The 72,089-nt window shown below is 36.6% G+C and overlaps 3 protein-coding genes and 2 pseudogenes across 3 annotated transcripts in view; 1 reads left to right on the top strand and 4 right to left on the bottom strand.

The window, feature by feature from the left end:
- Positions 1–10,960, bottom strand: part of LOC109009121 (probable cadmium/zinc-transporting ATPase HMA1, chloroplastic) — a 14,270-nt gene extending 3,310 nt beyond the window's left edge. The window contains exons 1-10 of the mRNA XM_018989493.2: positions 10,329–10,960; positions 8,800–8,950; positions 8,484–8,668; positions 7,036–7,182; positions 6,335–6,530; positions 5,458–5,570; positions 4,862–5,103; positions 4,195–4,300; positions 3,307–3,471; positions 2,333–2,549 (exon numbers count right to left, since the gene is read on the bottom strand). Coding sequence (XP_018845038.2) covers positions 2,333–2,549; positions 3,307–3,471; positions 4,195–4,300; positions 4,862–5,103; positions 5,458–5,570; positions 6,335–6,530; positions 7,036–7,182; positions 8,484–8,668; positions 8,800–8,950; positions 10,329–10,805 — 1,999 coding nt within the window. The 5' untranslated portion in view covers positions 10,806–10,960. The remainder of the gene's footprint in view (positions 1–2,332; positions 2,550–3,306; positions 3,472–4,194; positions 4,301–4,861; positions 5,104–5,457; positions 5,571–6,334; positions 6,531–7,035; positions 7,183–8,483; positions 8,669–8,799; positions 8,951–10,328) is intronic.
- Positions 10,961–14,036: 3,076 nt separating this feature from the next.
- On the top strand, positions 14,037–20,122 carry LOC109009068 (annotated as a pseudogene).
- Positions 20,123–31,419: 11,297 nt separating this feature from the next.
- LOC118343743 lies at positions 31,420–34,405 on the bottom strand (annotated as a pseudogene).
- A 2,961-nt stretch (positions 34,406–37,366) lies between these two features.
- LOC109009123 (probable receptor-like protein kinase At2g23200) lies at positions 37,367–40,204 on the bottom strand. Its single transcript, XM_035692662.1, has 2 exons — positions 39,746–40,204; positions 37,367–39,445 (listed from the first exon to the last, which is right to left on the bottom strand). Exons 1-2 carry the CDS (start codon positions 40,080–40,082, stop codon positions 37,611–37,613), a joined length of 2,172 nt encoding a protein of 723 aa, XP_035548555.1. The 5' UTR covers positions 40,083–40,204; the 3' UTR covers positions 37,367–37,610.
- Positions 40,205–55,345: 15,141 nt separating this feature from the next.
- Positions 55,346–58,250, bottom strand: LOC109009122 (probable receptor-like protein kinase At2g23200). Its single transcript, XM_018989494.2, has one exon. The coding sequence runs from the start codon at positions 58,126–58,128 to the stop codon at positions 55,585–55,587; it is 2,544 nt and encodes an 847-aa protein (XP_018845039.1). The 5' UTR covers positions 58,129–58,250; the 3' UTR covers positions 55,346–55,584.
- Positions 58,251–72,089: the final 13,839 nt, after the last annotated feature.

Genomic DNA, 72,089 nt, shown 5'->3' with positions numbered 1-72,089 from the left:
GATTGGCTAGATTTGGTTGGGTTAGGAGTAGATATGAGAAGTTTGTAAGATGGAAGGAATCTTTGAGTGAAGAGGGAAATTTGAATTTGAATTAAGATGAAAAGTCAATAGTTGACTTAGAGTGATTGTAGGAAGAGTGATTTAAGGTATTGAAGAAGATTTTCAATTCCTTAAATTAAGGGATTGAAATTGGAATTGAGATTTGAATTTGAATTTGAATTTGAATTGGAGGAAGTCAAGATCTCTTAAAAGGAATGAGTTTCCTTATAGAGCTTTGAGGTGAGCGGGTAGGGTTTATGGTGGATGATGGGGCTATTTATGGTAAGTGACAAAGATGGTAAGATGGGGACATTAGGGTTGGCGCCACTTGAGTTTAGGGTTTAGTATTGGGAAGATGATGATGGATGGCTAGGGTTTAGGATTAGGGTTTTGGACTTGGGGCAAGAGTGTTGGATATGAAAAATGAAATGGGCAGCTAGGGCAACTTCAAATAAGGCAAGGGTTGCCGAAATTTGAATTTGAATTCAAATTGGAAGTGTGTTTCGGCTAGGGCAAGTTTGATGAGACAAACCAATTATGGAAAGTGACAAACTTATGGAAAGGATGACAAACACTATGGTGGTCGAGTATGTGGTATGAAATGGATAAAATGAGCAATGGAATGGATGAACACCAAGAACAAATAAAGAATATGATGAACAAGTAATAAATAATCAAGAACAAAGTGAAAAAAAGATAGCCAATTCAACTATGATTCACGAATTGCACATAGATGAAATAAACCTCTTTATTGATGAACTTGAAAATAACAAAGAGAACAACTTGGATTCACGAATTGCACCAAGTTGCAAGAACAAGATAGATTGAACCACACCTATTCACGAATTGCAAGGTGTGATCCTCTTAGGGGATTCATGTATTGCACCCCAAAGAGCCCAAGTGCCTTAGCACCGAATGGTGATCTCAAGAATAAAATAATCTACCCACTAGGGAATTTGCCAAAAGATGTAAATACAAAGCCTAAGGATCCTATTTATATGGATTACAACTTGAAAACTCCCATTAGGTCCATTGGAAAATAAATAATTAACTAAAAATAAATAATAAAAAATAACATAATTGACATGGGCCAAATTGACCCATGACATGCATGAGCCCATGGGTGGGCTAGGCTGGCCCATGGCATGGGCCATGGGCATGGTTGGCATGGCGAGCATGGCTGTTGGCATGTGGTTGACATGCCAATGAGGCTGTTTTGGGGCTGTCTAGCCTTGTCTCCACATGTCTAGTGGCTTGGCCATGGGTCACAACACATGAGGTCCTACTAGGCTTCCCCTCGCGCCGGCGACCAAACCCCACCGTTGAAGCCCCTTGGCAGCTCCTCCCACAGCCGCACGCGAGCAACCCGAAATGGGTCTCGACGCACGGGTTCTCCACCATTGCGCCACTGCAGCTCAGCCCCAGCTCCACCAAGCACCACCACTGAGTTCCCCTCACGCTGTGGATCACTTCCATGGAACCCACCACCCGTAGCTCCTCCCTAGCCCCACGCACGTAGCCCCTCTACATGCACAAAGGTAATTTCGTGATTTCGTTTAGATTTGTGTGGTGGATCGGGTTCTAAATTTATGGTCTTACTTGTTTGGCATTGTAGAATTCATGAAGGTGGCGTTCCGTACGGCGATCGGTTTTGCTGTGATGGGATTTGTCGGTTTCTTCGTGAGGCTAATCTTCATTCCTACCAACAATATCATTGTTGGTTTTGGTTAGGTAATAATTTGATTTCGATATTTGCATTCTAATTTCTCTTTGCTTTTTCCCTTTTAGATGGTTGTTTGTCAAATTTTCACTCGCTCTATTTTTCTATTTTCCTTTTGTTTTACATTTAAAAATCATATTAAAAACCATCTTCAAATCTTTGAATCTTTAAATGGATATCCTCATTCAATCCGCTTTGTTAACTATTCATCTTGTTTCCTCTTTAATTGCAACTACTTCAGCTGAAGCCCCAGCTCCTCTCATGCCCTTTCTCTTCACGGGATCCCAGATCCACCGTCGTAGGACCACCATGATGCCACCGTATGCCGCCTCTAGCAGCCACGACGCAATTCCCTTGCTCTGTTGTGTGGTGTTGTTTGGTAATTGTTGTAAAGATGTAAAGGGACATACGTGGGAGAGGAAAATGTAACTGTTCATTACTGTTCATGAGTACTGTTCAAAACGAGATAGGCTCTTTTAAGTATAAGGGGGACATGTATGTTGTATGCAAGACACAATTATAGTTAAGACATGAAATAATGAAGTTTTTGGGATTGTTGATGGGAGAACTCACCCATATTCCTCGAGACATCCTTCACATGACTTAGCTTATCCTCAGGCTTCAAGCTACAATAAACTTCATTGATGCCCACAGCATTTGCCACTCTCCATGCACTTGACTCGTGATCCCCTGTTAGCATCATTACATGAAGCTTTGCTTGATCACGTAATTCGCCTATGACGTCTAAAACCCCGGGTCGAGGTCTATCCTCTAGGTGAATCAGTGTCACCTGCATGGACTCAGTGGTAAATGCAACTCAGTTTAATGGCATTTTGCATCACTTATGGTGTGTTTAGATGAAGTAGATGAATTCATATATTCAAATAGATAGAATTTAAATCTTGTGGATTTCAATCCCAATTATTTAGATTCCCATTGATTGGATGAGTATCCTGAAAATTAAAAAACTACGAGTAAAATCGGACGTACAACAATCATTATGACGGTAGTGACAATGGCCATAAATTAATCCTCACAGTATCTAATGTCTCCCTGATACAATCTCTAATATAGGCTGATACTATCCCTTACATATTATCACTATATTTAACCACAAGAAGATATTACCTAAATATTACCTAAGTTAACCATTACAAAGGTATTCGGTAGTGCTTAAAATCATAACGATCATAGCTAACCATTCCCACATACAAGCTGCATACTTTGGGTGACTTTCCCTTTCTCTTTCGTCGATTTCTTTTTAAGATAACGAAATATAAAAATGCAGAGTATTTGATGATTAAGAAGTCATTGGTTATGGTCCTAGAGAAGTTAAAGTATTATTGAATTCTATTATGATCAATCTATCTTAAAATGAGGTGGAAGACAGATTATACCCAGTATTTTGTTTAAGTAACTCACCATAAGAAATGAGTTGGAGGGCAGCATTCCCCAATAATGGGGTGCACCTTTCAATGCCAAGACAGAAAGGTGTTTCAATGCGCAGAAAAAAAGAAGTAAAGAAAGCAATTATAAAAGACCATCACCTTTTGATCGACAGAAAGAGCTGCATGAACAAATTCACTTCCGTATGAAGATGCATTTACAGCATCTTTTATCTTTCTTAATTCATCGTCTGATTTACAAAATGAAGTGATGAAATCCACAGAACCAAGTAATGCTTTTAAAAGTTTAACCCCTCGAGTTCCTGACTATAACAAGAGAAAAATCCATGTAAGTCACTCTATCCATCACTTACCAAACACAGTTAAATGCAGGTGGGTGGAACAATACATATGCACACAAATCTTAATTATTACCACATCGGATGCAGTTCTAAAATAACTTTGCATTACTATCAAAGCCAATCAACATGCATTGCATAAACTATAGTGTAGAAACGATTTACCAAGACACATAACTGGCCATTTTGACAACCAAAAGCCATAACATAAGAGAAATGTCATTTCCATAGCATTCTAATACAGAATTAGGGTTTCCTTTTTTGACAAGTAATTAGGAAATTGTAACAATATAGAAGAAACATGTAAAAGAATGAAAAAAGTTTGAATATTAATTATAAAATACTAACAGTATGTGTATGTATATCACAGTAAAGATTTTCATCACGTGCTGATTATGAGGACACAGGAAGAGAACATGATATGGCAGCATCTACAGAAAACTGCCGCTAAAGCGGCAGGTGATAGAATGAGAAATATCCACCAACCAGAAAGTAAATAAATTTGATAGGAATTTTTTTCTTTATAGGACCAACCAGAAAGTAAATAAATCAACGTAGACAGTGATGAAATATAGAGGTTTGAACAAGAAGTTCGTCTTTTTGTATATGCCATTATACCTACTGTTTCATCATTAAAGCGAGATGAACGACGAATGACTGCTAGGATATACGTTATGAAAGAATGCAATACCTCAATGCTATTGAGAGTTGCAGTGAGACCTCTACCAGGAAAATACTCGAAACTTTCAATGGAAACAGAAGGAAGATCTTTCCCAACACTGTGGTCTACAACAGCTCTGAAACAAACAATAGAAGTAACGGGTAAATAGTTTAACAAGAAAAGCTAACATTTGAAATATCATAACCAACAAACTTGAGATACAAATGAGCAAATACAACTCAATGAGGATGGAAGAATTATTTGTTGCATTTCTTTTTTTAGAAACTTGAATTGCAAACGGCCTTTGGAATAGAAGACTAGGAAAAAAATAGAGGTTATCAAAGTCGTTTTGCTCATCCCCTTTCTTGAGATAGAAACAAAGTAGGTAAAATAGGGCTAGATTAGTGAGACTGAAAGAACAATCAAGATATTACAATCATTGAAAACATGAATAACAGCAATTGAGTTTCACAAACAATTTTTGCGCATATCTAAACATAAAAGAATTTTCATTTACTCAAACTACATGATGGATATCCACAGAAAATACTAAAAAAAAATGAAAGGGTCACAAGGAATCATGCAAATTAGAGTAGTAGTGCTTTCAATTACTGGATCAAATCCATATGAATGGATCTTTAATATGTGAGTGGTACCCTTCACATTAAAAAGACATTTAATTTTTCAAAAGTGCTACCTTCCAATTGGGTGAGTAGTACCCTTCTCCATGGCAGCCGCTACAGCAAGAGCTTCTTTTTCACAGCTGGGAACGCAACAGGACGAAAAGTTTGATCTATTGTTTCTGACATGGTGTCCATAAATCGGTTCAATGGCTTTGAACGCAAGCCCCCCAGTTGTCAATGTCCCAGTTTTATCAAATGCAATAGTGTGGCAAGACGCTAGAGCATCTAGCACATGACCACCTTTCAGCAGTATTCCCTAATAAAAAAAAAACACTTTGGGTCATGACTATTAGCAGAGGTGCATCGAGCATATGGAATGTTTAGATTATGCCAAAAATGACCTACAATTCAGCATGGACGGGAATTATTAAAGTAGATATGATGTATCAGTAGTTGGATGAAAGTAGGGAAACACAGGAATATTAATTATCAGTATTATATTCAGGAATGTCTCTGATATTTTCTAACTGACACGTAGTGGAATGCACAAACATATATGTTATAAGATCTAATTGATAAGACCATACTGACTCATTAAAAAAAAAAGGAACTTTTTTTATATGACCATACTTGCAAGATTTCTTATTAATGGAACTCTGACGATTGATACCTTCCTTGCACAGGAACTAATTGCAGTAGCATATGCCAATGGAGCTACAGCCAAAGCACATGGTGAAGCTGCCACCATGAGCCCCAATGCCCTGTAAACCGATCCTCTGCAAGCTACATAATTAACCAGATATCAAACAAGTAGAAGATAAAGCATTTCCCTAATGAATAATTCTACTTGGCATCCCACACACCACACACTACCCCTCTTTTAATTTTTTTTTTCCTTTTTCCCATAACAAGTATGTGGTGTATGATGATAAGTACAACAACTCAATTAGTTTAGTAAGAATAAAATAAATAAAAAATTTAAATTATGTATAGTGTGTGGTGTGGGATGATGAGTAGCATAACCCGAACATCTTAATCTTGGCTATTGCTTCAATATTACCATGACCAACAGGTCGGTGAACAGATAAGGCTCTCGTTGTTTCTACCAAAAAAAAATCCGTAGCAGTTTTCTTTCAGGTGTTTCTAGTTCTGTCTCGAGAACTTCTTTTTGATAAGATGTCTCAAGAACTCTATTTTATCTTTGAAAACTAATCAGGTTGTATCTCTTCAACCAGGAAATTTATTTTTAGGAAGGTTGGGAACCTAATTACTGTACATATAGTTCCCTCCAAGCTATTGAGAAGGAAATTGGTACTAATTGGCAAGTCAAAAGCTCAAGAAAGTTGCCTACCAAAAGGGGGCAAAAATGATTACTGGAAACATGTAAATCAAAGGAAAAACATGGATGAGAATACATATAATAGATTGATTTGGCAAGACGAAGGGGTACATCCAACAAAACTACCAAAATCAGACAGTTCAACACATGGCAAGAAGTAATTGATTATTCAAGAACAATACAATAATAATCACTTGCTCCGAATTACCTGGTGTGCTAATGAATGGCCACTTGAATAAAAACGGCCCGATGACAGCCACAGCAATGGACAACACTACAACCACCTTGCTGTAATGTTCACCAAATTCATCCAGCCATCTTTGAAGCTTTGGTTTCTTCAATTGTGCTTCTTCAGTTAATTGCACAATCTTGCTCAGTGTTGATTCTTTCCACGTCTTTGTTGCCTGCAACAAAATTAAAACATAACCAGGCAAGGACGAAAAAGAGAATGAATCCACCAAATATACTGCAAACTTACCAAGTAGAATCATAAACAAGGGCATCTAGCATTAGGACCTCTAGCATCGATCCACTATAATAATATCTACTCGGGAAATAACTCACACTCTGAAAGTAAACTTTTAAAGAACCCAAACAAGAAAAATCAAAATTGGGGCTTGATCTTACACACAAGACTGAGTAAAGAAATCAGAATTTTGTTTATAAGCCATTAGGAGCATCAACAGTGTGATGTGTAAAGAGAAAACTACCATGCAACTTTCTGACCTTATTTATCGATTTTGGCTAATAAAACACAATTTCCAAAAATTTATATGCACTATAGGACATACAAAAAATCATTTGCAAGAACAAAAAAATAAAAAAACTGGAAAAGCAAGCATGCCGATGTCTTCCTACACATCCATTTAAGAAAATATTACCAGAAAATAGACAGTTTCACAAACATACCTTCACAATCATCCTGCCATCCAAATTTCTTGCACCGCCGGGAATCCTGTCTCCAACTTTTATCTCCAATGGTTTGACTTCTCCTGTCAAATGCTCAATGGTAATGGTGGCATTGCCTTGGAAAACCTCACAATCTACAGGCACAGACTAATCACAATACCATCCACCATTACAATGCTTCCATATTCTAATGTAGTGGCACAGAAAGATGAGAAATACCAAGCAAACAGGAAACCAAACTCACTATGGGCAGACCTACTAAGCAACTGATCGAAGCTCAGAAAGAAGATCAAATTCTATGGGCAAGCAACATACTTCAGACAGAAGGATATGTTTCTTAAATTGGTTTCAAGATGCTATCAAATCATCTTTTTGCAAATATTTGAGAAGAATCTAAAACTCAGCAGTCTGCGTATAACACCAAATTCATAGGACCCTATGGTCTTACACTTTGGTTTATATGCCATTAAATACGATGAAATACTTAAATATCACATAAAGGATACGCATGAATAACAAAATAGAAAATATTTTATAATCCTGGATCCTCTGTACTTGGGCTATGCCTACTTTTTCCATTATGAATAAAAAAATCCTAGATTATCCATACTACAGATATGTAGTGTACGCATGTCAATGAAACTTGGAAGCACAAAAAGGATACACTTAAAAATATTTTTGATTGGTAAACAAAATTTTATTGATCATAAAATAGACAAAGGCCCGAGTATACGGGACATATACAAGACCATAAAATTTTTAATATCGACATGTGGAAAGTGCAGTGGCCCGAAACACCAATAAAAAAACAAGAAACTGAAGTGAACCAAAAACAGAAATACAGAATTGAGAGAAGTACACATAATACTTCAATTTTATCAAAGTACCAAAAAGTCCTAGAGTCATGGGGGAACATACTAATCATCATGTATATCATATTGTGATGAGTTTCGCTAGAGCATACATGTCTAATTTAGATTGGCCCGAAACACCAATAAAAAAACAAGAAAGTGAAGTGAACCAAAACAGAAATACAGATTTTTTTTTTTTTTTTTGATCGGTAAACAAAATTTTATTTATCAAAAGGAGGCAAAAAGCCCAAGTATATGGGACATATACAAGAGCACCGACTGTGCGTGCTAGTTTAGAGATACAAGGAAAAAACAGAAATACAGAATTGAGAGAAATACACATAATATTTCAATTTTATTCAAAGTACCAAAAAGTCCAAAGAGTCATGGGGGCTGGAACATACTAATCATCATGTATATCGTATTGTGATGAGTTTGGCTAGAGCATACATGTCTAATTTAGATTTACCAAAGGCCTCAGCAACAAACATAGAACCACCCTCATGTTTTCCTCATCTCTGCTGGAATTTTAATGAATAGAGATTATATTCTACAAAGCCAAAAGGAAACCGAGGTACTACATCTGCTATCACATACCTCACCCGCTCCAACCAAGATATAAGAGTCGACTTCTATGTTGTGCACAGGAACCCTCTTGTATGCCAAATCAGAAGTATTGGGAAGCTTATCATCAATTATGTCCAGCACTAGAGCAAAATCTGGATAATTTTCCTTTAATTCTTTAACATCTACCATTGAGCGGCTGGTGAAATACTCTTCAGCTGCAGTCACCATACACTTTACAATAAAACTTAAATTCCGTCCCAAATACACATTTGCGCATGCATGCGCGCGTGCACACACACACACGCCCACAAAGTTCTTTCCGAATATGGTAGTTTAGATTGCCTACCGATATGGGCCAGATTAAACATGGCAAGAAGTAACCCTCCTTCTAAGGGGTTCCCCATAAATGCTGATGCAAAGGCTGCAAGAGCCATTAACACATGGATATTTACTTTTCCACCAACAATATCAGTAAGAGCATCAAGTGATGCAGAGACCTGATACACAAGAGACATGTATTTAATCACCTACTAAACTGTCAAGAAAATATAGAGAATACTCAACAACATATAAAGAAAAATTATACTCATCATCCCTACACCACACACCACACATGAATTTATTTTTTATTTTTTATTTTCCTTAGCAAATATGTGGTGTAAGAATGATGAGTAGAAAATCTTAGTTAGTTTAGTAGAAATAAAACAAAACAAAAAATAAATAAATAAAATAAAAATAAGTGTGGTGTGTGGGATGATGAGTTGCAAAACTCATATAAAAAACAAAAAGAGTATGCACAACCAATAACCATAAAAACTAGAGTCTTGATGATGATTAAAGAAAGGAGAAAGGCTACACTCCCGCGTGATTTGCATTGCCTTGCCAACCGTATTGTTTTTTCATCTTAGTTTCTTACCGCAATTGGCCCCTTCAAGAAAATCAACCCCAAGTTTCTTACCGTTTGGATTCAAAACCATCTCAACTCATCTCATCTTATAATTACAACTTTCTCAAATTTTCACACAAAATACAATAAGCAACTCAACTTTTTCAAATCCTAAAATAATAATAATATTAAAAATAATATTTTAACAATATTTTCTTCAACTTTTAACTTTTATCTAAAACCATCTCATCTCATCTCACTATCCAAACGTGGGTTTAATATTTTGCCTTTTTCTCTCTCATAACACCCACACAACCACGAAAAAATCCCCCATAAAACACTGGACAAATGCTGAAGGAAGGTAAAACCCAAGTTTAATAAAATATAAGTAGGGATTTAAAAAAAAACTGGAAAAGCAGATGAACCGACTGAACCGGTGGGGTCGATCCGGTTCGTAACCAGTCCGGTCTGGTACTAGTTCTTAAGAACTTAAACCGGTTTGGTACCGGTTTTCATATTTTAAAAACCGGCTTGAACCGAAACCGGACCGGTATATATATTTTTTAATTTTTTATATTATATATAAAAGATTTTTTATATTATATTATATATATTATATGCTAAATTGCTAATTTATATAACATGAAATTTTAATCTTATTATTAATGTATATTAATCTTATAACATAAAATTAATCTTATAAAATTTTAATTTAACATTTGATATAACATATAAATTTTAGTCTTGTAACATAAGATTAATATTACATGAAATTTACCCGGACCTGTTACACCCCTAAATATAAGCTACCTACCGCCATAACCCAGAATACAGTCGCCTCTAGCAGTTGACATATGCAATGCCACAAAAATTAAATAATGAATTTTCTATATAAACAGAAGGCCCTGATTTCGAGTAAGTTCAAATTTGCTTCGAGTGTATGGCCAAAAACATATAACCGGAACAAAACAAATGTAAGTATATATTACCCCGATAAGAGGGAAAGCAACGAGCATGAAAGCGTTTTGTAGAGGCTTCACCGCGGGCTTAGGCACAGCATAAGGGCAAGCGGCGGCGGCTAGAAACAGAGCCGCGGAACAGCAGCACAATTGCAAATGCTCCCTCAGGAAATCTGCCAAATCCGTCCATCTAATCGCTTTCGCGAACCCGATGAAAGCTTCCTGAGCCCCGCTCAGCTTCGCGTCCTCATGGCAATGGTGGTGGTGGTGGTGGTGGTGATCATGGTGATGGTGGTGGTGGTTGTGATCGGAGGCCTTGGAGACGCAGCACTTGTGGGAGAGGCGGAGAGTCTGGGAATTGAGTTGAGGAGATAGGGGTTTGAAGCGAATTAAGGGGAATTGGAGGGCAGAGTTGAAGATAGGTTTGGAGGAGTTGACTCGGAGGCGGGTTTTGAGAATGGGGAAAGGGTGGAATCTGGCGGCGATTGGACGAGGGAGGGGTTCCATTATTGCGTTAAGGGATTGGGAATATTCGATGCTCAGGGCATCGTCAATGAACGGGGAAGGAAGAGACGAGGGAGAGGGAAAGTGTACGGTTAGTGAAGAGTGGGCAGTGCCAAATATGAGCCAGGCGTCGGTGTTGCCATCCACCCCACACTATGAGCTCATTCACTCCGGTCATATGCTGAAATAACACACGTTTCACCAGCGAAACGTCCTCGTTTTGCCTTCCCAAATTTCACAACCTGCGGCTAGGTAGTTTATTAAAAAAAAAAAAAAAAAAAAAATGTAAGAAGGAATTTAAGATTTCAATCTTCATTTTTTTTAAAAAAATTTTTGAATGTCCTTTTTTTTTTTAATATACTTTTTTAATTTATTTTTATTTTTTAATAAATCATGATAATGCTTAGGGATGTGCATCCGGATAAAGATCCAGATAATCGGGAATATCCAGGTCGGTACCTAAATTTTTAAAATTGGGCAGATATCTGCCTGGGTAAGACTAGTTACAACCCGGGCGAGTATTCGTATTGTAACTGATATATGGTTTTAACTCTACTTTTTTGTAACTCTAGTTTTTGTATATGCAAAACGACGTTTTTCAAACAAAAATTCTGTTAAAAAAAATATTCGATTACGGAAAACCAGTTTAATAACCGGATCCATAACCGGTTAAATATTCTACCGGCTTGAGTCCAATCTTGCCAGATAACCTCTTGGATTCATCTGGATTTTCGAGTTCCAGACCGAACTAGAAAACAATCTGGTGCGGATGCACACTCCTAATAGTGCCACTTCAAGAGAATCATATGAGCAATAAGATTAAGATGGTTCAATAGCAGTACACTTTATATATAAATATTTACTTCTTTCGACCCTTCACAATCTGAACTATAGCGTTGCAATTGAAGAGCGATCATGATCCACTCTCTCTCCAGATGAGTATCCTTCCTCTCTTTGTAGCCTACCCAAAACCTTTTTCCCCACCTGAACCAATCTTTCCAGATTTTGTCACTACGTACCTAACCCCTCACAAAACCTACATTAAATATCTTCTACATCATCAATATCCAGCCATGAAACAAACACCACCTGATATAGATATTCTCATCTCCCAAACAGAAGCGCTTTCCTGAGATGATATTATCCTAAAATCAGCCACGAAAGCAGTTGAAATAATCTCTAACCATGCCATCATTGGTAAGCTAGTCTCATCAAAACCCTTAAACAAACACATTCCACACCACCATCAAGGAACTCCTATTTTTTTGAAGTGAGTCCAAAATCAACTGACTCTTAGTTTTGGAAAGGTTTCTTAAAACAAAGAGATTTCATCAAATCCAGTATCTGTTTCCAGATCAATAATGGAGTCACAACAAGAGCTTAGGTGGATCCCTGGGTTCCCACATTAAAGTCCTTAAGACCTCAACTTAATCAAAACAACCCTTTAGTTGAGCCTAACTTGAAAGTGTCAGAGTTAACACTTGAAGAGCCAAGAAGATGAAACACCCTTCTCCTTCATGCCCTATTCTCCCCAAAATCGATCAATGAAATCTTAAAAATTCCTCACAACTACTTTACCTCAGGAGATAGGATCAAATGGACTTTTCATTCTACTGGAAAATTCTCAATCAAATCTACATATGCTGCAATGATTAACTCCCAAAATTACACTCCATTGCAACACACTGCTGAAACTTGGAAGAAACTCTGGAGACTTAAGACACAAGACAGACTAAAACTTCTCATTCGGAAGGTAATCCATAACATTCTCTCAACTAGATCTCCTTTAAAAAGATTTCTAACTCTCGAAGATGACCAAGCACTCTGCCCTCTTTGTCATACTGAAGAAGAAATCCTTTTTCACTTGTTCTTGAATTGCTCATTCTCAAGGATTCTTTGGAGACAGTCAAAATGGCCCATCAATATCTCACAGTTTGCCTTGCAACCTATTTCAGACTTGATTGCAATAATTTTTAATCATTCTTATGGTTTAGCAATACCTGAAGAGGACATCCACCACTTTTAACTTTTTGCCACACTAGCCATGGATAATATTTGGTTTTTAAGAAATCAGGTTGTCCATAACTTTACTAGTCCATCACCAAATTGGTTTGTGTCAAAAGTTTTCAAAATATTCACTGAACACAGGAGAGCATGGATCACTAAACTTCATCAGCAAGAGGCTACATGGCAACCCCCACTAGAAGGTTTCTATTCACTCTCATTTGATGTAGTAGTTAGAAACAATGGAAGCATAACAACAACAGTTTGTAGATCTGATAGTGGAACTCCACTTTTTGTCCACACATGTTTCATCTACAACACTAATCCAAATATTGGAGAAGCCTCAGCAGCGCTAATGGCAATCTAAGAAGCACTAAGGAGCAACCTGAAAAAGATTCTCATTGAAGGAGATTCAAAGCAGGTAGTGCAAGCAATTTCCAAAACAAAGCATGCAATAAATTGGTCAATGCAATCTATTACAAGAGATATAAAATATCTATTACGCTACTTTGAAAAATGGAAAATGTAAAAACTTTATCGATCTCAAAATTGATGTGCGGATATTACGTAATGGGCAGCTTCCAATCAAGTTTATGGAATCATACCCCTTATTTGTATTCCCCAGTGTTTATTAAATTTTCACAATGGCAAAGACCCTCCCACTAGTATTATATAATTAAAATACTCCCGTATTTTCATTTGGTGTTACTTTAATGAATGAAATTTGCTTAGAAAAAAAAAATTGAAGGACGGTCACGATTTGCAATACGAGTCCATGATTGGTGAGAAAGAAATCAAAATCAGATCCTCAATATAATTGAGAATAATATGGGTGCCTTCAAATCCAATTGATAAACGAAAATCAAAGAATTTTAGACAAATGTCGTCCTCTCTACCCTTATAATTATGAGTGATTGATTTACAATGAGTTTGGACGTAGTCAATTTTGTTTCTAACAACTCCAATAGAATTTTCACACGAAGAAATAGTGTATACAGGGTTGATTTTAAAATGGTAATTACATATACACTTAAAGAATCATGAGTTGCTGTCTTATTAATCAGTAATTGGTTGATTAATAAAACTTGAGTTGATATTTGTTTTCTATTTTTTTTTAAAAGAGAGAGAATCAGTTGCTGTGCAGAAAAGACCCACGAATGGTGCCTTCACACATTTCATGCTTAGATGAAGAAAGGAACTTTCCACATTTATCGATTATACTAATGGGAAATGCTTTGGTAATTTGCAATCAATTCAATGGTTTATGCCTATAAATTGGTTTATGCCTATAAACACCAAGTAGAGAAACTAATGCAACAAGTTGCTAGTTTATCTTGGATGGATAAACAAATTGGCGAAATAACCACCCCGTATATTCTAGTTTGATCGTATTATCTGCTAGAATTATGGGTCTTACCTTTCTTAACTCGTTTTAATTGCTTTTAAGCAGGCATGAAGTGGTGGGAGAAGTTGTGGAGTTGGGATTAGAGGTAAAAAAGTTCAGAGTTCAAGACAATGTGGGAGTTGGGTGCATTGTTGGGTCTTGTGGGGAATGCTTATCATGCAAATCCAACATAGAGCAGTACTGCGACAACAGAATCCTCACTTACAATGGCACATACAATGATGGAAGACCAACTCATGGAGGCTTCTCTTCTCTCATGGTTGTTAATCAAAAGTATGCAAAAACAAGGATCAAACTGTTACATATTCCTTTGAACATTTTTCTTTCAGTTAACCAACCAATTCAAAATACAAAAGAGTCCAACCTTATCCACTCCACTGAACAAACCAACGGAATATCACTTGGATAGTTACCGAGATATTTGTATTTTATATGTGTTTGAACTCTAGTTTGTTATGTATTTGAATTCTTTCCAATCTTGTAAATATTATATATACTCAATGAATTACATCATCTGGTATCAATTGAACCAGACTTCCAAACCTTTAACTTGGTATCAAGAGCCACAACTAGGCTAACACCTTTTTTCTTCGATCCCAATGGCCCTACCCAGAGATCATGGTGCCTTTGTTTTTCCTAACATCACTCCCTTGGTTTCTGTCAGACTTGATGGAACCAATTATCTGAACTGGACCACTCAGTTCCTTCCTCTTCTACGAAGTCATGATCTACTTGGCATTGTAGATGGCTCCGAGCCATGTCCTCCTAAGTTTGTCACTGATACTGAAGGCAAACTTACCACTACCATTGCTTCTGATTATATGCTATGGCAGAAGAAGGACCAATTTATTTTGGCATGGATAAATGCCACTCTCATAGAGAAAATTTTGTCTACTGTTTATGGACAAACAACTTCTAGACAGATATGGACCACCTTGTCTAATAGATTTGCCCCACACTCTAGATCCAGAATTTCTCATCTCAAACGACAATTGCAAACTCTCCATCAAGGGTCCAAGTCATGCACTGACTATCTTATTAATGCCAAAAACTGGTCTGACCAACTTGCAGCTGTAGGAAAATCTGTTGATGATGAAGATCTGATCTCATATGTTGTTGGAGGCCTCAATCCCTCATACCATCCTTTTATCACCTCTCTTCACTTTGCCACTCGAGAGTCCTCTATTACTTTTGATGATTTCCAAACAGAGTTGCTCAACTATGAGCAGCTGCTAGAGACTCAACACCAATCTATACCACCAGATAATACCAATGTCGCCTTCTTTACTCAGAAAACCAAACCCAATTACAGTCACAAAAGGTCCAACCGATCCTTCTACTCCAATAAACCTTCTGGTTCTAGACCTTCTAATCACCCCAGTCACCCCAGTCCTCCTGTGCTGTCAAATGGAAAAAATCACAATTCCACTCCTAGTCCATTCTTTCAAAATACAAAAGCTCCTTGTCAAATTTGTGGCAAGACAAGTCATCAAGCACTTGATTGTTACCATAGGATGGATTATTCCTACCAAGGAAGACACCCTCCTGCACAACTAGCTGCCATGGCTGCTCATACACAGGTCACACTCGAGGATGATCAATCTTGGTTCCTGGATAGTGGTGCTAATAACCATGTTACCTCTGCTTTGGAGAACCTCACCATTGATCAACAACCATACCAAGGTCCATCTCAAGTAACTGTTGGCAATGGGGGAGGTTTGCTCATCAATAATACTGGTTCCTCTATCCTTCAAACCAAAAATAGTTCCTTAATTTTGTCTAATATTTTACATTGTCCTCAGGCCTCTTCTAATCTCCTTTCAATTCACCAACTTTGCCAAGATAATAATTGTTATTTTGTGCTAACAGCTTCATATTTTGTTGTGAAGGATCTGCAGACCAACAGAATCCTCCTCCAAGGTCCAAGTAAAGCAGGCCTCTATCCAGTTCATTTTCAATCAAATAAGTGGCAGCAAAGACCTACCACCAACTCCTCATTTACTGCTTTCCTAGGATTCACAGCCCCTGTCCAGACTTGGCATGCGAGATTGGGTCATCCATCCACCTCAATTCTGCAACATCTTCACCATGATGCTCTTATTTCAGTTTCTGGGTCTCACAAGCTAAAACAAGTTTGTGAATTCTGTCAAATGGCTAAAAGTCATAAACTTCCCTTTCCTACTTCTGTTCATCAGTCAAGTCATCCATTAGAACTTATCCATTCTGATGTATGGACTTCTCCAGTTGTTTCAATAAGTGGCTGTAAATTTTATGTTATCTTCATTGATGATTACTCTCGGTTCTCATGGATGTTTCCTTTAAAGCAAAAGTCAGATGTTGCTTCATGCTTCATTAAGTTTAAATGTCTTGTTGAGAACTTATTTTCCTACAAAATTAAACAGTTTCAAACTGATAATGGAGGGGAATATCTATCCAACTCATTTAAAACTTTTCTAACAGAAAATGGCATTTTGCATAGGCTGACATGTCCTCATACTTCTGAGCAAAATGGTATTTCTGAAAGAAAACATCGACATATAACAGAGACAGGCCTTACACTTCTAGCTCAGTCCCATCTTTCATCTGAACACTGGGTTGATGCTTTCCTTACAGCTACTTACCTTATCAACAGAATGCCATCATCTGTTCTTGATAATCACTCACCTTTCTTCCTCTTGTTTCATAAACAGCCAGACTACACTCTCCTTACGACATTTGGTTGTGCTTGTTATCCTCTTCTCAGGCCTTACTCTTCTCATAAACTGTCATATAGAAGCAAAAAATGCATCTTTCTTGGCTATGCTGCAAATCAAAAAGGGTACAGATGTTATGATGTTCAATCTGGTCGCATCTACATCTCTCGACATGTAGTCTTTGATGAAAATACTTTTCCTGCTGCAAACTCAATTTCCAATTCAAAATCCCCTGTTAGTGCACCATCATTCACCACCAATCTCATTCCCCCACCTGTTTTACCTGCTGTTACTCAAATCTTGGAGGATCTTTCATTGGATACTGCTGTCTCAGTCACAACAAGTATGTCTCCATCTATCTCCACTCCACATACTTCTGTTTCTTCTAACCCCATTGATATAGCTCCTGCAGATATGTCTCCCATTGACAATACTCAAACACAAGACCTCTCAGCCTCAGCTTCACCCTTACCTATGTTCAATTCCTCTCCTCCACGACAGATAGTGACTAGATCCCAAAGCAATTCCCTCAAACCTAAACAGTTTCCTGATTATCATCTCTATACCTCCACTAAACATCCAATTCAAGCCCTCTCCTCAATCATGCTTACCTCTGAACCACGGACCTATAACCAAGCCTTCAAAGATCCCAATTGGCAAGCAGCCATGCAGCTTGAGTTTAATGCTCTCATTGCCAATAAAACTTGGACCTTGTGTCCTAGACCCCTTGATAAACATGTAATCCGAAACAAATGGGTCTTTAAACTCAAACAAAAGGCAGATGGTACCATTGACAGATATAAAGCACGGCTTGTAGCCAAAGGTTTTGAGCAAGAACATGGTATTGACTTCCATGAAACGTTTAGTCCAGTCATCAAACCTGCCACTATTAGACTTGTGCTTGCTTTGGCAGTTCACCATAATTGGGTTATTCAGCAACTGGACATATCAAATGCATTTTTGCATGGCCATCTTGAGGAGGAGGTATTCATGGAGCAACCTAAAGGGTTTGAAGACAAGACTTTTCCCTCACATGTTTGTCGACTTCACAAGTCACTCTATGGCTTGAAACAAGCCCCAAGAGCTTGGTTTAGGAGACTATCTCAAAGTCTCTTGGAACTTGGATTTACTGGATCATCTGTTGATACTTCTTTATTTTATCTTCATCATTCTAATGTCACTATTCTGGTTTTAATATATGTTGATGATATATTGGTGGTGAGTAATTCCTCTACTGCAGTTACTGCCCTTCTACAACAACTCAGCCATGATTTTGTAGTTAAGGACTTGGGGGCTTTATCATACTTTCTTGGTATCCAGGTTTCTCGAACCTCTGATTCCCTTCATCTCCATCAAGGCAAATATATTTTAGACTTGTTGAATGACACTAAAATGATGGGAGCTAAACCAGTTTCAACACCTTGCATCTCTGGTGGAAAATTGTCCAAGCACATTGGTGAACCTCTTTCAGATCCATCTACCTACAGACATATTGTGGGAGCTCTACAATATTGTACATTAACTCGACCTGATATTGCCTACAGTGTTAACCAACTATGTCAGTTTCTTCATTGTCCAACTACAATCCATCTCATGGCAGCAAAGCGAGTACTTCGATATTTAAAGGGGACCATTGAGCATGGACTTCATTACAGCAAAGGGTCCTTGTCTTTGCATGGTTTTTGTGACTCAGATTGGGCTGGTAGCCCTGATGATCGCAAGTCTACTACGGGCTATTGTATTTTTCTTGGTCCTTGCTTAATTTCTTGGATGGCAAAGAAGCAACCTGTTATTGCTAGATCAAGCACTGAGGCAGAATATCGATCAATGGCCCTCACTGTTACTGAGTTATATTGGATTCGAATGCTGTTTAAGGAACTTGGTTTTCCTCTTCACTCACCTCCTTGCTTGTGGGTTGACAACATTGGAGCACTTTCATTATCCTCTAACCCTGTGTTCCATGCAAGGACCAAACACATAGAAGTGGATTATCATTTTATTCGGGAGAAAATTTTTAACAGGGACATCATTGCTCAGTATATTTCAACTATCTCCCAACCATCTGATATTTTCACAAAGGGACTGTCGACTAGCAGATTCCATATGCTTAAAGACAAGCTTATGGTTCGACCTCTCACCATCAGCTTGAAGGGGGCAGTTAACCAACCAATTCAAAATACAAAAGAGTCCAACCTTATCCACTCCACTGAACAAACCAACGGAATATCACTTGGATAGTTACCGAGATATTTGTATTTTATATGTGTTTGAACTCTAGTTTGTTATGTATTTGAATTCTTTCCAATCTTGTAAATATTATATATACTCAATGAATTACATCATCTGGTATCAATTGAACCAGACTTCCAAACCTTTAACTCTTTCAAGTACTCAAAAATAGCCCCAATGAATATTTGAGTGATTAATGCAGGTTTGTGGTCCGGATACCAGAAAGCTTGCACAGGAGTAGGCAGCACCACTTCTGTGCGCTGGGGTGACAACCTATAGTCCTTTGAAACGGTTCAAGGGGTCTAAGAAGGCTCTCAATGCAGGGATTTTGGGTTTAGGGGGAGTTGGCCATCTGGGTGTTCTGATAGCAAAGGCGATGGGGCATCATGTCACTGTCATAAGTTCTTCAGATAAGAAGAGGGTGGAGGCTTTAGAGCATTTAGGCGCAGATGCTTTTCTGGTAAGCACCAACGCAGCTGAGATGGAGCGAGCAGCGAACAACCTCGACTATATCCTCGACACCGTGCCGGCTGTGCACCCTTTGCAATCCTACCCTCCACTTCTCAAGGTTAAAGGGCAGCTAATTCTAGTTGGGGTTGCCCCTAAACCACTGCATTTTAATTCCGTCGACCTGATTCTAGGTACGCCAAGTCCCCGTAACATCTATTTAGTCCTATAAGCAAACCAATTTCTTGACCACTTCCATTCCAAGACTCTTATTTCGTGATAAAATTCGAACCATTTCGATCATAGAACATATAATAGTGGTGACTCATTATCATTATACAGGAAAGAAGATGATATCTGGTAGTTTCATTGGAAGTATGGAGGAGACGCAGGAGATATTGGAGTTGTGGGCTGAAAAGGGTTTGACATCAATGGTAGAAGTAGTGAAAAGGGATTATGTGAACAAGGCATTTGAAAGAATGGAAAGGAATGACATGAGGCATAGGTTTGTGCTGAACATGGCTGGCAACAACCTGGAATAATATTGATGAAGCCAATATTTCTATCTGTAATGGCAATTTCAGTTCCTCTTCTACAAACACCATTGGAACAAAACAATAATACACCATCTACAATGGCAAGTACTTCATTTCACTATCGTGGGTTTCTTATACAATACAATAATTCTAAGGCCTGGTTTGTTTCTTATACAATAAAATAATTCTATGGTTTGCTTTCAAGATTAAAATCCAAAACTTTGAAAACCTCCTATCTCATCATTACAATTTTTTCAAATTCTCACATAAAATAAAATAAACAATTGAACTTTTTCAAATCTCAAAACAAAAATAATATGAAAAAAATATATTTTAACAATATTTTATTCAAATTTTTAACTTTAATCTCAACTCATCTCATCTCTTAAAACAAACGAGGTTGCCTGCTTTTTATTTCAGCTAGCTGTAACCACATTTACAAACTCTGAATTAAAGAACTGCTTGAAGCAGAGCTGAAACTTTTAGTGATATGATTATGGAGTGTAGTTATGTTGTGTGTAACGTTACAAAACCTTCCTCCTCCAAGGGACACATCCATATTCCTTTTTTTGCTTGAAGCATACGTTTATCCGTTTTTTCTTTGAGGATACATAGAATGATGGCGTGAGAGAGTTCATTGAAATCTATAAAGTAATTATCAAGTCTAATGTATCGTTACCTATTGTGGCCAACCGCAGTTAAGGAAGAAAACTGCTATATATACAAAAAGATTATACAAAAATAAATGTACAAATTGATGTGGTATCATGAGAATCGTTAGATCTACTTTACAATAACTATAACTTTATAATCTGACGAACCACATAAAATCACATTAGTTTGTGAATTTATTTTTATATAATTCCTTTGTATTTAAAGTATTTTCCGATGTGGAATTAGCATTTACATCCGGCTGATCAGTATTAGTGCTTTTTGGCTAAAATTTAGCAAAAAAGAAAAAGGCTTTACATTCGCCGACTATTATTGGAGAAAATCTTGACATTTGAACAGTAGAATCTTAAATATGGGGATTTACTATTCATCCATAGATTATTTTTTACAAATATTTTATTTGACTAACAAAACAAGCACTTCTTCAAATCATCTATACTTTCTCTTGTGCTTATATTTATTATAGTTGAAATTTGACAAAAATGTCACCATTGAAACAATCCATTTTCTTTAAAAAAATTTGACCATATATATGGGGAAAGATGATTTTTTAAAAAATATTATCAGCACTGCTTTTGAAAATATTATTGTTTGAAGAGATAAATAATTTTTAAAAAATTCATTAGAGATGATCAAAAGTCCAAAACATGTGCACAAAAAATAATTAAATAATTACGAATACGTGAAAATTATAAATAATTAAGTTAAAAAATAATAATGCTAAATAATAAAAAAATATTATTTTAATAAAGAAAGAAACAATAGGGAAATGTGTTTTTTTGACTGGAATTTGACAAAATCTTTAGAGAGTCCAACGTGAATGCCCGATCTTAATGGGATTATTGTATAAAAAAAAAACGTGATTATTTTCTTCACTTCGAAACCATATTATTGGTATCATTACCATATTATTGTACCATATTAGGCTTGCATTGCACGTAGCATTGCTCTACTTCTTTTTTATTTTTTATTTTTATACACTGTATTTGTTGTAATGGATATTTTTCTGATTCCTTTCTTTTTGTATTTCTCTTAGTGGGACAGGTTAAGACGTGAATCCGTGACATAGAGATCTCGATTTGGAGTTGCACTGTCAGCGGGATTAATTGTCAGTAAATTTTCTTTAAGAGATGTTTTTTTTTGAAAAGATAACATAATCCATACTTTCATTACACAGAAGAAGAAATACATAGTTTTTCTAGTTGGATACAAGGTTTTATCCAGTTGGATACGTAGATTTCAACAGCTACTGGCTAATTAAGCTGAAGGGTTAGAACCATATTATAAGCCCCTAATATTAGATCATGAGATCATAGAACTAAAAAAAAAAGTATCTATTAACCCAAAAAATAACCAATTATATAAGAAATCTTTGCTTGTCCCCAACAAATAAACGAACCAATAAAAAAACTTATTGCGACCAAATTATCATCAACGTAGAAAGAGATCAGAAATCGTTGCAAGGGTACGTAGCTGCGTCAATGGTGTGCGCCATTAACATGGCTGTGACCCTGACCAGGGCTGGGACCAGAGTCCTTAATTCCTCCAAGGGTCTGGTGTTCTGTGAACTTGTGTCCGGCGCCAGGGCTCGGGCCCGATTGCTTGATGGCTCCAAGAGATAACCCATCAAAGAAACCCTCAAGACCTCCATCAACAGTCCTACTATTGCTTCGAGGCTCCATGACATTGAAGGGATCTCGAGCTTCGAGTACTGTCGCCATGAAAACAGGCAGTAGAAAAAGCACAGAGAAGCTGTAATAGTATTTGCAGGTGGTTTTCATGTTGAATGGCAATCGAGATACAGGCTTTTCACTACACAAACTTGTCGATGCAAGAAAGATAGTCTCTGTGGTATGCAGCAGAGCGAGCTTGGAGCGTCATATTTATAGTGTTTTTGGTGGGAAGGTGAAGATCAGTGCGGGATTCTTCTGAAGGAAACAGCTCGGGAGGTTCCTGGTTTGAAATATTAGGAACAAGGGAAAAAATAAACTAAGAGAAAAGAAATATGGAGGCATGGAGGAGGAAAATAGGAGACTGCGAGTCCAAGTTGGTGGGTGCATGCGTAGAAAATCTAATATCTTGACGAGTAGTGTAAGGTTTTGCCGGCGGCACAACTCATCGGAAAGTTCTCATATAGATACAGTAGTCCTCTAGGGAGACTGAAGACTACATGAAATTGAATCAATTGATCATGATATCTGAACTCATTTTCCCCAACAAAGGAGTTAGCTAGATTGGTGGTCTAATCTGGAGTAGTCGCATTAAGACTAGTCAGCGGTCATAGTAGCATGCAATGGTACTAGTGGCCCGGTTTTTGAAAGATGATGCATGATAATCTGTTGTCATGTGAATGAGAAATGGCTCTACGTTGTATGTTAACGTTTCTTTCAAGTTTTTATTTTATTTTGCATATAGTAGGAAAATGTGAAAAGGACATAAGCCAAACTCGAGAATAAATTACGTATGGTAAAATACCAATGAAAATATTTGGTTGTTTAAAAGAAGAGTGCTACAGCTATAAAGTAATTAACAAAAGTAATCTCACAATCTAACGTGATTTCATATAATCTATTAGATTTATTTTATAATAAAAATAATTTTATAATATAACGAATCACATTATGTCACATCAATTTATAAAATTAATTTTATATATGTAATCTTTTTCTAGTTAGAGTATTTAAAAAAAAAAAAAATATGATGGAAGAGACGAAATTTGTATGAAATTTTGTGCATAACAAAGGATATTTTTGTAAATATTTTTTATGCATGAGTCTCACAGTACTTAAGTATGATTATTGTATTGCCTTGACTTCCTATATAACGGTTGGCCTAGGAGGTCAAGGTAATCCAAAATAAAACTCTAATGAGTTTATATTTTTTCTGAATGTATAAAATTTAATTTATAATTTAAATTATATTATAATTTGGGTCTAAAATTTTTTAAAAAATTTATAGACCCAATGGGTCATTGGGTTGAGCGGAAGGTGAGGTGGGGGGCGCCTTCCGGCGGTGGGGTTGGAAACCCTCTGCTTGCATGGTGGGAGACGGGGGGTGGGGGGCGGGGATGAGGTGTCCCGCACCGTATGGTGCAGGTAGCACCCCTACTCGGACAAATATCACTCATCTTGGGTGGATGAAAAAGAACTTGAACAGAGAATAAAAGAAATGGAGGTGTTAAAAGCATAAATCGCTAATCTTATTTTATTTAAACTAAAAAGTAGGCTATTGTTTCCATATAGGCCCAAATCCCTTCACAAACCCTCCCTTGTTTCTTGACTTCACGTGGCCCAAATCAAGTTGTTCAATAGAGAGGTCCCCAAAACAAGTAAGGAACCAGAAAACAGTCCCCATATCCTTTGGCGATGAACACTGTGAAGGGGTCCAATGCCTCCATGATGATGCACTGGTGGTGACGCTATTGGTAGCCAACTATACCACCAGGAGAATTTTGATTGACAATGGCAGTTCGGCCAACACATTTTCTGGGATGCTTTTAGAAAAATGGGAATCAACCTAGGCCGACTACGCCTTTCGCCCACACCACTAAAAGGGTTTTCAGGTGATGCAGTTCAACATGTGGGCGCTATAACATTGCCTGTGACCACCAGCAACGGACTTTACACCGCCACGATCATGAACAACTTTTTGGTGGTCAAGGCTCCCTCATCTTACAATGCTGTTCTTGGATGCCTAATCCTGAATAGCCTGAACGTCGTGACCTTTACTTACCACCTGAATATGAAGTTTTTGACTGAGGCAGGAGTAGGAGAAGTACGTGAAGAACAAGTACTAGCAAGATAGTGCTATGTACAAGAGCTCAAAAACGGAGGAAAAAATGTGCGAATGGCAGAAAGCTCTAAGTCTGATGAAGCACCATCGCCTCCATTAGAACTTATTGACCATGAGGTCGAAACGAGGGTTGAGCAAGATTCGAAATAAACAGAGGTGAATGAACCTCTAGAACTTGTGGTCTTGGACCCAAAACATCCCAAAGCCACAACACGAATAGGAACCAAAATGGGGTTCAAGATAAGACAACAACTAAAACAACTCTTGGCCAAACACAAAAGATGTGTTCTCCTGGATCCATAAAGACATGCCTAGGATCAATAATGAGATCATTGGGCACCGTCTGTGTGTGATCCCTAAGGCTAAGAAGGTCTAGCAAAAAAGGAGTCGTTTCAACAAGGAGAAATATGCAGTAATAGCTGAAGAAGTGGAATGACTCTTAATTGCGGGGTTTATTAGGGAAGCTACTATTCAGAGTGACTATCCAATATGGTGTTAGTGAAGAAGTTGAGCGGAAAATTGAGAATGTGCGTTGACTTCATTGATCTAAAACAGGCGTGCCCAAAAGGATAGCTAAGGATAGCTTCCCCCTGTCGCTAATTGATTTGATAGTGGAATCCACGGCGAGACATCGCATGCCGAGTTTCATGGATGCCTACTTAGGGTACAACCAAATTTGGATGAACTCAAACGATCAAGAGAAGACATCCTTCATAATGGATCACTGGCTATACTATTACCATGTAATGCCCTTTAGGCTAAAGAATGCCAGGGCTACATACTAAAGGTTGGTATACCACATGTTCAAGAAGTAGATAGGTCGTAACATGGAGGTTTACGCAGATGACTTGCTTGTCAAAAGCAAAGAACTCGAGAAGCACATGGCAGACCTACAGGAAGCTATCATCATCTTGCGGTAGTACAAAATGAAGTTTAACTCAACAAAGTGTGCTTTTAGTATATATTCATGCAAGTTCCTGAGTTTCATGGTCTCAGCCAACCCGAAAAAAATTAAAGTAATAATGGACATGAAACCTCCTCAAAATATAAATGAGGTGCAAAAGTTAACTGAAGGGGTGGCGGCGCTTAAGAGATTAAGGTAAAGAACAAAAAAGTTTGCTTCACCCTGATATACAAGGTATTGTACAGATGAGGCTTTTCTACCTCTCTCTTAAGGTGCGTCTCATTGGAAGAGGTAAAATACTTACTGACAGAAATACACGAAGGAGTGTATAGGAATCACTCTAGTGGGAGAGCCCTGGATGGAAAAGTCATGAAGGCGGGCTATTATTGTCCGTGTGCCCTCAAAGACGTGAAAGAATTCGTCAGAAATTGCACAAAGTATCAACGTTTTGCACACGTATCTCATTGCGTGCCAAAGGAATTGACGTCGATCATGTCGTCTTGACTGTTCGCATAATGGAGAGTCGACAAAGTCTTCACCCTACCCTTAAGTAAATGAGGAGTAAGGTTTGTGGTTATTGATGTGGATTACTTCACCAAGTGGGTGGAAGCAAAAACTTTGGTGACAATCACCATAAAAAACATCACCAAGTTTATGTGGAAAGTCGTCGTGTGTCGATTTGGCATACCTCAGAGTATAATTTCAGACAACGAGAGGCAATTCGACTTTGATCATTACTATGACTGATGTGCTAAGTTAGGAATAAAGTTCAAATACTCTTCCCTGAGTCACCCATAAGCCAAAGGCCAACTAGAAGCAACCAACAAGACCTTACTTGGGATGTTGAAAAATAAGTTGGTCGACAAGAAGGAAAATTGGGTTGAGGAGCTGCCCGGAGTCTAGTGGGTATATCGAACCACCACTAAAACTCCCAAGAGAGCTCTAATTTAAAAAAGACTCAAATGATAATAAACTAGAAGAAAATCTCGATCTGCTGGGGGAAAGAAGGGAAGAACCTGAAGTGCAAATGGGCCCAGTGATTAATAAAAAGAAAGCGGAGCACTACTTCAACATTGGCGAACTAGTCATAAAGTAGGAAGGAATAACAACACAAGGAGAAGGTAAACTTGGTCCCCGATGGGAAGGTCTGTTTATAGTTGTCGCCAGTCTCCGACCAGGATCATACTGCCTTAAAGACGTAGAAGGAAAGGAACTATTCCATCCATGGAATGCTGAGCACCTGAGGAAATATTTTGCCTAAGTGTATCCATGTAAATTCTACATTATGAATAAAATTGTTTCATTTTCGAATCAAGTCTCTTATCACGCAATGATATTTTTCTCCTGATTAGAGCAAAATTTGAATGCCCTTGCATTCGCACCTGGCGATGAGGGTTGAAGCACTTATAGCTAGATGCCCTTGCATTCACACTGTGACTAATGGGCGATGATGCTCCCTTGAGTACTTCGAACTTCATCCCCTTAAGCCAAATGCCCTTGCATTTACATGGCGATTAAAGGGAGATGACACTCCTTTGAATGCCTTGACCCTCGCCCACTTAAGTCAAATGTCCTTGTATTCGCCCTGGCAATCAATGGGCAATGACACTACTTTGAGTGCTTCGACCCTCGCCCATGTAAGTCGAATTCCCTTACATTCGCATGGTGACTAACAAGCAATGACATCCCCCTGATTGCTTTGAACCTTGCCTTTTAAAGCCAAATGCTCTTGCATTTGTCTGACGATTAAATGGGTGATGACACTCCCTTGAGTGCTTTTGCCCTCGTCCACTTAAGCTGAATGTCTTTGCATTCATACCTAGTGATTAAAGGGGCAATGACACTCTCTTGAGTTCTTCGACCCTTGCCACCTTAATATTTTTAAAGAAAATTTACTGACAATTAATCTTGGTGACAGCAAAACTCCAAATTGAGATCTCTATGTCACATCTTGGCTTTTATCACTAAGAGAAATACAAAAAGAAGGAATCGGAAAAAACATCTCATTACAACAATTACAGTGTATAAAAATAAAATAAAAAATAAAAAAGAAGTAACGATACCAATAATATGGTTCCAAAGTGAAGAAAATAATCACATTTTTTTATACAATCCCATGACTAAAACTTCTTACATTGTACTCTCTATTGTTTCTATACTTTATTAAAATAATATTTTTTTATTATTTAGCATTATTATTTTTTACCTTATTTCTTTTCACCTATTTATAATTATTTAATTACTTTTTGTGCACGTGTTTTCCACTTTTCATCTCTAACGATTTTTTTAAAATTATTTATCTCTCCAAACAGTACTATTTTCAAAATCAGTTTTGATAATATTTTTTAAAAAATCATCTTCCCCAAAAGGTCAATTTTTTTTAAAAAAAAATGTATTATATCAATTGAGAAATTTTTGTCAAATTTTAACTATAACAAATATGAGTACAAGTTTCCTATATAAAAAAAAAATGGATACAAGAGAAAGTATAGATGATTCGAGGAAGAGTAAATTTGTTTTGTTGGTCAAATAAAATATTTGTAAAAAATAATCGATAGATAAACAGTAAATTCCCATATTTAATAATCTACTGTTCAAATATGAAGTTTTTCTCCCGTAATAGTCAGCCGAATGCAAAGTCTTTTTTGTTGAAAGTTAAATGTTAGCCAAAAGAGCACTTATACTCAGCCGGATGTAAATGCTATAATTCCATGACTGCGGTCGGCTGCAATAGGTAATAATACATTAGACTTGATTACTTTATAGATTTCGAAAACGTGACGGATGCCATCCTCAAAAGAAAAAGAGTAATATTAGGTACAAGTCTAAAATGTATAAATTCTTTATAAAAATATGAGCTCCATCAAGAAAAAATGAGTTTTTCACATTTTTTCCATGGTGTGATCTATTTTTTTGAGTTATGGTGCTCATAATCTCAATGCTCATAACCTTAAGCTTTCCATTAACCATTGGCACTCCCAGGTATGTAAAAGGGAAACACCCTTCGACAAGCCTAGTCTCTAAAAGCAATTCTCGCTTTTGGCACAAACTTAACTTAGAGAAAAAGATCACCGACTTCTCATGATTCACCCGTTGGCCAGTACATCTTTCATAACATTCAAAACTACCATTAAGCATCGAATAGAACCTTTGCTTGCATTTGCAAACCACCACATCATCTGCATACAATAAGTGTGAAGTTTGGGGGCACCAAACGGATGAGAAAGCTATAAAATTCCTCATTCAGGCATCTGCCGCTTCAGCATTTTGGAGAAAACCTCTTCCAAAATAATAAATAAGTACGATGAAAGTGGGTCCCCTATGAAAGACCCCTTTTAGACTTGAAAAAGTCTTTGTGAGTACCATGCATCATTATAGAAAACCATGTGATTGCTACACAATTATGGATCAACCTGCCAAAAAACTTAGGAAAACCAATAACTCACAGAACATGTTGCAAAAACCTCCAGTCGACTTGATCGTATGCCTTGCTCATGTCTATCTTTAGCATAATATTTCCACCTCTCACCTCCCGATGCAATCATTAAAATCATCAATAGCTGAAGAGGGCCTCAGTCTACCCCCCACTATTTCCTGGTTATTTCTAATAATATAAAAATCCCTTAACATCACCCATGACACTCCAACACAAGATACCCCACTCAACTGGGACCAAAGATCCTAACGCTTAAGCCGAGTGCATTTAGCATAGACAAAAGTTGCTAAGAGCATTGCTATTAGATTAGCCAAATGATTTTTCATCTTTAAATTTAGCAAATATTATCCGTGGAGACATTGAATTAACTAAATTATTTTCATTCAAAATATTAGTTATAGTAAATTCATTTTTCTTTTCAAATATGAAAAGAATTATGGCAAATCTAAAAATGTTTTTTGAGATTATTATATTATAAATATGAGATTTTTATTCATGTGAGATTTTACCATCTATATACATATAATATTATTATATTATAGATTTTTGTATTGTGAAAATGAAAATGAATATGATAGTTGGAGGTTATTGAAGATTATGAAAATAAAATAAAAAATAATTAAAAAAATATAAAAAATAATAAAATAATAAAATTTTATTATTATAGAGAATGTGATGGTTAATCTAATGTAAACTTTAAGTTTTGAATGATTAGGTAAAAGTGAAAAAGCTACATATTAGTCAAAATTTAAAGAATAGGATGGTCAATTTAATGCTAATGCCCTAATAGATTACGACGATTAGCCTAGAAAAAGCCAATCAACGATTGATTTGTCATTCCTATTACATCCATGTCAATATCCTCTTTCCAACACACCCATATTTTTCCACCTACCTCCACATTAGACGCATAATTAGGGAGCTGCAAGCTCAAGGCCCAACTCCGCAGTTTCGAAACCTCCTGGAAAGGTTCCAAAACCACCCACACAGAAATGTCATACTTATGAACCAGATTTCTTAACCTACTTTTTGACGTCCCCAAACCCCTCACATTCCACACAACTAATTTATCAATCATAAATTCAGCTTTTGAGGTTGGGCCTTAGCCCTACAAGACTTTCTCACTGAAACTTCTTTAGAGGAATAGATCCTCACACTAGAGCCCGGATCGGAACCATAATCCTTCTGAACATTAAGAACAACTTCCTTTGTCCATAGCAGGAGAACCCCCTCCACTTTTGGAGGATGGGGGTGGTTTCTCCTTCTTCATTTGGAGGTGGGGGATGGTTATCTCTATTTTTAACAGAGAGTGATACTCATACTCTTAGACAAACCAGTTTTGTCAGTAGAGAGTTTTTAGAAGTAAAAACAATGTCCGTTGCAAAGAAATTTGTGTGCGGGGAAGCTTACAACAGATAAGTAGTTTGGCTTGTAATCTGAGTTTATCTCTGTATTGACTAATCACAACTGTAACTTCAATTTCATGGATGAAATGAAGTTTATTTCTTATATATAAAAAAAAAAGAACTAGAACTTTGCTGCTAACCGAGATTTTCACCTTTTACATATATGCATATCAGATTTATGTATCGATATAGATTCTTGAATTTTAGACACTCTCTTAGTATGTGAAAATATTTTCTTGTGTGCTGATTAATGAGCTTTTTAGGCTTTATAAATTGCTCATTACGTTGAACTTAACCCAACAACAGTTTTCTAATGGAGAGCTACGAGGAAAATTATGACCGTTAAAAACTGTTAAGAATATAATTTCATATAAAATCATCACTTGTTCTAAACGCTAAATATGATGGGATAAGTGGGTGATTTTACAAAAACAGGAGGCAATAAAAATGGACATTCCAAATAAATTTGATTCAATATAATAGTTTTCGCAATGGCATTTGAAGTGTAACTAAAAGTGCAGGGTGTAACAGATCCACACGATTCAAAGCAGCTACAGGGCACCAATGGCAGATTTACTGGAAACTTGACACGATTCCAACGGATGCATTAACCTCAGCAATGGAAATAATCAATAATATCATTCTGATGCACTTTCTCTACAAATAAGATTTTTTCTTCCCAATGGAAATAGTTTCCAACATCCAGAGTTTGCTGTGCATGATAGTTTTGGCTCTATATTCAACATATTTAGTGGGTGTTGAAGATGGAGTTAGATGAGTAGAGGAAGGAGAAGCCCAACTAACAACGGGGGTGTTGAATGTTGATGTTTAGAAAGTTGATATTTTTAGGTTTGCAGAGTCTATGATCGCTCTCTTTTTAATTGATTATCAACTATTCCTATTTCTGCTACCCTTTGTAGAGTCGGTGAAATTATGGATTGAGAGAAAGGGCAAGAGAGAATCATGTTCTCCGGCTCCCGCTTTAGGTATTCTATAGGCTGGGATCACTGCAGGGAACTTTTCCCAGCACTTGAAAAAGAAAATCTCACCACACTTCTATCCAAAAGTAAATTATATATATATATACAGGGAATTGCTAACTTACTAAGAAATATAACACATCTTTACAATTTTTTTTAACAGAATAAAATACAAAAGGAGAGAGTGAAAGTCCCAACACTTCAAAAGGAACATTACTGTTCATCATCCAAACTCAAGCAAAAAGCTATCAGCAATATTGAGGAAATCAACTAGGATCTCCTAAAACATGTTCGAATCAGAGGCACTGCTAGCAAGACCCGAAATTCAAAATTGACTTCACAAAGGCATACCTAACAAACTTGTATAGGCTATAGTAACTTAGTTGCGTTATTACTAGACCAGAAAGACCAAGTTTCATTATCTGGCGTCATCCATTTTCATATGGGAAAAAACATCACATGCTTTAACGTAGGAGCCATCATCCATCATAACAGCATATCACTTCCATCCATCGTAATGCTACATGAAGGCAACCGCTGTACATTGGGCAATGCCAATCCTGGTAAACCATCGACTGCGCTGTCCTCATGTGGTTCTCTCCAGATTGCTGTTTGGTGAAGCTGCAATGCATATTCCAAGTCCCAGACCACATCATCCATGGTGGGGCGATCAGCACCTAATTCTTGTAAACATTTCTCTGCCGCCTCAATAAATATTCTTTGGGAGTTTGGATCAATCTGACCCTTGAGTGAAGGATCAACAATCTCTTCAAGCGTCCCTTCCTTCTTGCATAGCATTGCCCATTCAGCCAAATTTACTTGCTTCCCGGAAAGCATGACATTAATTGCTGGCCGTGCACATAGCACCTCGAGAAGAACCACTCCAAATGCATACACATCAGATTTTTCCGTCAACTGTTGGGACCTAATATACTCAGGATCGAGATAACCAAACGTGCCTTTGACAATTGTGCTGACATGGGTGTGTCATCAATAGGACCTGTTTTCGAAAGGCCAAAGTCTGCAACTTTAGCAACATAATGTTCATCAAGCAAGATATTAGTGGACTTGACATCACGGTGTATTATTCCCACAGCTGAACCTTTGTGGAGGTATTGAAGACCCCTTGCTGCACCAATGCATATCTCAAGCCTTTGCTTCCAAGACAAACGAGGCAAATCTGAAGCATATATATGATCCTTTAAAGTCCCATTTTCCATGAACTCATAGACAAGTATCATCTCAGATCTCTCATCACAATACCCAATCAAGGAAACAAGATGGCGGTGGCGAATTTTGGAAAGAACCATGATTTCCGTTTGGAATTCTGGGAAGCCTTGGTTTGAACCTGGCTCACTCCGTTTCACAGCAATTTTTTGGCCATGTCTGAGAGTTCCCCTATAGACATTCCCAAAGCCACCCTTACCAATCTGCAACCTGGTGTCGAATTTGTTTGTCGCAGATAGGATTTCAGCAAGAGGAACCTTCAATGCGAGATTAAAATTAGGCAGAGGGGAGCCATTTGTGCTTCCCTCAGTCGCCTTGCTGTGCGTACTCCCAACTCCAAATACAGGTATTGGTGACCAGTCCGAGTTTTCCACTGGCTTTTGCTTCCTGCATTTGAAAACCAAAAAGAAGCCAACTGCCAAAATGCAGATTAGAACCAACCCTCCAAGAACCGAACCAACTACAAGAAAAACATGTTTGTTCTTGCGCTCACGCACTGTAGGAACTGAGCCCGACGTCTCCAGTATCTCCATTATTTCTAGCCCATTCAGATAGGCATTTATTTCCGCAGAATCATCCCTAGGGCCTATACTGATATTCATAGTTCCCGAATCATCAGAATCAACCACAAATTTGTCATAGAATGGAATATTTAACAGGCCAACAGACTCGTAGGAATCGATTATCGTACTGAACCGACTATAAATATAAAGATTGAATCTTAGATTAGCAACTGATTCCCCAACAATGTCACAGAAGTGAACACGAACGAGGTGTGTAGCATTCCTACGCACATTAAAACCCCAGGTTATGTTGAAAAAATCAGCTTGCCTGCTAGAATTGATATCCATCGCTTCTGCAGTCTGGTAGACAAGATCAGGGGCAGTATACGGACTGGCAGAATCCGGGTGGTAATTAGGGCTACTGGAATGGGTTACAACCTTTGCCTTGTCTGGATTATAGATGTAGTGTCTGTCCGGAACCCAGTTTCTCAATAGCGTGTCGTTTTCCGGTGTGACTTTAGGGCCTCCAACATTTATCCTGTAAATGGTGTTTAAAGCCTTAGACAGCACACCCTTGTAATAATCATTGGTGCTTCCAGCAGCAGTAACATGTAGGGCTGTATTATTGATCAGATCGTCAGGGGCACGGAAGACTTCTATGGCATTTACAAATGCAAACGATGATCCCCGAGGAACAAAATATACTTTAAATTTGCCTGGATTGAGTATGCTAAGTAAGAATTCCTTTATTATAGGAGAGTCGCTACTGTTTTTGGCAGTGAAATTAAGTAAGAGTGAGAACCCGGATGTCCAGACGTCAAAAAGCGCTGTGGAGAGATCAGTTGGAGTACTTGGGGAGGAGAAAGCAAAGAAATGGAGACGAACAAAATAAGTACCATTAGTGTCGATATCGAACTCATACGAAGAGTTGTGCAAAAAAACTCTTGCTGTCTGGTACAGAGGTGATGCAGTTGAATACTGGTTGCTGTCAATCGCGACTCTGTTCTGGTCCGTAAAGGAAATGGAATTGGAAGTCGAGTCACTGGAATTCAAATCCCCGAAGAAATTCCGTTGGCCGGTGTAGACGTTGGTAGCAGAGCCGCAATTGACGAAATACTTATCTGGGAGAGAGTAATCTGCCATGGACAGAAACTGGAGGGATGAGAAATGGAGGAGAAAAAGAAGAAGAGCAAACAGAGGCGTATGGAGTTGGTGGAACCTAAGCTTTTCCATGGAAACTCTGGGAAAAAGTTGCTTGCTTTCACTCGGAGCAAAGCTTATCTGAGAATTCTGGACCATGAGGTTGAACAAGCTTGAAGCAGAGGTTCAGAATTTGGCCTTTCTGGAGGACTCTGCAGTTGAAGTGTAATTTTCCAATATAGACAAAGTCTGCGTCAATTTATAAGTCAATGATTTAAATACAGCTCCCATAATCGTTTCCTGCGTATGCGTGTTTATTAGTTATTAACTTAGGATGGCCGTGTCTTGTGGTTATTTTGATGCTCGTTGTTGGTGTGTTCCTGATTTTCGTTCTCTATTTTTTTTCAGTGACTTTTACATTTGCCTTGTTTGGTCTTTATTAACTGAGAAAGGGGTGTATATAGAAAGAATAATGTTATGTACAATCGTAAAATATATAAATATCGTATAATAGTTTAAAAAAATAAAAAAACTACTATTAAAAAAATTAATTTTAGGGCCGGTTTGATTTTCTATCCACTTTGATTTTCCATTTGCGCGGTGACTTTGTGACACTATTTTGGCTGCTTTATTTGGTTTTCCTGGAACGTGGGCATTTATTTTCTGGAATATGCATATTGTGGCTTCTCGATGGCCATTATCTTGAATTCAAAAGCCATCTTAACTTATTTAACCTAATTATTATAATTTTATACATTTTTATAAAATATACAATAAATAACTCAATTTTTTCAAATTATAAAATAAAAAATAATATTTTATTCAATTTTAATCTTATTTCATTTCATCTCAATTCACCATCTCACATTCGTTACGCTTCTGTATTTGAGTTGTTGTCACTCATCTTTCTTGTTTTTCTCAAGTAAGGCCCCACTCTATGCGTGCATTATGTATACTAGTGCAGGACAAACGTGCTAAGCACGTTTGCCTAGTTTACTGAAATGGTTAATTTTAAAAAATAATGTAATTCTTAAAAAAAATATAAATTTTAATCAATAAACAATTTTAATTTCAATAAATAATCAATAAATAATTTCATTGATTTCTACACTGAACAATACAAGCAATCAAATTATCTATACTTTAAATAAAAATGAAACGAATATAACAAAATAATATATCAAATCAAAAAATATCATCACATATGAGAATTCTTAAATAAAATATTTACTAAAATTTATTTGTTCTTCAAAGCAAGTGGCAAATAAAAGTTATAAGCAAGGACCAGCTTGTTATATTTTTTAATATATATTTTACATTTTTTAGCAATAACAATAACAATACTTATTATAACATTTGATTAGCTGACATTTCATAATTTTAGAATTATGCTAATAACTAACTAATTTTTATTTATGTATTTTCAGATATTGCATGAGTTTTTTTATTGGATAGATTTTTATGAAATCATATTATCCGTATTAATTGATAATTTCGTCATTATATATATTGGTAATGAAGAAGTTAAAAGTCTAATTACCTTAAAATATTGCTAAAAAAGAAGTATTTGTAAAACAATTAATTGACTTAAAATATTCTCTTTTTTTTCTTGACCCGTACTGCTTTTTTGGCCATTATAGGCTTAGAGCATGTTCATGTAAGTGCTTGATAAGGGTGGTCTTGAAGGAAAAAAAAAAAACCATGTTGGTAGTGGTGCTGTGTCTCGTAGATATACCATGCTTTAATGGCCAGCTAGTTTGCTCGCAACCCAAGAAAAACATCTCCCTATATGTAATGCTGCAGTGAAGAAACGTGAGGATACTCTACAAGTCTGGCCACATTCGTGAACAATGATATTACGATTTCAATCCAGAGCACACAAAAGACAAGAAAGTTATTGTTTTCAAAGCTGCTACAGTGATCTAACGTTGAGTTAACGGAGAGATAACGGAAAACAAGAATTTTCGTTTAGTGGCCGTTTCATAGCCACTTATATAATAAGTATAGATATACTGGTTAATGGCGCAACGTGCACGTTTGAAAAAATTCTAGAAATAGCGTCTATAAGAGCACTCTCATTAGATTAATTAAAGTTAAAATACATTTTTTATGAATGCAAGATAAATTTAACATTTAGCTATTACATTCACATAAGTTTCTATATTGAAATAATCATTTTTTCATTATATGACAATAAAATAATATAAGATGAATTTAACTTTGACTATTCACATCAAATCTCCAAATTAGATTATCTATTTATTCATTATATAGTAATGAGTAATTAATAATTTTGAAAATTTTTTAATTTTTTTAATTATGAATTTATTTTATTTTATCATATTTTACTATTCATAATATTATATATTAATTAGTAATTGTATTCTAATTATATTTTTTCAATTATCATTTAAAATGGAGAGAGAAATAATTGATATTAAAAGGAGAGAGAAAGAAATAATATAAAAAGGATTTGATGAATGAATAGTGTGTTCCAAATTTAAAAATTAGTTTGGATATTACTGTAGTTATATTCCAAATATTTGAAACATAACTAATTCAATGTGAGTAATTTATTGACCTAATTGTTAAATTCTCATTAGATTTAACTTTTAGTTAATTCAATGAGAATGCTCTAAATAGTAAATAAAATGTATTGAAAATAGGATAAAAATTAAGTATAAAAATTTGAAATTGATTTATTTCAGTAGCATTCAAAAATATGTTTTTTTCTTTCTTCGCCAAAGTCTTTAATTGAAAAATAATTATTGACATTCAAAAGAACGGAATTGTGACATCCGAATGCGACAAACTAACTCTGTTTACCAATAGAGCATAGAGAAGAGAATAATAATTTTATCTTCTGGAATAAAAACTAAATTCTATCGTTTAAAATCCTAGAATGCAAAATAATCCATTCTAACAAATTCAAAAAAATATGCCAAAATTAGTAGTTATTATATTTAATAGCTAAAAATTCATAAAAAAATATCACTTCTTGTCTAACGTCATTCCCAAAACAATCCAATATTAGAAACATCTGAACTATCACTCAACAAATTCCTAAAACCATCTTGCTAATTAACTACATATTTATATAATTGACTTGTAAAATACAAAAGGAGAGAGTGAAAGTCCCAACACTTCAAAAGGAACATTACTGTTCATCATCCAAAGTCAAGCAAAAAGCTATCAGCAATATTGAGGAAATCAACTAGGATCTCCTAAAACATGTTCGAATCAGAGGCACTGCTAGCAACACCCAAAGTTCAAAATTGACTTCACAAAGGCATACCTAACAAACTTGTAAAGGCTTAAAGTAACTTAAAAGTTGCGTTATTACTAGACCAGAAAGACCAAGTTTCATTATCTGGCGTCACCGATTTTCAAATGGGAAAAAACATCACATGCTTTAACGTAGGAGCCATCATCCATCATAACAGCATATCACTTCCATCCATCGTAATGCTACATGAAGGCAACCGCTGTACATTGGGCAATGCCAATCCTGGTAAACCATCGACTGTGCTGTCCTCATGTGGTTCTCTCCGAATTGCTGTTTGCTGAAGCTGTAATGCATATTCCAAGTCCCAGACCACATCATCCATGGTGGGGCGATCAGCACCGAATTCTTGTAAACATTTCTCTGCCGTCTCAATAAATATTCTTTGGGAGTTTGGATCAATCTGACCCTTGAGTGAAGGATCAACAATCTCTTCAAGCGACCCTTCCTTCTTGCAGAGCATTGCCCATTCAGCCAAATTTACTTGCTTCCCGGAAAGCATGGCATTAATTGCTGGCCGTGCACATAGCACCTCGAGAAGAACCACTCCAAATGCATACACATCAGATTTTTCCGTCAACTGTTGGGACCCAATATACTCAGGATCGAGATAACCAAACGTACCTTTGACAATTGTGCTGACATGGGTGTCATCTAGAGGAACTGTTTTCGAAAGGCCAAAGTCTGCAACTTTAGCAACATAATGTTCATCAAGCAAGATATTAGTGGACTTGACATCACGGTGTATTATTCCCCCGGCTGAACCTTTGTGGAGGTATTGAAGACCCCTTGCTGCACCAATGCATATCTCAAGCCTTTGCTTCCAAGACAAACGAGGCAAATCTGAAGCATATATATGATCCTTTAAAGTCCCCTTTTCCATGAACTCATAGACAAGTATCATCTCAGATCTCTCATCACAATACCCAATCAAGGAAACAAGATGGCGGTGGCGAATTTTGGAAAGAACCATGATTTCCGTTTCGAATTCTGGGAAGCCTTGGTTTGAACCTGGTTCACTCCGTTTCACAGCAATTTTTTGGCCATTTCTAAGAGTTCCCCTATAGACGTTCCCAAAGCCACCCTTACCAATCTGCAACCTGGTGTCGAAGTTGTTTGTCGCAGATAGGATTTCAGCAAGAGGTACCTTCAATGCGAGATTAAAATTAGGCAGAGGGGAGCCATTTGTGCTTCCCTCAGTCGCCTTGCTGTGCGTACTCCCAACTCCAAATACAGGTATTGGTGACCAGTCCGAGTTTTCCACTGGCTTTTGCTTCCTGCATTTGAAAACCAAAAAGAAGCCAACTGCCAAAATGCAGATTAGAACCAACCCTCCAAGAACCGAACCAACTACAAGAAAAACATGTTTGTTCTTGCGTTCACGCACTGTAGGAACTGAACCCGACGTCTCCAGTATCTCCATTATTTCTAGCCCATTCAGATAGGCATTTGTTTCAGCAGAATCATCCCTTGGGCCTATACTGATATTCATAGTTCCCGAATCATCAGAATCAACCACAAATTTGTCATAGAATGGAATATTTAACAGGCCAACAGAATCGTAGGAATTGATCATCTGACTGAACCTACTATAAATATAAAGATTGAATCTCAGATTAGCAGCTGATTTCCCAACAATGTCACAGAAGTGAACACGAACGAGGTGTCTAGCATTCCTACGCACATTAAAACCCCAGGTTATGTTGAAAAAATCAGCTTGCTTGCTAGAATTGATATCCATCGTTTGTGCAGTCTGGTAGACAAGATCAGGGGCAGTATACTGAGTGGCAAAATCCGGGTGGTAATTAGGGCTACTGGAATCGAATACTTTCTTTGCCTTGTCTGGATTATAGATGTAGTCTCTGTCCGGAACCCAGTTTCTCAATAGCGTGTCGTTTTCCGGTGTGACTTTAGGGCCTCCAACATTTATCCTGTAAATGGTGTGTAAAGCCTTAGACAGCACACCCTTGTAATCATTGGTGCTTCCTGCAGCAGTAACATGTAGGGCTGTATCATTGATCAGATCGTCAGGGGCATGGAAGACTTCTATGGCATTTACAAATGCAAACGATGATCCCCGAGGAACAAAATACACTTTAAATTTGCCAGGATTGAGTATGCTAAGTAAGAATTCCTTTATTATAGGAGAGTCGCTACTGTTTTTGGCAGTGAAATTAAGTAAGAGTGAGAACCCGGAAGTCCAGACGTCAAAAAGCGCTGTGGAGAGATCAGTTGGAGTACTTGGGGAGGAGAAAGCAAAGAAATGGAGACGAACAAAATAAGTACCAATAGTGTCGATATCGAACTCATACGAAGAGTTGTGCAAAAGAACTCTTGCTGTCTGGTACAGAGGTGATGCAGTTGAATACTGGTTGCTGTCAATCGCGACTCTGTTCTGGTCCGTAAAGGAAATGGAATTGGAAGTCGAGTCACTGGAATTCAAATCCCCGAAGAAATTCCGTTGGCCGGTGTAGACGTTGGTAGCAGAGCCGCAATTGACGAAATACTTATCTGGGAGAGAGTAATCTGCCATGGACAGAAACTGGAGGGATGAGAACTGGAGGAGAAAAAAAAGAAGAGCAAACAGAGGCGTATGGAGTTGGTGGAACCTAAGCTTTTCCATGGAAACTCTGGAAAAAAGTTGCTTGCTTTCACTCGGTGCAAAGCTTATCTGAGAATTCTGGAGCTTGAGGTTGAACAAGCTTGAAGGAGAGGTTCAGAATTTGGCCTTTCTGGAGGACTCTGCAGTCTGCAGTTGAAGTATAATTTTTCCAATATAGACGAAGTCTGCGTCAATTTATAAGTCAATTTATATTTTATTAGAAAAATACTACCATGCCATCTGAATTTGTTATTTCATTTGATTACTTAATAATTAAAGATGTAATTTTTAGTATATTGATGTCCTTAACATTAATAATATTATTTAATCTCTAAATATTATTTTAATATTTTTTCTCTCCTATTCATTAAAATTAACTTTGTGAAATTTATACTAAAATGATTTTGATATATGAAATTTGTATTAAGTTGATGATACAAAGTGTTTTTTAAAACATATTAATATTTATTAATAAAATTGATCATTTAAATATATGAAATTGGTAATATTTAGATTTATAAAGTTGATAATTTTTAAGCACATTGTGCTAATTGTAAAATATATAAAAATAATAATTTAAAGAAAAAAATAAAAAATAAAATATTATTATTATTTTTTGATTCAAATATGCATAATTCAATGTGATAATTTTTCTTGATATACAAAATCAATCTTCAAAAGATATAATTTTAAAGATGCATATAGAGAAATTAATGGTAGTGCTCTTAGGATGGTTGTGTCTTGTGGTTATTTTGATGCTCGTTGGTGGTGTGTTCCTGATTTTCGTTTCCAGTGATTTTTACATTTGCCTTGTTTGGTCTTTCTTTACCGAGAAAGTGTATATAGAAATATGCCGGTTTGATTTCCTATCCGCTCAGTGGTAAATAGAGTGGCTGCTTCTTGCGTTTAGTTTCCAGTTTTATATTTTATTGACAATTAAAATATGTGGTATATATGATTTAGACAAAGGATGGTGCTGGTTTTTGTGAGGAGTAATGTTAGATATAATCGTAGAGTGCGCAAGCGTTATATAGTCGCTTTGAAAAAAAGTAGAGTTTATTATTAAAAAAATTAATTTCTTTTCATGTGAGTCTCATATTTATTCACTTTTTTTAAAGTGACTGTACGGCACTTAAACACTCACGATTACAAGTATCATTTCTCATATACCAGTGTGTGCATAAATTAGGTTAAAATCTTGTTCATATCTATGAGCTTCCTGCTGCAGAAATGTTACTATTTCCATGTGGTTTGTTGCATTCCATATTTAGTACCAATAATTTCATTCTATGGCCTTTTTTTTTAACTTTATTTTTGTTCATACAATCAGGTATCCGGCTGAGGTTTACCGGAGAGGAAAAATCCACTCAGTATTGGATTGGCATCACTCTAATCTACGCCAGGGGCGTGGTTGTTTATCAGTGGATATATATACAGTAATCGGCATGGAATCATTATATATTCAGAGGCGGAACCATCAATTTTTTGAAGGGGTCAACTTTTCTACCTCGTGAAATGTTTATGTAAAATGAAAATAAAAAAAAATATATTAAAACATCATAAAGCATCACTATATATAAAATTAAATCTCCATAGTTTATTACATACACGTAGAAATAAAATTTAAAAAACACAACTTAATGTCTGTTTCATATTTTGATGATAATATTTTATGGAATAATATTCATTCATTGTTATTTTTGTAATGAAATATTTAGAAATTGTTTTATTTATAGAAATTATCAAGTGATTTTTTTTAGCAATGCTCCGTACAATTCTCAAATGTGAACTGCATTGCAAGCTTAGTTAATTTTATTTTTAAATTTTTTTAAAATTACAATAATATCCTTATTAAAATGATACTTTTTTCATTTAATGAAGAACTTGCACATGCAATCCTAAATAAAGACTACAAATAGAATTTCTCTTTTTAGAATATCATCTTTTATTCTAGTATCTAAGTTAGTTTATTAGATTTTATGTAAAATCTAGATATTTTGATGTCATACTAAGCATAGAATGCTACAATTGAGACCTTAACTCAATGAAGTCTAAAAGATAAAACCTCTAAACTATTTTTCATATAGATCATCAATTTTAGATGATTTTTCTTATATTTTAATTTTGGATTCCATATTAATTTTATCTACATTCTTGAAATTAGATAATATATAGAAATTATAAAAAAATTCAGCGGCTATAGAAAAAAAGTGGAGACATTTCTATGAATATTGAAATTTTAAAAAATTTTAGAGGGCATATAGAAATTTTTTTTTTTTTTAGGGGGAGGTCAAGTTCTATATACATAGAATTGTGTATTTTAAACCTTCAAAAAGGGCGGCGCGGAGGGGTGGTTTTACTACTGTACTAGCACCTGCAGTAGGGTTTGAGTACCAATTTAGTTGGAGTCAAATTTTAAATTCAAATCAGAACCTTGACTCTAACTTGTTGACTCTAACTTGTTAGAGTGGAGTTGAATTTGGGTTTTCAGCTTTAGGCTTCTTTTTTTTAGCTTTATATTTAATTCATTTAAAAATTAATTTTTTGTGAGATTTCAAATTTCGATTTTTCGAAAAAAAAAATTAAGAACTAAAACTAAATCATTCACTGTTAATTTACTTCTATATTAATATCTAACTTATTTTTATACTAGAATTATACTATAGTGTTACTTGTTATTATATTATACTAGTGTCTAACCTATTTATACACTAGACTTATTTCTAGTGTCTAACTTATTTCTATACTTGACTATATATATTGTATGGTAGTAATACTATGTTGTTTATATATACTAAACTATCATTAGTATATTTATATTAAAGTATAATTATATTATTTTATAATAATCATTCCATACTAGTATATCATTGAATTTAACTATATAAGTTTTAGTTATATAACTATATAACTATACAAGTATATATGATAAATATATAGATAAATATATATTTTTATAACATGTACAATGGAGTAGGAACATAAAGTCGGATCGGATCGGAGTTGGTCCAGTGACGCCTCCGACTTCGACTCCGACTCTGGGATCGGAACAGAGCCTGAGCAGAATCAGAGCAGAACCAGATTCGAAGTAGGATTTTCGGATTCTTGCTCCACCCTATTCTCAATCCACAAGCAACTTCTCAAGCTGATTCCATTTGGCTCAAGAGGAATGGACGCTTCTTACTGGGTGGCTTTCAACCATCCATAGCGGATCTTAGCCTCGCTTTTGAGATTATGCAACTAGAGGTAAATATATGATTCAATGCTTTTGTTGTTGCCACTAGCTAAAAAAGGGAATTTTGTTCTTTGCTGAAATTAATTTCTATATGGTGGCATGGTAATCGGCATTTGTTGAGATTATTGAGTGAGAAAACGTATACATTAAACAAGAAGTGGTCATTCTAAGAAAGTCGGTTCTTACAATGATATTTTTTACTAATAATATTATTCTCATTTGTTTTACATCATATGCTAATTTTATGATTAACATATCGAGGAACATCAATTCTATATTCTTAACTTAACTTTCATGAATCTTCTCCAATTTTACTTAATTTTGACACTTTTTTTGGATCAATTGCTACTGTTGTTTATTTCTACTGAAGGATTTTATATTCTAATATGATATTTTTATTCTTCCAACCGAGCATATGTGCCTTGCACGTAACGCCTTTACTAGTATTTAATAAACTGTTTACATACAGTAGAGGACAGTTTTGATTTTTTCAGACCATATATCAGCTTTGAAAGTAATTGAAATGTTGAAAGCTTTGAACTTCCCTAAATATATGAATATCTTGCAATTGGAAAGGGAATAGTTTTTGGCATTAATTGGGGTGGACCAGTTTGGTTTGTTTGTAGCAGCTCATGGGAGAATTTTTGGTTATGGGGACTTGGTCTCTGACAACGATCACTCGTTGGTGGATGAAATAGAACTTGAACAAAATATAACGAATAATTTTATATATAATCGTAAAATATATAAATATCGTGTAATCGCTTTGAAAAATAGTATAATTTATAATTAAAAAATTAATTTTTTTTATATGAATTTTATATTTTATTTATTTTTTAAAAAATAATTACGTGACGGTTACATCATCGTAAATATTATTTTTAAAAAATAAAAAAAATGGAGGTGGTATTAAAAGCAAAAGTCCAATATATTGGATCAATAAAAAGTAAAAGTCTAGTTTCAAGTAAATTTATGGGCTAATCTTTTTATATTTAAACTAAAAAAGTAGGCTGTTGTTCCTAGATCGGCCCAAATCCCTTTCCTAATTCTCCCTTGTTTCTTGACTTCACGTGGCCCAAATCCAGTCTTTCATGAAAAATTATATTTTACTCCCAAGCTATTGTTATTTTTGTCTGAAATATAAGTTGGACCTTTTTATTTATTTAATCAATAAGATCGTGATATACCACTTATTTTTTGTCTATTTTGATGATCAATTTTTAAAAGATGATAGATTGGGAGGTAAAATAGATTTTTTTTTTTTATTTTATTTTGATGACTTATATAAAATGACTTTTTTTTTTTTTTTTAAGATAATGATGGTACTCCAATGTGAAAAACTTTATACAAAATAAGAAATGATTTATCACAAAAATCTCAAAACCAAGCTCTTAGAAAAAACCAACCGATAAGATGCAATATGAAGCTTGATCATTCATTAAAGTTGCAACTATTGTTTTTTATTTTTTTGAGAAAAAAGTTGCAACTATTAGATTAAGAAACAAGAACAACAGACTATAGTCCATGATCATTCCCCATCCTTTGCCCAACTAAGTCAAATGCCTGGTTTGGTTATGAAAAAATTGTGCACCTCGTGTTTGTAAACAAACCTCATACATTGTGAGAGTGTTTGAGAGCCTTTCTATTCATATATATAGATACATGTTACAAAAGTATATACTGGTTAGGGGAAAAGTGACCGTTAGAGTGCTTTTATGTACAAGGAAATAATTACAAGATTAATTAGGGAGATATGCTTGTAGCTGTTGGTGTGCATATATGGGATGTATACTCTGGTTTTGCCTCATGACTATGGTTAATACTTCCCCTCAAACTGTGTCGAGGTAAGAGGCTAAGTTTGGACCAGAGTGATTGAAGAGCAAGTCGACCAAGAGGCTTGGTGAAATGATCTGCAAGTCGGAGAGATGCCAGAATATGTTTTGTATGAAGTAGTCCAAGGGCGACACGCTCACGAACATAATGATAGTCAATTTTAATGTGTTTGCTACGAGCATGAAACACTGTGTTGATAGTCATGTATAATGCATTGAGATTATCACAAAAGAGCTCTGGCGGGTTGGACAGAGGAACACCAAGATCCTGAAGGAGAAATGATATCGAAGTAAGTTCAGCAGTTGTATGAGCCATAGCACGATATTCAACTTCAAAGCTGGAGCGGGAAACAATGGGTTGCTTCTTTGCGAACCAAGATATTCAATTGCCACCTAGGAATATACAATAACCAATAATAGAATGTCACGTTCAGGGACATCCTACCCAGTCAGCATCTGAAAAACCATAGAGATCAAAAGTAGAGTTGAAACTAAAATGTATACCGAGATCAATGGTACTTTGTACATAACGAAGGATACGTTTGACCATTTTGAAATGAGCATCGGTAGGAGAATGCATAAATTGTGACACAAAGTTGACATTAAATGAAAAATTAGGAAGAGTAAGAGTGAGATATTGTAGGGCACCTACAATACTGTGATAATGAATAGGATCGGAAAAAGGTGTTTCACAGTTAGGCCTTTGGTCTTTGGTCTTTGGCATCATTGGTGTGTGCATGGGTTTGCTTTCATGCATGTGAGCACGTTCTAAAATTTCAGATGCATATTTTGCTTGGGATAAAGTAGGCCCAGATTGAGTTGGAATCACTTGTATTCCAAGAAAGTAATGCAATGGCCCAAGATCTTTTACAGCGAACTTTTGACTAAGGATAGAGAGAAACTCATTGAGGAGGGGCGAGGCAGAGCCAGTTAGTAAAATGTCATCAACATATAATAATAAAATGAGCATAGCATGAGTTGACTTAAAAATAAAAAGAGAGGAATCATCAATGCTACAAGAGAAACCATATGCAATTAAAAAAGTGCTAAATTCATCAAACCAAGCATGGAGTGCTTGTTTGAGACCGTAAAGGGCTTTATTTAATTTGCAAATATGAGAAGAAAGAGTCGGATGGATAAAACCTGGAGGTTGTTTCATATATACTGATTCTTGGAGATCACCATGTAGAATGGCGTTCTTGACATCGAGTTGACTAATATCCCAGGGAGGCACCAAGGCAAGGCTAATGACAGTGCGGATGGTAGCAAGTTTGATAATTGGAGAGAATGTTTCGGTGTAATTGACTCCATCAACTTGATGAAAGCCTTTAACGGCTGGGCGAGCTTTGAGGTGATCAAGAGAGATGTTGGCATTGAGTTTAGTTTTAAAAATCCATTTTCATCCAATAACATGCATGTGAGACTCTCGAGGAATAATAGTCCATGTGTGATCATTGGACAAGGCTAGGAGTTCATCATGCATGGCTTGGGCCCAACTAGGATGGTTAAAAGCAGAGCGAAAGCTATGAGGTTCCTTGAGAATGTCTAAAAGAGTATGGAGATGAGCATACTTGGAATTAGGCTTGTGAATGCCAACTTTGGATCGGGTGACCATTTGGTGGTGGTTGGAAAAGGAAGGTGATGTAGGAGAGGGAGGATATGTTGTAGGGTGTAATGTAGGTAGGGGTTGGGTAGGTGGGGTAGAAGGGCGAATGGTGGTGAGAGGGGGCGCTCCGATAGGCAGAGGTGAGGGAAATAGTGCCAGTTTCAGTGGAGAGAGGTGTTGTAGTGGAAGGAGTGTCCTGCATAATAAAATCATTAGTATTGTTTGAAATAGTGTTAGGAGAAATAGAAGAACACCATTTCGTAAAAACTGACAAAACATGTGAAGTTGGTGGGGGTAGATGAAGATTGCTAGGTTGTTTAAAAGGAAAAGTTTGCTCATCAATGACGACATGGCGAGAGATGAAAGTGCGGCGTATCGAGGGATGGTAGCACTTATATCCTTGGTGGTGAGTGTTGTAACCCATAAAGGTGCAAGGTAAGCTTTTGGGACCAAACATGTTATGTTTAGAATCCCAAGTGTACGGGTAACATTTGGAGCCAAAGACACGAAGAGAAGTATAGTCAGGAAGATAGCCATAAAGCAAAGAAAAATGTGACGGATGAGCAAGGGACGACAAAGACAATCTATTGATAAGAAAAACTGCAGTAGTGAAAGCTTCAACCCAGAAATGTTTTAGGACACCATTATGAAAAATCATGGAATCATGGTCATCCCAAGCTCGCGAATGGAACGGTGGCGATGCTCCACAACACTGGTTTGTTCTGGTATGTAAAGACAGAAAATTGATGGACTATGCCTTGAGTTTGCAAGAAGGAAGTAAGTTGATGGCTATTGAAGTCACCACCACCATCCGTTAATTTTCTTATTAAATTGACTGCCAATATAAGTAGTAAATGAGACAAAAGCATAAAAAAGAAATTTGATTTTTTACGTAAGGGAATAAACCAAATATAACGAGAATATATATCAATGAAGCAAGCATAATATTGAAATTTATCAACTGAGATAATAGGGACCAGACCCCACAAATCACAATAAATTTTTTCTAGTAAGGTAAAAGAATCATTATTGGACGCGAGAGAGGGTAATTTAATAAGTTTTTCTAACTGGCAACTTACACACATGATAGTGCCCTTAATTTTACCAACAATATGAATGATACCTTGAGAACTAAGAAAAGAAATGGCAGACGCTTGAGGATTTCCCAACCTTTGATGCCACACTTCTTTAGGATTGACTAGAACTGGGTTGAGAAGGAGCTTCGTGGGGTGGGGACAACACGTACAAATTACCCTTCTGTTGCCCAGTCAGTAGGATGTTGTTGGTTGCCCGTTCCTTAATAGTAAAACCATCACTAGAAAAATCACGATTAACAAGATAATCAAGGGTTAGTTGTCCAACAAATAAGAGATTTGTGGCTAAATCTAGAACTAATAAAACATTTCTCAATTTAATTTTGGAAGAGTTAGAACCAAGATAAGTATAACCAATGTGTGTGATTGGATGTGTACTATCATCACCAAAAAGTACAGTATTAGTATTTAAATAACGACGGAGATTTTCAAGAATACATGGATTGCTAGTCATATGAGCAGAGACACTTGTATCAGTAGTCCACTCATTGTTGTGTGAACAATTCTCCAGTGTTAGCGCTGCAAGAGCTTGTGGAATATCGTCGGGTTGCACTGAGTGATTAAATCGGTGCTAACACTTGAGTGTCATATGCCCTTTTTTACTGCATATTTGGCACACATCAGCTCGTGTATCGCATGGAGGATTAGGAGTAGTACCACAAGAAGGTTGAGGGTGCAACATGTGAGCCTTGGGTTGCAGGAGTAAAACCGTGTCCCTTGGAGGAAAATTTTTTATTATTCCTAGTGGTGGTGCGCTGGCCTTTGGAGGAATTAGCACCTGTTTTCTATCCATAAAAACCAAACACAGTGTTAGAAGCAAAATCATGAAGATGAGATCTCATCTCAAACCCTTGCAGGAGAGGAACGATTTCAACATATGTTGGCATCAGTGGCAGAGTTTTAAATACCATGTCGTACCGGTCAATACGACCGGTATTTACCTTATTGGGTAGTGACCGATACAAAAAATATATGTGTTTTGTACAGGGTCAAATACCGGTCGTACCAGTGCATTTTGGTCAATACCGTCTGATTTTTGGTGTATTGGCCGGTTTAGGTGTACCGACCAAAATTAGTGGATTTTTGTAATTAATATAAAAATTCTGATTTTTTTTTTTGGTAAATTTCACTCCAATTCTCACATCTGAAGATAATTTTCTTCAGTTTTTTTAATCCCATTTTTTCGAGGATTGAAAATCAAATCCCTACTCCCTTTTTCTTGATGAAGATGAGTGATTATTTATTTAAATAGTTGGATTGAGAACTTAGAAGTATTATTGAGTTTTATAAATATGTGTTTTAACTTTTTAAGACTTGCATTGATATTATTTTGAAATATAATTTATACCTATTTAATTAATTTATTATATATAGACTATCCCGAAACGATATTCGAAATGGTATCGATACCGAAATATTTCGTTCCAATTCCTTAACCGAAACGACCATCAAAACGGTATTTAAAATGTTGATTCGGTGGCTTCAACAATGAAGTAGTAAATGGTTCATATTACGGTCCAAGGCTATTGAGGAGAGAAAAAACTTTAATCTTGTCGATTGCGAGCTTGCCGATTGTAGCTAGGCTATCACAGATTCCTTTGAACGGCTGCAGAGGGTCTGCTAAGGGCGTGGAGGTCTCCTTCTTCAGGTATGTTAGTTTCTGGGTCAAGTGAAACTCTCTCTTTTGGGAGTTTTGTGCATACGCCTCCTGGAGAGAAGTCCAGATGAGATTGGCAGTCTCTAGGCCAACAACAAGACCTAGAGCTTCTTTTGACAGTGTCCCTATGATCCACCCATGGAGGAACCGATCTGCCTTGCACCAATGGAGGTAAGCTTGATTAAATTATGGGATGACATTGGAAGTGTCTCCATTGGTTGGTTCATATTTAGGAGGGATAGTCGTGCAGCCCGTGAGGTGATCCATGAGGTCTTGGCTCTCAGCCAAGGCCAAAATTTGTTCTCTCCATGGTGGGTAGTTGTCGGGTTTGAGGCGGAGAGTAACAAAATTGCTCACATTGAGTGAGATGGATGCCATGGAGGAAGATTCTCTTTCTCTCACAATGACTATGATACCTTGAATAAATTGTGCATCTTGTGTTTGTAAAAATATCTCATACACCGTGAGAGTATTTGAGAGTCTTTCTATTCATATATGAGCAGTGATATATGTACTTATAATTTTATTTATAAGAATCAATTTGTTAATTTTCTTTTGAAACTCAAATTTCTTGATTTTCAGTATATTAATAATTGACATGTGGAGAAGTAAATTTTTTTATAACTTTAAGTACATTTATCATTTTCTTTCATATATATATATATAGATATATGTTACAAAGGTATACACGGGCTAGGGGCAAAGTGACTGTTAGAGTGCTTTTATGTAAAGGAAATAATTACAAGATGAATTAGGGAGATATGCATGTAGCCGTTGGTGTGTATATATGGGAAGTAATGGAGGAATTCTTGGTTGTAGCAGTTGGTGTGCATATATGGAAAGGATGCTCTGGATTTGCCTCATGATTATGGTTAATAGGTTACATAAATCTTCTCTACTTATTTCATCTCATCATTATAATTTTTATAAATTTTTACACAAAATATAATAAACAATTCAACCTTTTTAAATTTTAAAATAAAAATAATATTAAAAAATAATATTTTAATAATATTTTATTTAACTTTCAATTTTTATTTCACCATCTTAATAACCAAACGAAGCCGTAGTCTTTGACTTCACTTCACTGCATTCTTGTTAGATCTCGTTGAATGCACTTACAATATTCAACTTGCAATTGTTTTTTTTTTTTTGGGTCTTTTGTCTGAGTGATACAAAGGATTTTTGGGCGAGCTGCATAATTCGGATGTCATGAGTTCAAAAAGTCATCGAATTGGATGAATTTAATTGAACTTTAAATTACTCGATGTGTACTTAAAAATAAATTTAGTAACTTAATTTGATTAGGTAGTTTAGATAAGATTAGATGTTTTGTTAAAAATAAAATAAAATATTGTTATAATATAATTTATTAATATTACTTTTATTTTAGAATTTGAAAAAGTTGAATTGTTTATTATATTTTGTATGGAGCTTGAGAAAGTTATAAGAAAAATACTCTAGCCACAAAGGGATTACACAAAAGTAATCCTACAAACTGACTTGGTTTGATGTGGTTTGTCAGATTATAAATTTATTTTTATTGTAAAGTAAATTTAACGGATCAGATGAAACTACATCAGTTTGTATAATTATTTTTGTGTAATTCTTTTGTGGATATAACAGTATTCAAATTATAATGATTATATGAGATAAGATGAGATAATTTGATTTTGTATAACCAAACCAGTCTAAGTAGTATCTTTACACTAGTTTATAAGTAGCATAACTCACTTCAAATCTTACTCCCAAGTTCAAGGACAAGTGTCCCCTTGCCAATGAGAAATTAAGGACATATATAGCTGGAAGCGTGAAACCAACCAGCAAGCTTTTCCATCAATCATTTTGCAAAAAAAAAAAATATTCGTTCTTCTATAATAATTTTATTGACTGAATCTTGGACTGCTTGATTATCGATTCTCATTCCCTAAGTAACATCCTTAACTTTGCAAAGATAAAATGCTTGAGAACCAATTTCAGCATAATGTTAAGAGACACCTACTCGACAGGTGAGAAATCCTCCATTGTTTTCTCTTCACTAAAAGCTTTAAGAATCTTACACCCATCGCCTCTTTTCTTTATATCCATCAATTTTGGGTTCTCTCGATCGACTTTGACATGCCTTATTTTGGTGGCACCGTTGATTTATCGGATGGTTTGGGAAGGAAAAGGAAAAAAGAGATTAACTAGTTGCGGATGAGAATTTCTTTCTGTTCACAAGTGGCAATTACCATCAAAGGAAAATGACAATAACATTAAGGTGGAAGAGGGGGATGGGTAGGGGTGTAGCTAGGGATCAAAATTCTTTCTTATTCAATTTTAAACGGAAAAGAGATTGATATATGAAGTGGGTTCTATAATATTTTTATTTAACTTTAATTAATACTATCCAAAAAATCATCACGGACAATATTAAATGTTGTAGGGCTAGTTGAAGTCACTTTTAGTCCTCGAGTTCATGTTCCCATCTCGTCCCAATTCTATTTAGATTTGTACATAGAGATGGAGATGGAGTTGGACTCTGTATAAAGTGGAGGTTCAACTAACAAGATGGGTGGACAACAAATTTAAAAGAAAAATTCTTCTCATCAGTCACTATTCACTATTCCACACTATGAAAAACAATATATAAAAAAAAAAAAACCAGAAAAGTAGGATGTAGGGATGAATAGTGGCTGATGTATAACATTCCTCAATTTAGAATACTTTTATATAGTTTCACATGATCAACGAACCAAGGAGTAGTTTGCACTGTTAATTTTTCGAGAAATGCTACGTACGGTCTCCATTTGGGGACTGCATGTGCATGCCTAGTCAATATTTTTTTTTAAATTTTTTTAAAATTACAATAATATCATTCTCAAAATGATACTTTTTTTTTTCTATTTAATGAAGGGTTTGCACATATAATCCACATTTAGAGATTGCAAATAGAATTTCTCTAATTTTCCTACTTGTATTAGTAATAAATCAATGTCCTATTAGATATTGATGTGAAACTATGAAGGTTTCTACCACCCAAATTCATATAATTTGGTACCGACTTTTAGAACTGAATGAAATACGTGCACTGCACAGCAGCAAGCCGATGTGTTGTACGATCGATCATCTGAGTTTACAAAATTGGTCGGTTGTAAAGTAGGAATTTGGACAAAACCCAAATGTGAAAAGTGGAACTCATTTGCAATCATCTCGATTCTCGGCGCCTCATTAGCAATGGGAAAAAACAAAAAAAAAAAAGTTGAGTCAAATACCCACTTCAAAAGGGTCCCATACCCAGAAAGTCATTCTCCGTTCTTTCTCCATGGCCACCCAAACCAACTCCCTACGTAAAGGCCATTGGCTTATGAAATTGGAGATTCCAAAACGCAATCTTTTCTCTGCTCCATCCTTTTGGTTTGAGAGAATATGTATATTTAAGGCTGAAAGAGTTACCAAAACATGGGCTTCAAGGAAACCAACCCCGGAACATCATCAACAATGAGACAGCAACTGTTTTTGGTTCTGCTGGTATTGATCATGATCCTAGTTCTTACACATCCGAGTCTAGTGGATAGTAGAACCCTCGGACCGGAGTCCAAGAAGAGGATGACCGACGATCCCAAGGCTGTTGATGGCCGTGAATCAGTGAGAGAAGCTTCATTTACTAGCACAAGTAGTGATGACAGCATCGGTGGTGGCCGGGTGTTGCTGAGGGACGGAGTCTTTACGTTAGCCTCTGGACCTAGCAGGAAAGGCTCTGGCCATTAGCAATAAATATATATATATATATATATATGTACTATATATATATATGTACTGTCGTATCATACTGCAATTTGTAAATTATGTACTGTTGGAATCGCAGCTTTAGACTAGGCATTTATGGTTTTAGTGTGAAACTTTCTTTTCATTGATTCTATCATATGATAGTGAGTTCATTGTTTCCCTTCTTCTTTATGAATCAGAAACAAAAGACTGCAGGCTGTCCAAAAAATCCTGAAAACAAGTAATATCATGTTGCTTTGTATTGTTATTAGCGGTTTTGGGAGGAAAAGTTTGTCACTCCACTCCCAAATAGAAGGCCCAAGTTCCATGAACTTTGTACCTGCACCTTCTAAGGCTTGGTGGGCTAAAGGTAAAGGAAAAAGCTAGGGATCCGCTTTAAGCCATCGCTCCCATTTATTTTTTATTTTTACTCAATGATTAAGAAAATTTTGTTTAATAATATTATGATTTTTTTTTCTTTTTCTAAAAATATTTAAAAATATTAAAAAATTATATAAAAAAAAAATGAAATGGCCTAGCGGGAGCTCCGGAGCCCCAGCAGTGGGTGTAGATCCACCCAAAGGTAAAATACATACATACATATATATATATATATATATATATATATATATATATATATTCTTTCTAATCTAAAACCAGAACTTTGCTGCTAACAGAGATTTTCACATTCTACATACGAATATATAAGATTTATGTACCGACATAGATTCTTGAAATTTATTTGTAGAGAACGTTTAGACACTCCCTTAGTATGGGAAGATATTATCTTGCATGCTGATTCATGTGCTTTTTAGGCTTTATAAATGACTAATTATATTGAACTTGAACCCAAAACAGTTTTAGAATGGAGAGCTAAGAGCAAAATTATGGTAGTTGAAATTTGTGAATAGTAATAAATAGTAGTGAGATGTCAACTTATCTCTCAATCCTAAAATAAAGAGCCAAGGTCCAATACTAAATTTAGCAGCGGAACTAAGGTTGCTGTTTCAAGAATAGAAAAAATCCAGGACATTTTCACTTTCTTGGCCCAAATTTTCAAAGTTCTTAATCTTCACTTCCGCGTTTTTGGAGGTAAATTCTAACCTAATCACAAAAATGAAAAAACTTGTCAATAAAGTGGAGATCCGCACGATTCTAAGCAACAAAAAAGTCATCAATGGCAGATTTAATGGAAACTTGACGACCTCAGAAACGACCCAGGCCAATTGAAGTCTCAACAAATTCAGACAATACTACCTGGAAACCTCAATGACTCCACAAACTTTAGAGTCGTCCACTGCTGTCTGTCAAAATAGTTTCCAACATCCAGAGTTTGCTGTGCATGATAGTTTTGGCTCTATATTCAACAGATTTAGTGGGTGTTGAAGATGAATTGAGAGAAAGGGTGTTATGAGGTGGCTTGAATCAGATGGAACAGTGCATGTGTCGTAGGTTCGCTCAAGCGAAGGTTCACTTGGCTCGAGCGAAGTAAGTCAGAGAGTGTTCGCTCGACCCTCGCTCGACACCCAACTCGAGCGAGATCAAGTCAGAGAGTTTCGAGAGCTTCGCTCGACCCTCGCTCGAGTGTTAGCTCGAGCGAAGTACAGAAAACCTACGTTCGCTCGACACTCGCTCGAGTGTTCGCTCGAGCCAATGTTCACAGAACTGAACATTTCTGTTCCTATAAATATCAAACGGCGCCCACTTCTCCCACAACTTCAGAAATCACTTTTTTGTCTTGTTTTTAGTGTTTTCTTGAGAGAGAAGTTATAGAGTGAGTTTTGAGAGATAACTTCCTTGTGAAGTTTTGTTGTATTCATCTGTACTCCATCTCTGTTGATAGTGAAATCTTCGATACTGACCCCACCAGTGGACGTAGGCTCATTTTGAGTCGAACCACTTAATTCTTGGTGTTCTTTCTGTGTGATTGTCATCTTTTCTTTCGTTTAGTTCCGCTACTATACTTCGAGTTAGTCTTAGATCTACAGTTATCCCCAACAAAGGGCAAGAGAGAATCCTGTTTCCGGCTCCCTCTTTTGGAATTGGTAACTTACTAAGAAATATAACACATCTTTACAATTGTTTTTAAGAGAGAATAAAATACAAAAGGAGAGAGTGAAAGTCCCAACACTTCAAAAGGAACATTACTGTCCATCATCCAAAGTCAAGCAAAAAGCTATCAGCAATATTTGAGGAAATCAACTAGGATCTCCTAAAACATGTTCGAATCAAAGGCACTGCGAGAAAGACCCAAAATTCAAAATTGACTTCACAAAGGCATACCTAACAAACTTGTAAAGGCTATAGTAACTTAAACTTGCGTTATTACTAGACCAGAAAGACCAAGTTTCATTATCTGGCGTCATCGATTTTCATCTGGGAAAAAACATCACATGCTTTAACGTAGGAGCCATCATCCATCATAACAGGCATATCGCTTTCATCCATCGTAATGCTAAATGAAGGCAACCGCTGTACATTGGGCAATCCTAATCCTGCTAAACCATCGACTGCGCTGTCCTCGTGTGGTTCTCTCCGCATTGCAGTTTGCTGGAGCTGTAATGCATATTCCAAGTCCCAGACCACATCATCCATGGTGGGGCGATCAGCACCTAATTCTTGTAAACATTTCTCTGCCGTCTCAATAAATCTTCTTTGGGAGTTTGGGTCAATCTGACCCTTGAGTGAAGGATCAACAATCTCTTCAAGCGTCCCTTCCTTCTTGCAGAGCATTGCCCATTCTGCCAAATTCACTTGCTTCCCGGAAAGCATGGCATTAATTGCTGGCCGTGCACATAGCACCTCGAGAAGAACCACTCCAAATGCATACACATCAGATTTTTCCGTCAACTGTTGGGACCTAATATACTCGGGATCGAGATAACCAAACGTGCCTTTGACAATTGTACTGACATGGGTCTCATCAAGAGGACCTGTTTTCGAAAGGCCAAAGTCCGCAACTTTTGCAACATAATGTTCATCAAGCAAGATATTAGTGGACTTGACATCACGGTGTATTATTCCCCCAGCTGAACCTTTGTGGAGGTATTGAAGACCCCTTGCTGCACCAATGCATATCTCAAGCCTTTGCTTCCAAGACAAACGAGGCAAATCTGAAGCATATATATGATCCTTTAAAGTCCCCTTTTCCATGAACTCATAGACAAGTATCATCTCAGATCTCTCCTCACAATACCCAATCAAGGAAACAAGATGGCGGTGGCGAATTTTGGAAAGAACCATGATTTCCGTTTGGAATTCCGGGAAGCCTTGGTTTGACCCTGGCTCACTCCGTTTCACAGCAATTTTTTGGCCATTTCTGAGAGTTCCCCTATAGACATTCCCAAAGCCACCCTTACCAATCAGCAACCTCGTGTCGAAGTTGTTTGTCGCAGATAGGATTTCTGGAAGAGGTACCTTCAATGCGAGATTAAAATTAGGCAGAAGGGAGCCATTTATGGTTCCCTCAGTCGCCCTGCTGTGCGTACTCCCAGCTCCAAATACAGGTATTGGTGACCAGTCCGAGTTTTCCACTGGCTTTTGGTTCCTGCATTTTAAAACGAAAAAGAATCCAACTGCCAAAATGCAGATTAGAACCAACCCTCCAAGCACCGAACCAACTACCAGAAAAGCATGTTTGTTCTTGCGCTCACTCACAGTAGGAACTGAACCCGACGTCTCCAGTATCTCCATTATTTCTAGCCCATTCAGATAGGCATTTATTTCAGAAGAATCATCCCTAGGGCCTATACTGATATTCATAGTTCCCGAATCATCAGAATCAACCACAAATTTGTCATAGAATGGAGTATTTAACTGGCCACCGACATAGTCGTAGGAATCGATTGTCTTATTGAACCAACTATAAATATAAAGATTGAATCTTAGAACATAAGCTGATGTCCCAACAATGTCACAGAAGTGAACACGAACGAGGTGTCTAGCATTCCTACGCACGTTAAAACCCCAGGTTATGTTGAAAAAATCAGCTTGCCTGGTAGAATTGATATCCATCGTTTGTGCAGTCTCGTAGACAATAGCTGGAGCAGTATACTTACTGGCAAAATCCGGTTGGTAATTAGGGGTACTGGATCGGTATTCAACCTTTGCCTTGTCTTGATTATAGATGTAGTCGGTGTCCGGAACCCAGTTTCTCAATAGCGTGTCGTTTTCCGGAGTGACTTTAGGGCCTCCAACATTTATCCTGTAAATGGTGTATAAAGCCTTAGACAGCACACCCTTGTAATCATTGGTGCTTCCTGCAGCAGTAACATGTAGGGCTGTATCATCGATCAGATCGTCAGGGGCATGGAAGACTTCTATGGCATTTACAAATGCAAACGATGATCCCCGAGGAACAAAATACACTTTGAATTTGCCAGGATTGAGTATGCTAAGTAAGAATTCCTTTATTATAGGAGAGTCGCTACTGTTTTTGGCAGTGAAATTAAGCAACAGGGAGAACCCAGAAGTCCAGACGTCAAAAAGCGATGTGGAGAGATCTGTTGGAGTACTTATGGAGGAGAAAGCAAAGAAATGGAGGCGAACAAAATAAGTACCAATAGGGTCGATATCGAACTCATACGAAGAATTGTGCAAAAAACCTCTTGCTGTCTGATACAGAGGTGATGCTGTTGAAGACTGCTTGCTGTCAATCGCGACTCTGTTCTGATCCGTAAAGGAAATGGAATTGGAAGTCGAGTCACTGGAATTCAAATCCCCGACGAAATTCCGTTGGCCGGTGTAGACGTTTGTAGCAGAGCCGCAATTGATGAAATACTTATCTGGTAGAGAGTAATCTGCCATGGACAGAAACTGGAGGGATGAGAACTGGAGGAGAAAAAAAAGAAGGGCAAACAGAGGCGTATGAACTTGGTGGAACCTAAGCTTTTCCATGGAAACTGTGGAAAAAAGTTGCTTGCTTTCACTCGGAGCAAAGCTTATGTGAGAATTCTGGATCTTGAGGTTGAACAAGCTTGAAGGAGAGGTTCAGAATTTGGCCTTTATGGAGGACTTCGCAGTTGAAATATGGACCATATTAATTTTTCAATATTGACAAGTCTGCGTCAATTTATAAGTCAATGATTTAAATACCCTTTATATTTAATAAACCGTTTACATAGAATAGAGGACAGTTTCGGTTTTTTCAGACCATAAAACACAATAGTTCTATATATAACCGCCGGTGCGAAACCGGGGTGCACGAATGAAATGGCTAAAAGAGAGGGAAATGGAAAAAAATTAGCCGAAGCTCGTTGTTCATCGCTGAAGCCCTAGAGGCCCTCGGAAGGATTCCGTCTGTCCTTGTCGCCGCCGTGGACTGAAGAGTTGGTTGTTTCGGTCGCCGTCTGTCACATATTTCGAATCTGAGCCGGCGTCGACGTGGGTCTGCTTCTACAGATTTTGCCGACTGCTTCTTCCACTGTATAACGACAAAGTAAGAATTTCTTTTGTTTTAGATTTGATTTTTGGTTGTTCTTCACACATTCTCAACGAAATATATAGAAGAATTGTTATTACAACAGATCAACAGCCTTTGGTTTTATGGATTCGATCTTACAAAGCTAACGTTAATATCTACTAATAAGCATTGCTATTTGTCCAACGAATTATATAGAAGAATTGAGGCGAGTTCAGAAGTAGGTAGTTTTTCACTTCTTTTATTTGACGATTAACTGGTGCCGATATCATCAAACATAAAGATAAAAAGTGTTTAGTGGGGCTCTGTATGCATACCCTCCAGAGCCATGATCCAGTCTAAACAATTGGGCAGATGGATTTGGGGGATCACAACAGGCTGGGAATTGGTCACTGAAATGGGATTGGAGTTAAAAAGATGACAGACCCAACTCGCAAAAAGCTTCATTTAACCAAGGAAATTTTTCATCCTGCTAGAGGCTTGAGAAAGATTCCCCTGAATTTTTTATTTTTATTTTTTCCATTCAGTTCATTGATTTGGTCTTCTAACTTTTAGCTGCTTTCCCAGTATCATTGTGTCCAGAACCCTTATGGATTTCCTTCTCTCCCATTTGTATGATATTATTACAATGGCTATCTTCACAAGGGAAGGAAAGTTAAATTACATAAGATATTTATGTTTTACATTAGAAATTAAGTTATTTTTATATTAATCGGATTGTAAGAGTCAATTTATTCCTGTTTTATGCTTACTGGTTTCCGCCTACAAAAACTCGATGAGTACTGCCAAAAGACCTTGTCATTCTTTGAAAAGTTTCTTTAATTACCAATGGCTTTCTTAAAAAGACATGTACATGTTCTTGTTCTTGTTCCACTGGACTGGACTGGTTCTTCAAACAAGCAGGACCTAACTAACTTGAAGCAAATTAATTGGTTTTAGTTTGAGTGATCCATGAAGAAGGTGATCATCAAGGTGCTGTAATGCTTTTGCATATTTTGATTGGTTTCTAGGTTGTATCAATTCGGTCTCTCTTTTTCTTTTATCTCTGCTATAGATAAATGAATAAGTTCTGCTATTTATTAGATAGTGGCTAAATATATTAATTACTGTTTTTTTTTTTGAAATATATTAATTACTGTTGAATCTATTACTGTTATTGGAAAAGTTATATCATAAATACTTTTTATATTCGCTCATGTAATAGGCTGTTGTGTACTAGGTGTGACAATAAATGAATACACAAATATACTTTTGCTTATACGAATAAAGCGCATATCATCCACTTACAGTAAAAGGGTTAAAACTATTGAGAGTTCATTTAATACCTGAGCATGTGTTCTAACTTTCAGCTTCCATCTTCATTGGACTCGGATGAAATGCCCTGCTCAATGCACAACACAAAAACAATAATGAAGGGAAGGAATGAGGCCAACTATTTTAGGATCTTTTCCCAAAAATTTGCTAGTGAAATGAAACTGTTCTTTATTGTGTTCTTTTCTTTTTAACAGATTATTGGCAAACAATTGGCATGTAAATTAATAGAACATGAAAAACTTTATGGTGTAGATAGCAATATTTCCTTTTTTTTTTGTGCATTTTATAGCTTATATCACATTTCACTAACTTGAAAATACAGGTCACATTAACATTTGACCGTGAGTATGTCTTGGTAGGAAAAATACTTAACTACACCAATTTGATAAAATTATTTTCATTTTCAAAGAATAGGAGAGTAAATATGATTAATCTTATAATAAGCAATTTTCAAAAAGGAAATAAAAGAAGGAAAAGAAAAAGAAATGTCAACATTTTCAATCTAGAATCATAATATAAAGTATATACATATTAAACTTTGCATCCATTAATGCTCATGAATGAAATAAATATTAAACATTTTATTTGAAATGAGATCTATTGTACCAGTTCATAGATTTTAATGTGGTTGGAGTTATACAATATTGCTATTGACAAGATGCATTTGTCTCCCTCTTAGCATGGAAAAAGGAAAATAAAAGCCATCTATCTTAAGACCATCTAGTTTAAATCCTCCATCTGCGGTATGTTATTTTATTTACAATATATCAATAAAATTAGATTCGAGATTGTATGATATTTATTTTCTCAATACATCAATAATTTATCCAAACACATTTCAGGACATGCCATCAACTTCTCCAAACATCCCAATGCACGGTTGTTATGGACCCCCATCCGCGGTATGTTATTTTATTTAATTATTAATAACATTAGATTCGAGATTAGTTGATATTTATTTTCTCAACACATCAATAATTTATCTAATAACATTTCAAGACATACCATCAACTTCTCCAAACATCCCAATGCACGGTTACTATGGACCAGTGCCTGCGTGGTTATCGGGTTTTCTCCCATTTCCCGCTGTCAACCAATATCCAAGCAATATACAGGTAGTGATGTCATGTTTGTCGTTTAATTTTAATAATTTTAATATACAGGTGCCGTTTAATAAAGTTGCCTATATTGATGGCATATATTGTTTGATAAATCCTCCGTAAAGAGTCTGATATATATAGAAGTAATATATATATATATATATCCTCCTAAGAAGATGAGTGTTGGGTTTTGCTATTATATTTATTTATTTTTGGGGGCGTCCATTAACAATGTCTTTATCTATCGTTATCTCTGTGTGTATTCCTTTATGTGGGAAACTTTCATCCATCCACTTTAATAGACAGGACAAAATTGATCATATATATATATATGAAGAGGCCATATTTTATATGGAGGTTATTCTAGTCCCTTGTGTCAGGAGAAAAGACAAATTATTTATGTGTTTCAAGCATTTAGGGTATTTGGTGAGTGAGATTTTTTGTAATTTTTCATAAATGTATATTTGGAGTAGGAAAATGCTTGCATGGCCACCGGAGATGGTGCCCCAAAAGTGACAGATGCTCTATTTTATTTTATTCTTATTTAATGATTAATGAAGTATTATTTTAATAAATTTGTGAACTTTATAATTTGCACTATCATTTCAGAAATTCGAGTATTTTCCTCTCATTTTGACTATTTGTGTATTTAGTGTTTATTTTGTAGAAATATCCATGCAAAAGGCATCGACCTAGAATATGTCTATGGATGCATGACTGTATAATGCCTCTCTCAATGAAATCCTGATTTATGGAAAATCTAATATGATGTTTCAATAAACTGAGATATTGTTTAGAAAGCATTACAAACTCTAAAAGTTGGGGAAATGCCTTTACGGGAACAAGGCTAACTCTATGCACAAGATTTGCTCAGCTTATTGTATCATTTTTTTATTATGAAAATAGTGAGTTAGCAGGCACTGTGGAGATGAGATTTTTAATAGCAGCATCATTCATTATTATTAGGTCTAAAATTATAGCTCCCTTTTGAGGAATTAGGATCCTTCTGTAACTGATATAGAAGTTAATTTTTTGGACTTGAAGGCATATCTTATATGAGGCTCCAAGGCTAGGGTCATTGTACCTAAAATTTGAAATGGAGATGAGAGCTTACTGTTTTTTCCTTCTTTATTTTTTTTTTGGGGCAGGGGGGGGGGGGCATTGGGGGTTTAGAGTGTGTGTTAAGTAGAATTGTGAATGGGGCCTCCTTGTAAAGACTTAAATCATTTGGAATTTCAAGATGATACTATGAGAGAAAGGTTTACTTCATTTTTGGTTTTGGGGTGTGGGGATCAACTACCCCAGCCTGTAAGCTTATTTGTACTTGAAAAGACATTGTATGTGGTAGAATTGCATTATGGGTTGTCAAAACTAATTAGGGGCTTGAAGTGTAACGCCCCGACCACGAGGGTCCGGAGAGTTAACTCACATCACCCAAAAATCATTTCTAAATAATACTTTTAAAATCAACCAGGGTCTCCATAACATATTAACCTATTTGTTCAATACAAATATCCATTACTCAAAATATCAAAGTCACATACAATATTAACACTACCAAAAAACTCTCCAACAGTCATTGTGCCCTAAGGCACTTAGTCTTCTATGATCAACAAACTTGCAAGTACTTCATATTCTTAATTTCCAGTTGTTGCATCAAAAATATCTGAAACATATTATGGAGATAGGGGTGAGTTATCAACAACTCAGTAAGCAGAGAACATTTACTAGTATGCAAACATGAGCATTTACAGATTTCATGATGCAGAACAAAACACTTTATTTTCAGAATGCAGAGTCAGAACATATTATAAAAATATCAGAGCGAAAGTTCAAAAATATTATTATTCAAATTCTTTTGGCATAGCATAACTGGCCACCATCGTACCAGAGCATCATATCGCATCAGAGGCCATGTTTAACCCCCGTGGTAGGGTTGTGCAAACCCCGGTAGCTAACCGAGTAGAAACAGAATGTGAATCTTCCCCTTATTTATTCTCGGAGCCCCGAGTGTGCACACAGGAAAGACCACCAGGAAACCACTTTGTTTCCAAAGTGGGTGCACCAGAAACAGAACAGTTGGTACCAACCCAAACAGAAGCCACTATTAACACCCGTGGTAAGTCAAATAGGTCACCATCCACAAACCACATCCCAATTCAGAATGTCATGCCAAAAGTTTTCAGAAATCCCATCATATCAGAATACGGAACACCTTCAGAACAGAACAGAGTTTTCAGAAAGTATATCATATCAGCGTACAGATCATCTTCAGCACAGAACAGAGTTTTTCAGAAATCATAAAATATTATTTTATGCACAAACTTTCATATTCGCTCTCTTTTTCAAAGTTTAGAAGCAAAATGCAAAATAGCTCATGTCTACACCAGTCATGCCAGAAAATACTTTATTCTTAAACAGAATCTCATGAGTAATGCAGAACAAATAACTGAGGTAGTTCAAGTATATTTTTATAACAAAACATGTACATTTTCAAAATCAACCTCAGTCCATTTTATTTTTATGCAAATCTAGCATGGGAACCCCGCTTATCTGGAACTCTTTAGTCTTTCAAAAAATTCCTCAACAAAGCCGAACAAATATTAATCTTCACCTATAACATAATCACGTAATTTTCATAAATATCCAATCGAAAACGTATCTCAATATTTAAGCCTAAGATGCTAAAATAACTTATTTTAATTCCTCGAAAATCTAAATTCACGAATTTCTAAAAATATTAACACTTCTCAAATTCCAACTAAATCTCTGACTGAGGTATTAACTCTAACTTATTTACTAATGAAGAATCAAACTATCGGATTTAATACTACATAACATAATTATGCCAAAAATTTCTTTTTAAGTTATACATAAAATTTATTTAACAAACTATATCATAATAAAATTATAACATTATCAATTGCTTTCGAAAGAGGCTTTACTCAAAATAAATTAAACTTACCAAGATCATTTTGGTAAATATGGAAAATTTAGACTTTACAAAATACATATCAAAGTTTTAAAACACAATAATGTAACTTGAAATTCAAAGGTAACAACGAAATTTTCTATTTATTAGACCGACTATGCAATAGTTTCTGTAGTACTTTGTTTGAAACATGATCAAAGGGGTATAACGGTAATAACATCTTGCCTATTAGATTATAGACTTCCTCACACACCTACATATTTATATATATTACTCTCTTTAGGTCAGCAACACGAAAAAAAAATAGACAAGAGGAAGTGGAGTGCAGACTTACGATTAAACCGAGCTGTATGTGGAGGGGCAAGGCACGACGGCTGGGCTGCAGGAACTATGGTGGTGCTGCTGGGTGCTGAGGAGGGCATGCAGTGGCGAGGCCACCTACGCTGGGCGGCGAAAGCGCACGAGAGAGGTAGAGAGAGCTCGGAGAGTGCGAGATGAGAAGGAGATAGCAATCGAGAGGGAACGAAAATGGCGGAGGGTCTAGGTTCACCGATCTGCGTAGGGTGACGGGGATGTCACGACCGGCGGTTTCCGTTGATTTTATGGTGTTTTTCGGTGCAAACAGGTGCTAGTTTTGCATTGGCTTACGGTGGAGTTCAGTAAATGCTCTGTTTTTGGTGCAGGAAGCAGAGGCTTCTCAGTGAGGTGGGGGTGGTTCTCAGTTTCGTGTGGCGGAGAAGCGGCTAAGCAGAGGTGTTACGGCGCAACGCTGGGCGTGGGTGAGTCGTGGCAGGTGGCACCGAGGAGTTGGGGTGGCTGTAGGCGTGGCTCTGTTTCGGTTGTCTAAAACATAGGATTTCCGTGGCTTGCAACAGATGCTATGCAGGCGTTGGGTGGCGGCTTCGTGCGGCTGAGGTTCCGCGTGGACTGGGTTCGGGGGAGTAACAACTCGTTGGCTTGGCTGTGGGAGTGGCGGAGCTGCTAAATGCCACCGAGGCTTGTAGTTTTATGGCTAGCGACGACGGGAAAAGGAAGAGCTGGAGCTTCGGTGTGTGGAGTTGCAGTGGCTGGGTGTGGCTACTTGAAGGTGGTGAGGCGGCTGGAGTGGAGGTCTCAGTTGATAATCTGAGAGGAGGACGAGCGGCACAAATCTAGGGTTGAGACTTAACTTATATATAAGCTATAAGTAGAAAGTAGAACAAACCTAAATAAAAGGAAAGGATGGACGTGCATGAAATAGAAATGGCTTGACACCGTGCGATGAAGTCTGGACCCGCGCGATCTCACGACTGGGCTCTGAACGAGATTAATGCATTGCTTTTATCTAAAGTTTTGGGTCTCTAATCAACTAAATATATATATATATATATATGTGTGTGTGTAGATATAATTATCCCATAAATTTTGATGAATATCCACTTGATCCATTAAGCTTTAAAACCTAAATATCAAACCTATAAAAAATTATATACCGCCAAAATATATTAGGCTCACGCTCTCTCTTCTAAAAAATTTTACTCGTAATCCCAAACGCGCTCGGGTGTTACATGAAGCTTTCAGTCATTTAGTTTTTGTGTTGTGCCTTTTGGAGTTATTATTTACTTCTCTTATCATATGTAGTTTTAATTGAATTAGTTCTCAGTTACATTTGGGTTTAGGCAACCTTGATATGAATGCCCTACCAGTTATACCGATTACAAAATTACGTAGCAAGTAAGGAAGCAATAACTATTAGTGTGGCTAGATTTTACAGATGCATGTGTCTCATGTAGATTTTTTATACATCCAGGAGTATTAGAGTAGACCGTCCAGTTTCTGTGCCCAATGCCATTCTCAACTTTATTACTTGAAACTTTTTTGCTTTAATTATTTCATGTTCTTCTCTCTCTCTCTCTCTCTGATGTCATCTTTTACTACAAAAATTTTCACCTAACATCTTGTTCATCTTTAGACTTCCTTTTACCATGCTAGTGTTGCAAAAAGATGTAAAGATGGTATGGAGTCTTCCAGAAGTTATGAGAGTAGCATATGTATTTATGTTTGGAGTGCTTTTATGGGTGGAATTATGGTCTTTTGGAGCAGCTGGTGTTGTGGCTTCAAGCATGGGTGTCGGTGGATGCTGGTGGTTTCTTTTGGTGAGTCGGCAAGTTTTGCTCTTCTGCCTAGCTGCTTTTACTGTAATAAGAAATGCAATAAATTCCAATTTGAAAGAGCCATAGATAGGGACACAAGTTTTCTTTTGTGCATCCAGGTGTTATCTGTAAGCTTATTTTGGACTGGTGCATATAGTGGGAAGAAACTTCTCCAGGACGTTTAAGTATGAATGCAGTTTGTTTAAAGTGAAGCTAGCTAGCTACCACCTCCTATGATATATTATATAATTAAATATATATAGATGAATATATGTATAGTCATGATCTTGTTTCTTCGATTGCTACTACTACTACTGCATATATAGGGAGTACTGGTACTGTTTGGTGGGTGGTGGCTGTGAGTGTAATCTAATCGATCGCACTTCGAATCTTCGATGCTACTTTTCGTTGGTTTTGGTGGTTTAATTTAAGCATTAATTGAAGAAATCTTTCTATATATATATATAATATACATATAGTCGGGAAAACATGAGCAATAGTCGTAAGACGGGGACAAGTAGTAGTACAAGGTCCTTGAATTTGCTGGATAGCTTCGACAACGGTGGTTTTGCCCAAGAAATTACGTAATTTTCGTAACAAGTAAACAAGTTCATCTAACAACATGATTTGTAATGGGACATTAATTTTCGTTACTGATAATGGGACATTACGATAACTTATTTTCGTAATTTCTTGGGCATGATTTTTGCCAGCTAACAGTAAACGAAAAATAACAAGTAAAAGAAAACAAAAGGATAAAGTTCATCCGATAATGGTAGTGAACACCTATCAGTAAAATTAAGTAAAATTGGAATATAGCCACAATGAAAAATTTGGGCAGCATGTGTTCCAATAAATCTCATGACAGCTTGCCCATCTGATATAAGCAGTACAACACCTTTCAGTACAAAATTTTCCATCGCACTACCATTTTTACACAAGTTTCACAAATAATTTACAAAACAAGTTCACAAAATAAGTAAAACAAAAACAAACCCAAATACCTAGTTATATAAACCAGCCAAAATGCACCTCTACATTAATTAATGATCTAATCCAATAAAAGGACTTTTTACATGAAATTTATCCGAACCAAGCAAACACTATTACAAAGGTGACAACCCAATACTAATAACAGAGTAGGAGGCAAGATCATGCCTGAGAATTAACATGTACAGCATATGCAAATTAAAAGGCCAGGTCTTCCATACTTTAAGCAGACATGAGTACTGAAATAAGCTGATTGTATATATGAAAGTGCAATCGCAAGCAGTTACATGAGAAGAATTGTACTAGATATCGAGTTACATGAGAATAATTGTACTAGATATCGCAAGTACTCACACCAATATTCATGAAGGTCTTTACATATGTATTCTGCTCTAAACATGAGTATACCAATTATATTATGTAATAGGTATCAATCCCAAGAAGCAAGAAATGTGGGATATGCAACTTCGTGGACATACCAAAAGGTAGAAAAAATAACCATATTAAATTTTCAGTAGTACTAATAACAGAGTAGGAGGCAAGATCATGCTTGAGAATTAACACGTACAGCATATGCAAATTTGAAAGCCAGGTCTTCCATACTTTAAGCAGACATGAGTACTGAAATAAGCTGATTGTATATATGAAAGTGCAATTGCAAGCAGTTACATGAGAATAATTGTACTAGATATCGAGTTAACACTTAAAAAGGGCCAAAAATCAACTGAACCAGCTAGCCTATTAATTAAGCTAAGCAATAATTAGGTGTGTATTATATAAAGTTATTAAGATATTAAAACAAAAATACTTTTTTATAAATTGTGTTAACTCATGCAACAAATTTCCCCAACAATAATGTATTTAACGTTTGTGAATAAACTGACTTGCAAATATATATTTCTTTAAAAAAAAAACTAAGTGTATATATGAGTACTACCTCTTCTTGCAAATGTTCCATTAATATTTTCTAACTAATTAAATATGATATTTTATCCCTCAGAATCCATTGCTCATCAAATATAAATTCTGTCCACATCTCTAATTTTTCTTATGATTCTTCACAGGGATTCAAAGTGAAGTTCTTAATCGGACCTCAAAAATAGAAAATAAAATATAAAAATCAGAGAACTAACCTGATTTTGAAAATCGGCCCGATTGATGATTATGCCAAATTATTTGAGGTACGGGTTAGGGTTACGAGTTACGGGTTAGGGTTAGGGTTACGAGTTAGGGTTAGGGCTTCACATTTTAGATCTAGTGTTCGAAGACGACAGGGCTTCGTGGGTTCAAATAAGTTGGTGCTGGTTTGGTGATGTGGTAAGAGCCTGTGGTTGCAGGGTTTGTGGGTCTTGGGTTCGAGGAGAAGAGGAGTAGAAGTGCCTACCTGCTTTGTAGGCTTCGGATTGCCGATATGGTGGAGAAGATGAACCGGCTTCGTGGCTGTGGTGGGGAAGACGAAGTGGGTTCGTGGAACTGGTGGAGAAGAGGGCACCGACTTACTCGTTTCGACGCTGACCGAACCAATGCGAGGAATGGGGAGAATGGGAATGGGGAGGAGAGAAGAAATCGAGAGGGAGTGATCGTGAAAGTGAAATGTGAAAACGCGAATTAGGGGGAAACACGAATTCCCATTAGTAAATGTTAAACGATGCTGTTTAACGCCACGTAGGACACGGTTCCGTAACCGGCTCCCCAAGCCGGTTGCAAGCAGAATTTTTGTTCCAAAGTATATGAATTGTCTCCTGCAATTGGAAAGGGAATAGTTTAACACATTGTTGTAAAATAGAAAAATTTTATTTGTAGTCTCTACTTGAAGATTGTATATACAGATATTTCATTAAATAAAAAAAAAATATCGTTTTAAGAGAGATATTTTTATAATTTAAAAAAATTTTAAAAATAAAATTATCTAAATTTATATTGTAATCTCTAAAATAGAGATTATACGTAGCATTATCATGTAAAATATATGATAAGAAATGTTGTATATTAATCATTTTCCATGGGGAAAGAGTAACCCAAAATTTAGGAGTGTTTGGGGGTGATTTAGGACTTGGAAAGTGGGAAGGAAATGATTGCGAGAGAGTAGCGGGACCATTTGAAAGCTTTCAAAAGTAAAAGTATGACGTGCCATCTGGTTCTTTCTTTTTGCTACCACTGTTGTAAACGACGAGTAAATGGTTCACGTGAGATAATGCCATGTCAATTGATATTGAAAAAAAAGAAGCTAAAAGACCAAACAAAACTCTGGTTTTGGATTCCCACTTTGGTGCTCGACCTCGATCTCGTCTTCAGCGTGGTGTTGTTCCTTTAGATCGTAATCTTGCATGGTCTTCAGCGTGGATGATCTTCGTCGTGTGGGTGATCTTCGCTGTGTGGATCTTTGTCGCACGTCTTTTTCATTTTCCTGGGTTTACTCTTACATTGTTGTGCTGTTTAATTGCAAGAGTTAGGGTGCTCTAACAGTCTTCGGCTTCAAATCACGAAGATGCTAACACGACATCTTCGACTCTCTCGAAAGCTTTGGGATTTCGTGGTCATCAAGTTTTCCAATCTTCAAGTGGAGCTGTGAACTGAGCTAATCCAGCACGGTGGATATCAACAGGAACACATACAATGGTAAAACACCTTTTCTTGTTCAATTTTCATGATTTCTTGGAAGTATGTTGACAAAATCTGTTAGTAAGAACAATATTGCACATTGGTTAAGTTTATTGCTCAAAAATGCATATGTTTTGTGTGTATTTGGAAACCCAGCTCTATGTCATGTGTTTATGCTGTAGAAATGCAGATTCATGTGTGAATGAAATTCATGTTTCTGTGTAAAAAAAATGTGTTTATGCCATAGAAATGCAGATTCATGTGTGAATGAAATTCATGTTTCTGTGTAAAAAAAAAAAAAAACACATAATATTGCAAGTTTCCGAAATGCATAAGACTTGGTCGCTGCATAATATTGCAAGTTTATGAAAAAACACATAATTCATGTTTTTATTTTATTTTATTTTTATGTTTATGGTTTTATTTTTAATTTTATTTTTCTCATATGACTGAAACAATTTTTCTCAGGGAGCGATTGTTCAACATACCAGAGGTTATCTCTCATAACAAATAAATACACCTTTACGAGTGATCTTTGTGATTGTTTATTAAGCATGAAGAACTATGCCCCTTTTTAAAAAAAAAAAAAAAAAAAAAGAGGACGGGACCCCAATTTTATTGATTATCCTCACTTGTGGCGGAGGGAAACCGTGGTTACAAGTACGACACCTGGGATTTACATAAGCGCTAAATCTAGAAAAAAAAAAGAACCCAGGCATCAAAATCAGTATAATCATATAGAGTACACGGCTTTAAATAAGATACATAACCTACATCCGAGCTAGCCAAACGAGGGGCACCTGCAAAAAAACCCAATACACAAGACAAACAGAGACGCAAATAACTTGAGAACAACGAGAGACAAATAAATAACGAACAACAAACTTGGCACGAAGCTTATGATATCCTCAGGTAGGGCATACCCAGCTTGTCCATGGGGAGAAGACCCCTCACCCGGCTAGGCAGCATGTGAATGTCATCCCAATCAGAGTTCAACCCTTCCGCCCCACACTTAGCTAGAAAGTCAGCCACGGCATTACCTTCACGAAAGATGTGATTCACTGTATACTCCAGGCTATTCAGATGTTCTTGTAGCTCCTCCCAGAAATCTTCTAAATACCAAATGGGACACTTATTCTTTACAATCCAATTAACCACCAGTTGAGAGTCGGTCTCTATTTGGACCCGATAAAATCCAAGTGCGTGGCATCTGCGAACACCTTCCAATAAGCTTTTGAGTTCAGCAAAGTTATTGGTACCCAAACCCAAGGGAATAGAATAAGCCACAAGTAATCTTCCATCCTCATCCCGAATAACACCCCCAGCGCCAGAGGTGCCAGGGTTCCCGAAACTACTACCATCGGTATTGAGTTTTACCCAGCCTTGACGGGGCCGGTGCCATTTTACCACCCGAACCCTCTTGGGCTTAGGGAGTAAAACTGGGATATCTAGTCTATTCAAAATATCTATGTCCTGGACGGAGAGGGAACACACTTTCATGATCTGGTCCATGGTGCGCCGGAGCCAAAGTTTAATAGCGTGCCAAACCGACTCTTTTGAATGAGCTTTGTCTTCATACCGGGCTTTACAGCGCCTCTCCCAAAGTTTCCAAGAGATAATAGAGGGCAGAAGGCCAAAGATGATTCTAACCTGTGAAGACTTACCCGCACGACGAAACCAAAAATTAATTTGATCATTCCAAGTGTAAAAAGAGGCCATATGAACCCCTAGGTGAGTGGCCGCTAGATGCCAAATGTATCTTGCGAAATCTCCCGTGCAGAGCACATGGTTCAAGTCCTCAATATGGCCCTTTTGACAACAATTACACTTAGAGGCCATTGAGACGCCCACCATTCTAATATTCTTGTCAACACTGAGGCAATTGTTAGTAGCCTTCCACATCATGATGGAGATCTTCTTGGGGAGATGAGTGTGCCATATCCACTGAGCCCAGGGTAAGGGGGGCCCGAACCCTTATACAGTCCCAGGATCTCTTAGTAGTAAACTTTCCCTCATTATCCTTCAGCCAAACAAGCGCATCTTGACCCTCCTTTCGTCTAGCCAAAAAATCATACAGTTCATTGGCTTTCTGATGGCCCACTAATCTATTCAGGAGGGAAATATCCCATTCATTCTCAATACGACACTCCTTTATCTTAATCAATGGGTGTTCAGCCACAGGATATTGACCGTAGAGCGGACCTTCGTCGTCCCAATTGTCATACCAGAAAGAGATATTACCTTCTTTCACTATCCATTTGGAGCTATTTATCACGTCTGGGATACTTCGAACAATAAATTTCCAAAAGCGGGTCCCTTTAGTAGGAGTTAGGAGGGATAAGTGATTCCCTTTAACATATTTACCTCTG

This window comes from Juglans regia, chromosome 7, assembly GCF_001411555.2.
Source record: "Juglans regia cultivar Chandler chromosome 7, Walnut 2.0, whole genome shotgun sequence".
Classification (NCBI taxonomy): Eukaryota; Viridiplantae; Streptophyta; class Magnoliopsida; order Fagales; family Juglandaceae; genus Juglans; species Juglans regia.
The sequence above is the reverse complement of the archived record's forward strand: the minus strand, read 5'-3'. Positions and strand labels throughout refer to the sequence as shown.

What these genes read in the sequence shown, in the direction of transcription:
- LOC109009123 (XM_035692662.1), bottom strand. Translation starts at nt 40,082, where the DNA reads ATGGAAAAGCTTAGGTTCCACCAACTCCATACGCCTCTGTTTGCTCTT. An exon ending in GTTCGATATCGACACTATTG is followed by an intron (nt 39,446 to 39,745) that starts GTACTTATTTTG and finishes TTACTGCTGCAG; the next exon opens with GAAGCACCAATGATTACAAG.
- LOC109009122 (XM_018989494.2), bottom strand. Translation starts at nt 58,128, where the DNA reads ATGGAAAAGCTTAGGTTCCACCAAGTTCATACGCCTCTGTTTGCCCTT.